The sequence below is a fragment of the Sciurus vulgaris genome (assembly GCF_902686455.1).
Source record: "Sciurus vulgaris genome assembly, chromosome: 5".
Taxonomy (NCBI): Eukaryota; Metazoa; Chordata; class Mammalia; order Rodentia; family Sciuridae; genus Sciurus; species Sciurus vulgaris.
In genome coordinates, this window is record NC_136465.1 from 163,836,079 (window position 1) to 163,907,019 (window position 70,941).

General features: G+C 44.7%; 2 protein-coding genes across 3 annotated transcripts; both read left to right on the forward strand.

The window, feature by feature from the left end:
* Positions 1-7,192: 7,192 nt before the first annotated feature.
* On the forward strand, positions 7,193-57,674 carry TXNRD1 (thioredoxin reductase 1). Of its 2 annotated transcripts, none has more exons than XM_079140431.1 (14): positions 7,193-7,344; positions 25,582-25,701; positions 27,471-27,543; positions 29,341-29,460; positions 32,380-32,522; positions 32,885-33,000; positions 34,788-35,013; positions 37,597-37,689; positions 38,243-38,319; positions 38,969-39,125; positions 41,355-41,462; positions 43,693-43,788; positions 47,065-47,199; positions 55,883-57,674. In XM_079140431.1, the coding sequence occupies exons 2-14, from the start codon at positions 25,615-25,617 to the stop codon at positions 55,943-55,945; spliced, it is 1,494 nt and encodes a 497-aa protein (XP_078996557.1). In that variant the 5' UTR covers positions 7,193-7,344; positions 25,582-25,614; the 3' UTR covers positions 55,946-57,674. The 2 variants fall into 2 exon arrangements, with proteins under 2 accessions (XP_078996557.1, XP_078996556.1); XM_079140430.1 differs by lacking the exon at positions 7,193-7,344 and adding an exon at positions 18,671-24,248.
* Positions 15,773-18,653, forward strand: EID3 (EP300 interacting inhibitor of differentiation 3; the record flags this gene model as incomplete). The annotated part of the gene is given in 2 exon segments (XM_079140432.1): positions 15,773-15,785; positions 15,788-18,653. Coding segments are annotated over 2 exon segments (1,200 nt in total). The 3' UTR covers positions 16,975-18,653.
* Positions 57,675-70,941: the final 13,267 nt, after the last annotated feature.

Genomic DNA, 70,941 nt, shown 5'->3' on the forward strand with positions numbered 1-70,941 from the left:
TCAGGATACGTTCACATATCACTTGCTTTATGATGCCTTCCCCCGTTTCCCTTACTACTGTTGCTTCTCCACTGTGTACCCACTGGAGTTGATGGACCACATTTGAGCATCTGCTGTGTTCCAGGCACTTTCCTAAGCATATTACACATGTTATTTCATTCAGTCTATCCGTGTGTTCTATTATCCAGCTTCCCTCTGAGATAGGTCAAATTCTTAAGGATCAAATATATCTTTACAGGAAAACTGAGTACTTCTAATATATGTTATGTAAAAATGTTTTTCCTTTCCTCTGTGGAAAAAGATGGCATCTACAAATTAATGTAATGTCCTCATTTTATAGCTTCGCTCTCTGAACAAATATTTACAGAGTGATTACTATGTGTGTGCACTGTACTAAGGGCTGGAAACGTGGTAGAGAGCATAAATAATAATCCTAGCCCCTGATCACCTGTGGCTATTTACAGTTGAATTAATTAAGCTTAAATAAGATAGCTCCAGATCTGTGTTTGCACTAGCTATCGTTTAAGTGCCCAGTAGACACATGTGACTAGTAGCTATTGGGTTGGACTGTGCAGACACGGAACAGTTCCATCATCTCACAAAGTTCTGTTGGACCATGCTGTTCCAGAGGGGGGGAGGCTGACATTGACCAAATAATCCTAAATAGAAGTACAATTGCAGTTGCGATGTGCTACGTAGAAAGAACTGTGGTTCCATGGGAACATTTCTTAGGGGGATGTGGCTTCTTTGATGGTTCCTCAAGGCAGACGTGTTTGAACTGGATTTGCTGGATGCTGGCAGTTAGCAAAGCCCTGTGGCGGGAGGGTGCGCAGTAATTACAGGGATTGGAAGAAGCTAATGACGGGCTTAGGTGTTGGGGGAAGGTTTCGCGGAAATGAGGAGGTGGAAGAGGCCCTTGTTGGAAGAAGATAAAGAAGCCGAGAGGCTGTGTGACTTGACTGTCTCGGTACTTCAGCTCTCGTTCCTGGGTTTGCTCTGAGTCTGTGCTGCCTAAGGAATTATTTTCAAAGGACTTCCTTTCTGCAGTGACCTCCTTTCCTTCCTTTCCTCATTGGAACTTGCCACCTTTCCCTCTCCTGGACTATTCCCTCAGTATTAAAAATGCTATAATTATGTCCTCCTTAGACAAACTAACACAAACCTTTCTGGATCTTATATCCTTTTCAGGTCCCTTTCCACTTACCCTTGAAAGAGTTTGCGACATGCACTGCCTCCATCTCCTGATTTCCTGTTTCTGGTTGAACCCCTCTGATTAGAATTCCCTTCCTCCTCGTTTTCACAGAAGTCGGCGCTGACCTCCGGAACTCGGGAGGTCTTGTAGGATGGATTCTTCAGCAGGGCTCCACTCCGTCCATCTCCCTTTTCCTTGGTTTGTGAGAACCACTGCCTCAGCTCTCCTCCTAACTCTCTCCAGCTCACTCTGGGGCTCCTCTGCTGGGTCCTTCTCCTTTGTCATTTGAGTGTGGTGGCCCTGTGTTGGCTTTCTTCATTATCCTAAATATATCAATTCCCTGGTAACTTCATCTCCAGCCATAGGGTGAGAATTAATTTTGTATGTCAACCTGGCCAGGCTATGGTTGCCCACGTTTGGTCAAGCACTAGTCTAGATGTTGCTCTGAAGGCATTCTTAAAGTGTGACCGACACTGAAATCAGTAGACTCTGAGTAAGGATGATCACCCTCCGTGATGTGTATGGGCTTTATCCAATTATTTGAAGGCTTGAGGAGGAAAGACTGAGGGCTCCTAAGAGGAAACAGTTCTGCCTCCAGACTGCTGCCTGGATTTCTAGCCTTTGGGCCAGCTCTGTAGGTTTTAGACTTGTCACTTTTCGTAATAATGTGTCAGTTCTTTAAAAAAATCTCTCTCAGCCAGGCACAGTGGCGCAGGCCTGTATTCCCAGTGTCTTGGGAGGTTGAGGCAGGAGGATTGCAAGTTAGAGGCCAGCCTAACTCAGTGAAGTCCTAAGCCACTTAGTGAGACCCTCTCTCAAAATAAAAAATAAAAAGGACTGAGGATGTGGCTCAGTGGTTAAGCACTCCTGGGTTCAATCTCCCTTACCAAAACCACACCAAAACAAAAACTCTGTCTCTCTACACACACACCCTACTGATTCTGTTTTTCTGGAAAACTGTAATACACATGGCATTAAATGTCTTTTATTGACTCATAAATTTTTATTCCTAGTCTGACCTCCCTGAGACTCCAGATTTGTATACCTGACTGCTTATTCAACATCTCCATTTAGATAACTGATAGATCTCTGAAACCAGTTAGTCCCAAACTATTGCTTTCTACCTCTTCCCTGACTATTCTGCCTTTCATTAAACAATGTCACTATTTACTCAGTTGCCAAGGCCAAAAGTCTGGATTCATCACAGATTCTCCTTTCTTTTCTGTCTCTCATTCCATTCATCTGTGAATTGCTTTACTTTCAAATATATTTTCTCACCTCCCTAATGGAACCTAATCCAGGCCTTTATCACCTCTAGCTTGGGCCACTACAGTTAACAACTTCTTTTTCTTTCTTCTTTTCTGGAGTGGGGAGGTGTTTATAGGGGGGCTGAATTCAGAGGCACTTTACCATTGACCTACATCCTCAGCCCTTTTTATATTTTGAGACAGGTCCTCATTAAGTTGCTGAGGCTGGTCTCAAACTTGCGATCCTCCTGCCTCAGTCTCCTGAGCCACTGGGATTACAGGTGTGTGCCACTGTGGCCTGACCACAGTCTCTTCTTAACTGGTCTGTGTACCTCTACTCTTAAGTCCTGATCCCCTGTCCTAGCCTCCATACCACAGAGCAGGCCTTTCAAGATGTGAACTAGATCATTGCCTTCTCCTCTCTCCACACTCGGGTTTCTTATCACATTTAACATGAAATGCAAGGTCCTGACTATGGCCTTTGGGATCTGATCTCTGAGTATTCTTCTGACGTGGCTGCCTACCCCTTTGCCCCCTTCCTCACTGAGCCTCAGACACACAGCTTCCGTGTAGATCCTTGGAAAAGTCGAGCAGGCTCCCAGCTTACTGCTTCATTACAGCTGCTTTCCTCTGCCTGGATTCCCCCAGGTGGTCTCATGGCTTGCTCCTGGTCCCTGCTTAAGCAGCACATTCTTAGGTCTTTTCTTACCTCCTTACCCCTACTTTACTCATTTTCTGGGTGCAAAGAGCTCTTTCAAAACTTTTTTTGGTGGTTTGTCTGTAGGGGAACAATGAAGCAGGTGGGAGCTCCGAGGGCTGTGCACAGGGTGCAGGGTGTCACGGAGGCTTTTTAAAATGAGAAAACGACAGTGTGTTTGCATGGATGATGGAAATGATCAGGTAGGAGGGCAAGAAGTGGATGAAGCCAGAGAGGGCAGTTGATTTCAGGAGTAAAGTTTTTTTTTTTTAATTTAATTTATTTTTATGTGGTGCCTCACACATGCTAGGCAGGCGCTCTACCGCTGAGCCACAACCCCAGCCCAGGAGTAAAGGTCTTGAAGATTGAGAAGGCAAGAAAAGATGGGAACCACACACAAGTGGAGAAGCTGGCTTTCATTATGTTGGAAATAAAGGCAGGGGCCTGGCAGTTTGGTGGCTGAGGGGAAGTGTGGGTGGAATCTGAGTGATTCTGTTTTCCTAAATAGAAAGTAGGTTATGAGCTGGGGGCAATGTGTAGGGATATTAGAAGTTTAAGAAAAAAGGAATAGGAGTCATTTTGGAAACCAGAAGAACACATACACTAGTGATGAAAAGGGTTGCTGGCAGCATAGAAGACTCGTTTGAGGTCTGTGGTCTTGACTAAATTGAAATCATTTTTACTTTGTTTTCTCCTGCAAGGTTTTGCTGCCTCAGAGGAGTGCAGAACATGTGGACAGCTAGAATTAACAAAGGAAGTATGAACTTGATCTCCAGAGTCCTGGAGAGCTGAACATTTGAACAGAGATTTGGGTGTCCTAACTTGGTGTGTGTGTAGGTGTGTGTGTAGGTTTATTATAGGTAGAACGTGGTTTAATGCAGTAGGACCCTTGATTAAATGCCAGTATAGATAGATCTGTTTTAGCTTAGACGACAGCTCAGGAATGCAGAGGGATTTTTCTAGCATTTTCTGACTACCTACAATATGCCAGATTCTGAGATTTGATGAATCAAACAGGGTTTGCCTTTCCAAGGTTCTAGGGGATTTCGAAGACGTGTAATTATCATTAGGTATTTGGGGACTCAGAAGAGGGAAGTAATGATTAACAGTGGGCAGAAGTCAGGGAAGCCCTCCCAAAGGAGGTGACATTCCAAATGAACTTTGAAAGTGCTCGCTTTGGCAGCACATATACAAATGAGCTCTGAGGGACTAGACTGTTAGGGAGGGAAGGTAATGTAGACAGGGAGCCCCTTCAAGGTGTGTGAGGAGAACAAATGCAACACAATGCGCAGTGGGGAGAGGCCAGGCTCTTCAGCCAGCAGCTCAACAGAGGTGACAGTTTTCTGTGTCTCGTGAAAAGGGTAAGACATCGCAAGAAGGGTCTGAAAGAAAAGTAAGGAAGGTGTTTTTATTTATTTACTTGTTTTTTATTTTTGTGGTTCTGGGTATTGAACTCAGGGCTCAACACATGCTAAACCTGTGCTGTACCAATGAGTTATAACCTTGGGGAAGGTGTGTTTAAAATGGTGGGTTTCTTTTTTAACTTAAAAAGAAAATAGCTCATGGAACTATTCTGAGGATTTGCGCTATTATTTGCTTACCTAAGAACAATTGAAGATAAAATGTCTGATCTACCCTTTTCTAGTATGCAGTTGGAAAACATTAACTATAATCACCTTGAACTGTGTGTCCCTACAAGATGCAGTCAGCTCAAGGCTCTTGAAATCCATCTTCATCATTGGTGTTTAGTACTTTATTTCAAGTTAAATGATTTAAAAATCCCTCCGTCTCCTAAGTCATGCTTTTGCAACAGCTGTATTCCTATATGTTTTTAGGAATGAGAAGTTTGTTTCTGGGTCACAGGCTGTTAGTTTATAGTTTAAATGAGATAAGGCATATAACCAAGTTCACACAGAGCTTGACTCAGGAGGAGCCAGGAGCACATGCCGTGTCCTCCCTTCTCCCAGCTTTCTTTTCCTTCCATTTTCCACTCCTTAATGACACTGTTCCCTGAACACCCATATGCTAAGTCATCCTGATTCAGGTGAGGTGCTCATATACTCGCCACACACAGGAGATGCGGTTGTGTGTGTGCGCGCGCGCGCCCACCTAGGTGTGGGCTAAAGCAACCCCGTGACTTTCACCTGGGAAGGGGCTGGAAGGAGGTGCCAGTTCAGAGGAGGCGTGGCTTCTCCCTGCAGTGAGGAGCCTGTGGCCCTTTCCCCTCAGTGTCCTTCAGCCTGGCGTCATCCAAAGGTCGGAACAGACACACTGGTTTCTTTACTCACGGCCACCGACTAGTGAAGGTGCTGAGTAAGAACGCGAGCAAGAGCAGGGAAGTGCGCAGGGCAGGGGCGGCAGGCAACCTGGACCGGCTTTCCTTAAAACAAAGGAGGCAAACCCAAACCTGAGTGTGCCGAGGAGGAAGTACGCTTAGGGGAAGTTTTGTGCTGGTGAGAATGTGTCACTTCAGGATTAGTCAGGATGAATTACCCAAAAGGACTAATCCATTGCCTTAGGGCAGTGGGTCCCCAACTTTGCTGCCGTGCCAGGGCACTCCCTTACCAAAGACGACCGACCGTCTGGGGTGGGAGCCAAGCATCGGTTTTGTAAAGAGCCTCACGTGATCCAGGGGGCAGCAAAGTTCAGCGCCGGTGCCTCGGGGCACGTCCGGCTGGCGCAGGTGGAGCACGTGCTTCCGTTCTGGTTCCAAACACGCCTTGTTTCTACCCAGGCTGGCGCTGGGGGCCGCTACCGCGGGCAGGGTGCGCTGGCGCCCAATGAGCAGCGCTCTCTAGGCCGAGCCGAGCGGCGCAGGTCGCCAGGCTGCACGAGGAGTGGATTTTTGCTTTGTCATTCTGACTGGCGGTTCACCCTCCCGCTCGGGGCGGGGCGTGGCTTCTGACGGCCACTGGGAGCCAGCCGCCGCGTCGCCTCCGCCGGCCTCAGTCGGGCCCTGCTGCCCGGGGAGCTGGGCGTCTTCCGCGCTTCGCCTTCCCGCGAGCTCGCGTCCACCGAGAGCAGACGGCGCTCGGGCCGGCAGCAGGCATGTGGGCGCGCTGGGGGCAGCTTGCTGGCGGGAGGAGTGCGTCCGCCCGCCGTGCGGCCGGTGTTCCATTAGGAACCTAGAGGGGAAGGCGGGCGAGGTCCGAGAGGGACGCGGCTTTAGTAAGGCAGCGAGAGCCGGCTACTGGGCGGCGTGCGGTGTGGCCCGGGTCACCCACAGCTTCTGCATGCGGCGGGTGAGGCTGGCCTCCTGTCGGCGGCGCTTTCCCAGCTCGCTCTCTTGGTAGAGGCGGTTTGCAGACTGAGAAAATGGGCTTTTGTGTCATTTCTGGAGCACGAGTCTTGAAATGTCGGTGGCAGTGGACGAAGTGTAGATCGGCAGAGCCTTGACAGCACTAAGAAAGTAGAACTATACCCGAAGGCCTTTCCAGGAATTTTCACACCACTGCATCCTCAGGAATCTGGAGAAACTGGCAAAGCACGTGTGTAAACTCCGTGTTTTGACAAGTGGCTTGCCCGTCTTGACACTGAAATGGAGCAGCTACGGCTGCCAGCTGGCTCTTACCTATTCAGTGAGGCAGTGCTGGCTAGTGGTTAGCGCACGGACCACAGCCGGGGTTCGGATGTTGCCCCTGCTGGCGACGCTGCTGGAACTGGGCAAGCTGCTTAGCTCTCCTTTCCTGTACCCCGGTTTCCTCATTTAATAGGCCTGTGATGCCTGCCTCCAAAGTATGTCGTGAAGATGAAATGTGGGCCTGTAAAGCTCCAGGCCTGTGCCATGGAGTCCGGTGCGGATTCATTGTGGCATTCCCGGTGGGCGCACACTTCAAGCAAGGTCCGCTGGGAGGTGTTGCGGGAGCGCGGTAATTGCGTCTTGAGGTGGTTTTTCTGAGGCTTCCTTCTGGATTTGGGCGCACTGGAAAAGCAGGCCTTTGAGCTCCGGCGCAGCCTGGCGGGGACTCCGGCGGGCTCTCTGCCCGTGCGCGGTGCGCGGGGCCCCGGGCACTGTTGCCGGCCGCGGCCGCCGGAAGCCCCGCCCGCCGCGTCGCCCTGCGGCGCGGAGCTCACGCCCGCCTCCGCTTTTGTGCCACAGAGGACCGCGGGAGCCCGCGAGGAGCGCCCGCCGACTGGGCCGCGCAGGCCCGAGGGCCCCGGGGACGGTGGAGCCGGAGCCGACGCGCGGCCATGGCCCGACCTTGAAGGTGGGAGAGAGCCCGCGTCTCGAAGCTGCGGGCGCGCCGCGGGGCCTGCCTTCCCGAGCCCCGGGCCGCGGCGCCGGCGCCTCCCCGGAGGGCAAGCCGCGCCCAGCCCGCGCCCAGCGGCGCCCTGCCCGCGCACGTGTTGCCGGGCTCGGTCCGACCGCGGAAGCGCGGAGGGAAGCGCGAAACTCTTCTCACCTGTGCAGAGGACTGTCTGTTTTTGCGGGATTGGGCTTGAACCCAGGCGCTCTACCACGGAGCCACATCCCCAGCCCTGTTCCTGTGAGACGGGGCTCCCAAGTTGCCCAGGCTGGCCTCCAGCTTGCCGTCCTGCCTCCAGCAGCCGAGGTTACCGGTGTGCGCCCCCGCCCCCGGACGAGATAACTTCCAGAGTGCCCTTTGCCTTCTGTTTTCCTTCCTCTTTCCCTCCCAGTTAATGCAAATTATTTAAAAATTTTAGCGATAGTGTCATCTCTTAAATTGTTCAGGGAGCTCCTTAGAAAAGGGGATCAGGAAATGCTTATCTTCGTCATCAGACTGGCCCCTGTGGCCTTCCTCTAATTCTCTGGGGGTTGGGGGGACCCAGAACCTCAGACTGAGGAAGGTAACAAGGAAACCCCTGGGGTGAGTTCAGTTCCCCTCGGGGTTTCTTTTCTGGCCCGGAAGTTGACAATTGGGTGGACAGAAAGGAAGAAAGAAATCTTCCCTTGGCTGGTGGCAAGCAGGATCCACCTAGTGAGGGGGTGGATGGTCTTAGCCTACAGATTGGAAAAATGCTTGCCACCAGGGCGCATGTTGAGCAGATAGGACCGCCTGGTGGATGTTCCACATCGTGTGATTGATGACCAGGTGTGAAAGCCTCTAATCCGATCGTCTTCATACCTTGTGTTGATTTTTTGGAGATTCCCTTTTTGTCCTTAAACATTTGCATCTATGCAGGTTTTTGCGGGGAGGGCGTATCAAACCTTGGGCCTCTGGCTTGTTAGGCAAGCACTCTACCACTGAACTAGTCCAGGTCCTTTTTAGTTTTATTTTTAGACAGTCTTGCGAAGTTGTCCAGGCTTGGCTTGCAACTCGGATGCTCCTACCTTCGTCTCCCGTGTGGCTGGGATTATGTGCGTATGCGGGCCCCATTGCACCCCAGCTCGAATCAATGTAGTTTTTAAGAAATGGAGCTGGTATTGAACATTTCCTTTTTCGAAGTAAACCTGAGGCCTGCATTAACTGTAAAAATGTATTTAGAAGTATGCACCCTTAGGAATAACATTAGCAATTCATTTGTACTTCTATTTACTACATTTTCTTCTAAAAAGATTTATTTTTCTTTCTGATGAATGAGTATAAAAAAATGGAACTAGACTTCAAAGACAAATAGCTAGTTAATGTAAAATAATTAAAGGACATAAAAAGGCTTTTAGCTTTATTTAAAATAATTATGTTACTCAGACTTAATTTCCAAGTAAGGTGAGACAAAGGTGTATTAATATTTCTTCAGGTCAGTTTATTCTTTTCTCTTCATCTGTGTCATAAGTTTACATTTCCAAAGTTATATAGGCATTTGATTTTTACATAATACTTTTGATGCTCCTGATTAAACATCAGTGGGAGTAAAATAATCATTATAACTTTTGGAACTCACTCTGTTGATGTGATCTGATGTTTTCAACTCTATGATCACAGTTGATTTAAATATATGGTGAGGTGTGTGATGCCATCAATGAAAAGCTTTCCACTCATTCATACTTTTAAGAGTCATTTAGCAAATGTCTTAAGTAAACTTACCATTCTACTTTTTGTATCATTTGATTTAATTTTTGGGTTTTGCTTATTTAATTTGCGCTGAGACAGAAGAAGATAGGGGCTACTGGCTTGAAAGGTTTGTGAACTTCTAGTGTGTTGTTGCTTACATTGCGCCTAACTGCTGGGTTTTGAACATCTTTAGGGAACATTGGGTTTGAGTAGAGAAAGGCTTATGGGGTTAGTGTTATAATCCTAAAGTCCATATCTTAAAAAAGAAAGAAAAAGATTAAGGTTTCATACTTTAATTGCAGGGTAAATAGTGGACAGGAAACGAATCACGATGTCTGCTTTTCCTTTCTCTCTTTTTAATATAGTGTCTTCCCTAGTTCCCCATCCTTCCCAAAAAAGGACAACAGCAGCAAAGCCTACCTTGCTTTTCACAGTGAGTGTATTATAGAAGTCAAGGGAGAGCGAATTCTGGGAGGAGCTGATGAGCCTAAAGGATGAAGGCTTGCAGAAGCATGTCTCTGAATGTGCAGCCTGCAGACCACCTGCACAGTCCTCTGCAGGGCTGTGCAACATGCATGCTGGAACTTTGCCTGAGTCCTGAAGCAGAAGCTCCAGAAGGGGCTAGGAAGCTGGCTTTTTTGGTTTTATTTATTTATTTATTTTAAACAAGCCTCTTCCTGCAATTCTTGTGGGTAATAACAAGCTTGAGGCTACTTTAGTGTATAAGGCAGCTTGATCAAGATTGGTTGACCTAATAATTGCAATTGGGGAAAATGAAGGACTGCTCTCTGCTCTTTAATGCCTCTCAAATGTTAGAAAACAGCAAATAGGAATTCAGCAAGGGAATATGCTTTCTCTTGAATACTTTGCCATGGAACCAAAGTCGGGAAGTAAGCTGGTCGTCTGTGTGTGAAATTGGAGTTGGGAAGCTCCCTAAGAACTATGAATAGAGTCCTGGTGCTCAAGGACATCTGGTTTTCATAAACATCTTAGTTTTTAAGGCAGGATTGCAAGTATTCCTGTAGGGAACCTCCTTGCATGTGAATCAGTGTTTCCAGGATTCCAGAGTTTGGAAATCACTTGTGTAAATGCCTGTGGTGGTACTGAGGAGAGAAGCAGAGTGAGTGAAAAAGCACTTGATGGAACACTTCAGAGTGATAAGTTTTTGGCTTACGTATCAAGGGTGGAGATCTTGGCTTATTGTGTGTGTGCCTGGTTGCAGCTGTGTAGTGCTCGTGTCTAAGTGGACGTGCCTGCTATATGGAATGCCAGTTAGACACCAGATTCTAGATCCTCAAAACCGTTCTCCAAAGAAGGCCGTGTTGTCCAGTATTGCAGACACAGAAATGAAGACTTGCAGAATTAAAGGTGCATGCCCCCAGTACCACCGCTAGTGAGGTGGCGGAGCTCGCACTGGAGCCCAGACAGGCTGCCTGTCTGCAGGGCTCACACCTCTGGCACACAGTTTTTGGTACTACTTTTGAGACACGTGCCAGCCTCCTTGATGCAGCGGTGTCCTTGTGATTCATCTTGCTATTCCTGGCATGCAGGAGATGTTCATTTGTTAGAAGTTTGTGGAATGGAACTTCATTCCACTGTGCCTATTAAATTAGGAGACAATAACACATCTTCCTATCTTGCATACATTTTTTAACACCACATATACATTTTAGCAAAATATTTGTTGAGCGAATGGACGGAGGTAGGGACAGACTCACTCAAGGGAAGAACTTAGCTATCATGGTTCTGATTTCATTGAAGATGGGCTATGACGAAACTCTAAGTTGTTCAGAAGATTCTAGGTGGCACGTTGGGGAGCAGATCAGAATTTTTAAAAACCTGTAGGACAGTAACGTTATCAGCTTTCAGCATTTTATGCAGATGTGTCCAGGTCGGTTGGGAAGAAAGTCATGTCAAGTCTCAGAAAGTGTATTTGTGGGGGGTAGCTCAGTGGTAAAAGTGCTTGTCTAGCACCCATAGGCCGAGGGTTCAATCCCTAGCACTCCAAAATGTGGGGGGGAGAGACAGACTTTACAAGTGAGGAAATTCAAAGACTGAAGAAAATGGGAAAACATGTTTTTTATTTGAACTCAGGCTGATGCTCATTGCTGACTTGTGAGGTGTGGTTGGGGCTCTATCTTCATCTCAGCACCTCGTTTATGCTGTTGGGGCTTGGCATGCTACTAGCCCTGGGTTTTAACTGCCACTAAGTGTGTGTCTTGACCACAGGTTGAAGGTGCGGTTTTTTATACTTCATCGCATTATTTAGTATGACCTGGCTTTCATTTTATTTTTTACTTTACAAATAATGATGCTGTTTTGGGATAGGGTGTAGCTCAGTGGTAGAGCTCTTGCCTAACGTGTGAAGGCCTGGGTTCTGTCCCCAGCCCTGCTATAACAATAATAATAATGACATTTTATTTGAACAGGAGTTATTCTAAACCTTTTGTGGATAATGTACTTTAAAAAATTTTGCTGGACTTTAAGGAGTTGTTTATGAGATAAACAATTATGAATGACAATAAGTAAGTGTTAATTATTAACTAACTTTGCATATAAGCTTAGATTCTTTGTGGCTCTGCTTCAAAATATCTGGTGGAGAAATTTAACCTTCAGAGTCCTCTACATATTTTTAATAGTTGAAACCTTAGTAGGTTTTAATTTTTTGTCGTATGGCAAATATCTTTTCCTTGGTATTTGTTGTAATGGAATATATTCCTTTATTTCTTTTTTATTGATTTGACCTTTAAAATTTTTTTTTTCCTGTTTCTAGAGCAACAATAAGGAATGAAGCTACTGGTTTGCGTATGAGTTTTTTTCCTTTTTTTAGTAATCTGATGTTTATTAAACATCAGCTATTTTGGGGATAGTTTACAATTTTTTGGGGGGGGGGTAGGGTATTGGGGATTGAATTCAGGGGCACTTGACCGCTGAGCCACATACCCAGCCCTGTTTTGTATTTTTATTTAGAGACAGGCTCTCACTGAGTTGTCTAGCACCTTGCTTTTGCAGAGGCTGCTTTGAACGTAAACCTCCTGCCTCAGGTTCCCAAGCTGCTGAGACTACAGGTGGCTGCCACCACCTGGCCAATACTTTATAAATTATTAAGTTTCTACTCAATAGTTGAAAATACTGTCTGATCTGTTACATAATCATCATTCAATACTTAGTAATTATGTGATATAAATAGTAGTATTCCCATCTTACTCATAAGGACACTGGAGGCTGAGAGTTAAGCAGTCTGCTTAAAGGTATTAACAATAGCTGACAGATGAAGACTGGAACTCAGGTTTGTTGTCTCCTGTTAGAATCTATGGTTGCTTGTGTGTTGCCCCTTCCCCCCACTCCTTTTAAAAACAGATCTTTTGCTGGGCGTGGTGGTGCATTCCTGTAATCCCAGTGACCTGGGAGGTTGAGGCAGGTGGAGTGCAAGTTCAAGGCCAGCCTCAGCAAATTAGTGAGGCATTATGCAATTTATTAAGACCCCCTCTAAAAATAGGAAGGGCTGGGGATGTAGCTCAGTGGGTTCAGTCCTTGGTACCAAACAAAACAAACAAAAAACACATAACTTGATCACAGCAAAGTTTAACTTTAATATGTACTGCAAAAAACAAAGCAAACATTATATAAACATAATGTTAAAGGAAATTAAGTTGAAAGAGAAAATGTACCTCACATCATACCTACCGTCTGTGATAAATGAAACCAGAAATTTTACCACATCTTCACAACTCATTATTAAACAGATACTCTGGTGGGTTGAGGGGAGAGATGCTGCTAATGAGAAAAGGCACAGAAAAGTCTTGGGAGTAGCCGATAGCAGGACTTGTGTAGCTTTAAACTATGGGACTCCACTCTGCTGCTGGCGTTGGCTCAGAAAGTCTCATAAAAATCCATTTGTTGTAGGAGTCTTGCGGTAAATCAGTCTGGACTTCTGGGAAAGGAGCTAAAAAATAATATGGAAGAAAAGATGGAAGAAGGAAAATGGAGGGAATGGAGCCTTGGGTAGCAGCTCTTCAGAGAGGAGAGGAGAGGAAGAACCAGAGGAAGACTGCACTTGGGCTTTCTACTCCTAGTCCTAGAAAAGTTGGCCAGTAGAACTTGAAATCATGTGTTGCCACGCCTTCCTTTAAGTTACATTTACGATAATTAGTAGTAATTGGATTTTAGGTTAGAAAATCAGTTTTAATGATTTAAAGATTCACAAGTACAGAAATCCCATTTAAATGATTGAGGAAAAAAACATTAAACTTGAGATGGTTTTATTTGGTAGCAACTCTAAAATTGTGTGCACCTTTATAAAGGCAGAATTTTATAGGCTGAATATAATACAAGTCTGCCTTTCTGCAGATGATCTAAATTATGGTACTAAGGTTCCTGGGGATTGGATATAGCATAGAATTAATTCAGCACTGGAAGTGACAGCTTTTAATAACCTTGTGCTTTTTTTTAATATATATTTTTAGTTGTAGATGGACAACAATATATTTTATTTATTTATTTTTTGTGTGGTCCTGAGAATTGAACCCAGTGCCTCACACATGCTAGGCAAGCATGCTACCACTGAGCCACACCTCCAGCCCGAATTAACAGATTTTTCTTTTTTTTTTTTAATATGTTTTTTAGTTGTAGGTGGATATAATACCTTTATTTTATTTTTTATGTGGTGCTGAAGTTCAAACCCAGGGTCTTATGCGTGCTAGACCAGTGCGCTACCACTGAGCCATGGTCCAGCCCCATTAACAGATCCAACGCATTTTAGAATTGTTTTCCCTCCCCTGAATCACTAGGAAAAAAAGGTAAGATTGTCTTATCTTTTGGAGTTCTTTAGTATAGATTGTTTTTATTGAATTTAAAGTGGATGAAATATGCTCCCCAAAATATGGTTCACTGTAAAAGGAAACTTTTGGATTTGGGTCTTGGAGTTCTTAACTACATTTTCACCTAAGATTAAAGACAGGTATAAGTGTTAATTTGTGATTGGCCAGATGGGAAGAATACAGCTCTTTGATGATCCTAGGTCTTTGTTTTTTCTGTTTTCCTTTGCTTTGGAGGAATAAGATACTTTCTGAAAGACAGCTGACTTTCACCTTCATTGTTTAGAATCCATTACTTCCACCAATCCTGTGAGATTAATCTTTGCCACCACATAATTTGTAACAGCCCTGGAACAAAGTTTTTAAAGTACATTATTACTCATTCAGTCAGCACATACTCAATTGCATCTGTACATGAATAGTTGAGAGTATTTAAAGCCAAGTGTTCATTTCTGAGAGCCTCACAATCTGGTGGCACAGGATAATACAGTACATGCAGGCACTGTATATGAGATAACCATAATGGCTGTTTCTGAAAAGCGCCATGTTTTTTCCTGAATTGCCTCTACTTAAAAAAAAAAGTTGTGGATGATTGGTAATGTAAGGATTTTAGAGTTAATACTATGTTTTATTATTCACATGCAGGAAACTAGACAAAAGGAAAATGGTCTAAAAAATGCACAGGAAGAGATAATAGGGCCAGTTTGTTTCCTAGTTACTTGAAATTTGTGATCACCAGATGCAGCGTGTCACCCCCCTTTTTCCTCCTTTTTTTTTTTTTTTCTTTTTGCTTAAGGGGCACCTGTTGCAGTTTTAAAAAGGTTTTTGGGAGTGTGCATGTCCTCTATGTATTCCTTCCATTGTCACTTACACATTTCTACTTGTGTGACTAATAACCTGAGTTCCTTCATGAACTTGAATTTCCAAAGTGAGCCAATGGTGCTTTTCTAACACATACCCAATTTAGACTTCACTTGCATGTCCTTGTAGCATGTTTGAAATCCTCATAGCTTTGTTCACTTTTTAGGTGACTGTTAACCATTGATAGACTTCCAAATGTTTTGTGGAGAGCCCTACCTACCCTTTTTCTTTTTCCACTCCGAGGTGGTGGAAAACCAAAGGTCGCTTGAGTAGTGTGCATCTTGTGCATTTTCCCTCAAATGTTCGTGCCCCATGAAATGAGGTAAATTGGTAAACTGCAGGGGATTTGGCGCCTCTCTCTTTTCCAGTACTGGGGATGAACCCAAGTGAGCGTAGTACCACTGAGTTATATTCTGAGCAGGGATCTGGCTTTTTGAGGGCTAGCAAAGGTTAATTAACCCGATTATATTTGTATAATTTCCAGACACCTTGCAACCGTGAACTTTCACCTAATTGTAATGACAGTTCATTTCCGGGCCCTTGACCTTAACTTGTCCTTAGCAGCATTTTAGCCACACTTAGCAAATACAAGCACTAAATAAAACCTCTAAATCAGAATGAAGTATGTGGACCTTACTTCAGTGTATGGCAGGGAACGTTTCCATTAAAGCGCAGGCTCTTTAGTACCCTGTACGTTTTCCCATAGGTGTCTAAGTCTTTCTTTGAATGTCAGGTTATATTGTCATTGCTAAAAAGCAATAGCTGCCTCTTAAATGGGAATTATTCCGGTGCAGGGCTGGGGGTTCCTTATTGCGCGCGTTCTTTTTGTTGCGCAGGCCTGGTGGCGAACGCTGGGGTGGGAGCGGAGCCTCTAGACCCGAGTGACAGCGGGGCGGAGCGGAGCCGGCGGCCTGGGAATGAGCTGGGGGCGGGGTGGGGCGGAGCCCATAGGCCTGGGAGCGAGGGCGGGGCGGGGCCCACCAGAGCCGGAGGCCGCACTGCGCATGGGCGGGCATCCTCCACTTCTCCAACTGCCCCTTGGATTTCGCGGGCGGGCGTCGGGAACATTCTGGAGGCGGTTGAGTGTGTGCTGCCGGTTGCCGCTATGTCTGATAAGAAAGGTTCTCTAAAGCGAGGCCAGGAGCCAGTGGAGACTGTCACCTGCAGTGAGTACTCGGTGAAGCAGGTAGAGGAGGAGGAAGAGCCCCTAAAGATGGACGTGGTGGTGGGGGTGGACAGCTGCTCTGACGAGCTCAGCTCTGGGGAGCCGGAGCTGGACCCCCACCTGCTGGGGCTGACCGAGGACGAGGAGAAATGTCGGAATATCCGCAAGCAGTACCGGCAGCTCATCTACAGTGTCCAGCAGAACCGCGAGGACATAGTGAACACGGCCAGCGACTCGCTGACCGAGGCCCTGGAGGAAGCCAACGTCCTGTTCGATGGAGTGAGCCGAACAAGAGAAGCTGCCCTCGATGCCCAGTTTCTTGTTTTGGCTTCTGATTTGGGTAAAGAAAAAGCAAAGCAGTTAAATTCTGATATGAGCTTTTTTAATCAAGTAGCATTTTGTGACTTTCTGTTCATATTTGTGGGCCTCAATTGGATGGAAGACGAGTGTGATGAGTTGAGTGGTTGCGATGACAGCCTCGCGCTCTCCTTTTGGGAGACAGTGCAAAAGGAAGCAGCATCCTGGATATTGCAGGCCGAAACATTCCACTTTATTTTTGGTTCATTCAAGTCTGAGCCTTTTGTTCGGAAGCCCCGACTTGAACATCACAAAAAATTTCGCAAAATAGAAGGAAATGGGGATATGCCTACAAAGTTGCGGAAGTTGGACCTGAGTACCAATCAGGAAGCAACAGAAAAAGAAGTGGAAAGAATCTTGGGATTGTTGCAGACCTACTTTCGGAAGTATCCTGATACTCCTGTGTCCTATTTTGAGTTTGTGATTGATCCAAACTCTTTCTCTCGTACAGTGGAGAATATATTCTACGTTTCTTTTATTATAAGAGATGGCTTTGCAAGAATAAGGCTTGACCAAGACAGGCTGCCAATATTAGAGCCAATTAATATTAACCAAATGGGGGAAGGAAATGATCCCAGTTCCTTTGGCAGGAAGCAAGGAGTTATATCTCTGAGTTTACAGGATTGGAAAAATATTGTGGCAACTTTTGAAATTTCAGAGGCTATGATCACAAACTCATATTAGATTTGTGTTCCTAGTGTAGGAATCAGTTTTGTTTTTCTGAAGTATCTCAAAACAGCAAAATCAGAAGTGCACACACTATATTTCTTGTAAAGTAAAATATTTTCAATTTGAAAATTGTTTTTCTGTGTAATGTGTTTTTCTTGGTAATTTATGAGGTGATGCTATTAAAAATTTTCACTGGTGTACTTATGGGAAATATTTTTTTGAATGCTCTATGAAACATTAATAAAAATTTTATAAGTTCTGAATTTTGGAAACTAAAATACATAGGCCAACTTGCACAAAAAAATTCAGAATTCTATGATACTGTTTTGCTTCCTCTGTCATAGTGAACCAAGGAGAATCCTATAAGGGGCTTTGTAACCAAGTTGGAGTGAGAGTGGGTGAGAGTTGTTCAAGAAAAACTAGAAGGTACTAAATATGCAGTATTATGACTTACAAAGTCAGATGCCATGCTTCAGAGAATGGGTATCCATAATTTTAAATTATTTCTCCTGTAAGCTGACTCAGCAAATTAGTGTGACTACTGCTCAATGGTCAAAACATCAAATAAAGGCTGAAAGAGGAGTAGGAATTAGAAGAAGGAACAACATTTTAGGCAGGGAAGTAATAAGGGCAAATGCATAGAATTGGGAAGTTACGGTATAAGAGAACCTTTAGGTTTAGGGGAAACCGATTTACTTGAATGTGAAGCTGTGCGAGAATTTCATGACTTACTCTTAGAATCCTTAAGGGTAGAAATTATTTTTGTCCTAACATTGCATACTTGAAAGCTTTTTCTACTTGGTTAATGTCTTCTCTGGCCCCTAGTTTCTCTTTGTGGTATCTGTTAGTACTTTCAGAATCAGTCATGTGTCATCATGTAACAACTTTGGATATTAATTCTACATTTCTTAATAGGGCTAAAAACTGTCCCTGTTTAAAAACTGTGTTAATTCACATGTTCTTAGTGTGAACTGGTTTTTTTCCCCTCTTTTTGGTACTTCCAGGGTTTTTTTTTTTTTTTTTTTTTTTTTTTTTTTGGTGGTGCTGGGGATCAAACCCAGGGTCTTATGCTTGCAAGGCAAGCACTCTACCAACTGAGCTACCCCAACCCCCCCTTCCAGTTGTTTTAAGAGTATAAATTACAACCTGATTTGGAAATTACTGCTGAAAATTAAAAAGCTTTAGAATGTGCAGTAAGCATACTCGTAAGTTGCCTTTTATCTTTAGGAACTTAATCTTTGGTAGTAGAGGAATTTGGCCACTAATTGGTAGGTGGGTGAATGACTGTTACTAGTGACAATAAACTGGTACTAAGTCTAGTTGGTACCAGAAAGGGAAATCCAAAGGCTAAACAAATGATGCCAAGAAAGGCAGGAGCTGATGTTTGAGGAAGTTTCCCCAGTAATAATATACTGGAGAATTTTTTGAAAAATTAGGTATTTGTCATTGGCAAATTACTTTCTGAAGTAGCTAGTCTTTCCTCTTAAAGAAATTCTAACCTTTTCAGTTTTTGTCATCCTTTGATTTAGGGATGGTCTCACTGATCCTCACTGGTATTTTCCAGATCTCATCTGTTTTTGGAGCAAAGAGGCACTGTTTTTGATAGCAGAGAGAGCCCGAGTTCTTCACTCACTGTCAAATTCATGTCTTCCCTGGGAGGATTTGACATGGAGTGATAACTTAAAAGTATTAAAATTATAAAAAAATTTTGGGGGTTATCTTTAAAATTATAGTTCAGATATCAAATTGTCCAGTCATTTTTGTTTTAGTCATGACTCATGTTAACCTCATCATTTTGAAATTAAAGTACCTGCTTACTGTGAAAATAAAAGGAGACTTGATCAATGGAGAGATGAGTTCCTTTATAAAGATTATCAAATTGGAAAAATGCTGTTTTCCCACTGATAGTTTGAGCACCTTAACTTCTCAATTTTATTTTTTCTGAGCGCCTTAACTTTTTAAAAAATAATTCTTTTTAGTTGCAGATGGGCACAATACCTTTTTTCATTTTTATGTGGTGTTGAGAATGGAACCCAGTGCCTCATATATACTAGGCAAGTGCTCTACCACTGAGCCATAACCCAAGCCCTGAGCCACCTTAACTTTTGAAGGTGAATTTTATTTTAAAGTAAAACTTTATTGAATAATAGGCCCACTTTGTGATCGAAGGACCTGCATCAGTACTGATTGTAACATTTTTGTTATCCACTTTGGGCAGATTATCTTATCTGTACAGCTTAGGTTTTTGATTTTTCCAAGTGAGAATAATACCTATCTCTTAAGATTGCAGTAGGGATTTAAATTAGAAAATATTTGGGACAAATTCTTTGAAATAGGAACTAGTAAGTATCGTGCAGTGAGCAAAGTAATAGATTTGTAATCATAGAGACCTAGGTTTAATTTCTTGGCTGACGGGCAGTTTTCTTAGTCTCTCAAGGCTCCCTTAGGTATGAAATGGGAATGATAACTAAGAATAGTTACAAGACTACTGTAAGGATTAGATGGGATGTAATGTACATAAAACTTCCAGCATGGTGTCTGTCTCATTGGGGACTCTTGTGTTATTGTCTCATTCTCCGGATAGCAGGGTCAACAGATTCTGGGGTATCACCCTTCACTCTGAGTCTCCTTACACTAGTAGATCCCTGTCTTTCTTCTGGGGAATCCATTGCCAATTAACTGGAATGTGCACATTATTAATTGATCCAGCAACTGGTGCCAGCAGTGCCAGGTACTGCTCTAGGACTGGAGAGAAAATGGTTCCAGAAAATGGTGTGTTTGTGTTTTCGAAGGTATATTCATTCATCATTGCTATAACCAAGCATTTAGTGAGTGTAAGCAATACTATCTATCTTATGGTTCTGGAGGTTGGCTGATCCAAAACGAAGGCATCAGCAAGAGGTGGAATCTGATTCTTTGTCTTCTCAACATCTGGAGGCCATCTGCACAGAACACTTCCCAAACTGGCAGTGCAGTCTCTCTCTCCTGTGATCACATCTCCAGCTACTGCAGTCGTTTCTCTGCCTCCCTCTTAAAAGGACATTTGTGATTACATTGAGCATGCTGGGATGATTCTAGAAAATTCATCTCCAGAGTCTTAGTTACATCTCCTAGTCCCTTTTAAAGGTAACATTCTTAGGTTCTAGGAATTCATGCTCGGATGTTGGGGAGCTAATGACAGGAAAAGACAGCAACATTTTTGTTAATGACAGTTGTACCAAAGAAATACTGCTTAGACATAGGCTGCGATGCTCTCTCAGAAAGATAGGATAGAAATGCTCCTGGAACCTGCCTTCATTTGCCAGTATACTGGATACAGAGGAAAAGTGAAGCATTAACGTGACTCTAGACACCGTAGGTGCATGCTAGCTGAATATCTAGATTATCGGTCACGGAGAAGCGACTTTCGCTCTAATTTCTCCCTAGAGGAAGCATCTCTTTCCCTGAACAGTGAGGTGATTCTTTGATTTGCACACAGTTCAGTGTTACTCTTATTTTCTGTCCACTACCATCCCCTGACCCTGACTCAGAAGTTTCCAGGACTAGGGTTTGGCAGAATTTTTTCTGTGAAAAGCCAGATAACACTTTAAGCTTTGTGGGCTGTGTGGCCTCTTGAAATCTAATTGATTCTGCTATTGAAAAAGAAAAGTGTAGACAATTTGGAAACAATGAGTGTGGTAATTTTCCAATAAAATCTTACTTCTGGATACTGAAATTTAAATTATTTTTAAGTATTTTTTTTTGGTTGTCAGTGGACCTTTGTTTTATTTATATGCAGTGCTGAGAATCAAACCCAGTGCATCATGCTTACTAGGCAAGTGCTTACCACTGAGCTACCACCCCAACCCTTAATGTAATTTTTATTTATTATGGATTATTACTTGGTTTTTCCCTCCAACCATTTCAAAATATAAGAATCATTCTTCGCTTTGGAAAAACAGATCTGTGTTTGCCCTGTGGGCTACAGCTTGCCCCAACCCCTGTCACAGACCTACGGCCAAGTCTTTTCTAGAAAACTTGTAGCATGTAACCTGCAAATTTCCCTTTATTGCTTTCTTAATTCATAATCCAAAGAAAGAAAGAAAGGCCTGAGGTACAACTCCAGTGGCTGCTGCAGACAAGTCAGTGACAGCCATCAGGTTTGAAAGGAGACAAGCAGCTGGCTCTGGTATATGTTTCTGTAGTCGCTGCTGAGTTTTGTTTTTGGTTTTCTGCAGGCCAGACATGAGCATCTATGGCATTAAGAAAAGTTAGGCTACTTATTTTGCATGTGAAGTATAAAACGTGAACTTCAAGCAATTTAGAACATTTGGGATGTGCTCCAAATTTTATTATTTAATATTTATTTATTTAATTTAGCCCTTTTCCCAGCTGCAACTTAATTGCTAAGTACTCCCTGTTCTTTAGTGCCCTGTGCCACTTCGACAGAACACTTCATTGTGCCTTACTGCTAGCTCACGTGGCCAAGGCTTGTAGTGTTCAGGGCACCGTACTGCATTTACTTGGATTGTCGCCCAAACCCCTAAGTGCACGTTTTATCGCCCTTCTTTTTGCAAACAGGAAAAGCAAGGCAGGAGGATTTAAGCACCTAGCCCAAGATCATACATAAGTTGCAAGTTGGGTTCAGGTTTGGGCAGAATCTAAGCTCTTAACCCATTATGTTATACTCCTTACATTTTTCAAAGTGTTTTCCATGTTTTTAATTTTATGTGTGAGAAAACTAAAGCTTCTTGGGTGCATATAACCAAGTTGGCAGTAGTATTCAAGTCTTTTGTTCTAAAAATGATGTTGAACATCATCCCATACGTGTATGGTTGGCACTGAGGATGCAAAAACAAAAGACCAGAAGCAGGTGCCTGTCCTTATGGATTAGAGGGGATTGTTTTGGTGGCGGTAGGATTTCCTAGGGGGAGCGCCCAACTCTGGCTGTTGAGTAAAAGCTTCCAGTCAAATCTTGAAGGACATGAGGCACTGAAGTGGAGAAAAGAGAGCATTCAAAGTAGCGGAATGGTCCGTGCTAAGAGCCCTGATGATGTGTGTTATTAGCGTTGGAAGAAAACAGGCATGTTGTTTGGGATCTTTAGGGGAGACTTCATAGGTAAAATGGCTCTTGTGTTGAGTCTTAAGAGTGTTGTTGAAAGAACCCCGGTTCCCAGGGGAATGCTTTAGATGGGCAGTGTGTTTGTGTACATTGAATAAAAATAATGGAACATTGTGCTAGTGTGTCTATGTACTGGATTGGGCTTTGGTAGGAAGAAGGCATTTCAAGAGAGGTGGTTGCAGGATGCGCAGAAGAACCCACACTCCACAGCTCCTTGATTTAACCCCAGGCTAAACTCAGCAGTTTGGTGAGGTTACAGGAATTTGGTAGAAATGGAGTCTCCTAAGGTTTAGATGATTAGTCCCAGTCAACCTAGTCTCAAGAATAGAGCAAGTATTGTATTTTAGTCCAGCTCAGTTCTCCACCAGAGCCATGCAGAATGGAGGAAACACCAGAATAAATTGGTGGCAAAGGATAGATATTTTGGTTTGGCGGGGGAAGGATTTCATATTCTAATTTTAAAGAAATTTGCTCCATTTAAGATGTTTCCAGTATTGCACTGTCGTTTGGGGGGTGGGAAGCAGCGTATTTTTTTTTTTTTTTTTTTTCTTTTTTAAAAATTTTTTTTATTTATGTGGAGTTAGGCATTGCTATGAGAGGCAGATATAAGGGAAAGAACACTAATACTTAAGCCTGGCCAAGAAGTGACAAATGCCTGCAGGCAAGGTATAGTGTCCTTTAGTGGTAGTTCTTAAAGTGTGGCCTGGAACCCTTTCGCGTGAACTTTGAGGTCAAAATTGTTTTCATAATACTAGGATGCTGTTTGTTTTTTCACTCTAATTATCTTCCAGGTTTGCCCTGGAGTTTTTCAGAGGCTACATGACAGGTGATGTTGCAGCAGATTGACAGAGGAAGGAAGCAGATAATGAGTTTTTTGTTCAGCCAGGCATTTAAGAGAATTGCAAAGAAATTAAAAAAGTCACTCACTAATTAAAAAAAATTACTAAGAATGCTCATGTTAGCATAAAGTAGATATATTAACTTAAAATTAATAAATACTTAAGTTTTCTTAGTTTAAATCTCTATGTAGTAAATGTTAGTAGAGAAAGTGCATATTAATAAAAGTTTTCAGGCATCCTAAATAATTTCAGATAGTAAAAGTGGTCCTGAATCTGACAGGTTTGAGAACTCCTGTATCCTTCCCTCCCTCCAGTCAGCAGGCATCATTTCTAGTGGTTGTAGCTGGAGGAGAGTGGGGCCTTCTTGCCTCTCCTTACTCTTCTCTGTGTGCTCCCTGGAGGAACTGCTCTCTGCCATCTGTCTTTTTTATGTTTCAGTTGGATAACATTTACCTTGAACTGAATGATAGCAATTTTATTTTAAATTGGTTTAACATTTAAAAACATGATGTTTAGTTCTAGGGTCAACTAAATGTCTATGTTACTGATTATACCTTACAGAGCTAAAAATACTCATGCTTGCTCAGTGCCTTCTTTATAAAATTTGTGCACTGGTTGATATAAATTGACTTGAAGTTTAACCTACAAGAACCCAGATCAGCTAGAATTTGAGTCAAGCACTGATGATTAACATTGGTGATGTTAACAGCTTTTCAGCATAAGGATACATTTTCTTTGATTTGTTCAACTAGGTATGTTGGGAGCACGACTTTCCCAGAACTGGTGGTTTTCATTTAGACAGTCATTGTTCCACAGTTGATGCAGATAAAATGAGGTTGAGATTAAAAGTTATTTTTCAAGAACATCCAGCTATGTTTATTTGCTCACCCTTGTAAACCAGCAAGCCAGCCTCCTGCTCTGTGAGACGGAGGGAGTAGCACTTGTTATCTGAGACTCACACTGGTCCTGTGCTCTGAATGGCTGTCATTACCGACTTGTTTTCCCCCACAGTGCCCTGCATTGAAGGAGCGGCCTTGGCCATGATGCCAGTTGACGAATGCTGGCTGTGCTTACCAGCTTCTTGCGTTAGACCTTTCGTGCAGACTGTCAGGGTGGTGTGGTCTTGTCCCCACTGTTGCTGGCTTCCGGGTACTGTCCCTGCAGCCCCTGAGTCGTCATGTGCACCTGTTGTGCTGCCTGGGGACACCTGCAGGGCCGAGCCTCCTCCTCCACATTTCTCTCCTGCACCTCCTTCCACATCCCAAGCACCCTGTTCTGCTGACCCCAAGGCCCGCCCTTCATCCCCTGCACCTGATTGTAGGCAGGAGAAAAATACGCAGTCTGGGCTGGTAAGTTTGGGAGCTTTTGGCTGTTAAGGTTAAAACTTCATGTTTGCAAAACCATTTTGTTTGTGCTCTTTAGCTTTTTCACTCATCCATTTATATAAAAGGTAGTGTGAAATAAGTGTAGAACGATAGGATTTTTTAAGAATCGAGAGTCAAGCTGGGGATTTAGCTCACTTGATAGAGTGCTTTCCTTGCATGCACAAGGCTCCGGGTTCAATCCCCAGCATCACAGGAAAAAAAGACTCAAGCACCTAAATTATAAAGCCTGCTACATGCCAAGTATATGAAAACGAAATAATATAATATAGGAGACTCAAGGGTTGGGGATGTGGCTCAGTGGTAGAGTGCTTGCCTAGCACACGTGACGTACTTGGTTCGATCCTCAGCACCACGTTAAAAAATAAACAGAGGAGACTTCAAGTACATGCAGATGAAAGGAATGAGCTTGACAGAGCCATCCTTATTTAAAATGCCTGGCAGTTGTTGGGTCTGTGAGTCAGTGATTGAGCACTTGATAATTGTGTCGGGCCCTGGTTTCTATACCAAGCACCACAAAAACAATCATAAGATGCCTTGCAAAAGCAAGACTTCTTTTTTTCACATTTTTCATGCAGGTCAATGTCAATCAATTTTTCTGGATTTCTAGATTTAAAAAAAATTTTTTTATAATCATGCATCATAGTGGGGTTCCTTATGTCATATTCATACATGCATATAACTCAATTAATCTGAATTTCTAGATTTTTTAATACTTCAGCTAAAATTGTAGAAAAGTCTTAAATATTTGGCTGACTTTAAAATTGCTATATTGAAATTATTTTACCCATACTTTACCAGGCCCCTATCTTGGTCTGAGACTTTAACCCACTCATTCCACCTTTGACTTAGGAAAAATGATTAAGCTGTATTGATGACTCCATTAAAAACATACTGTACAAACATTTTTGAAAACCTAACTTAAACCTTAGTTTTAAAATGCGCTAGGAGAAAAGAACTGATGATCAAACTTAGTTTAAGCCGAAGTTGCCTTGGTTGTGCTGCTGGGACTTCCCCACATGGAAGTCTGTATGAACACTTGAAAGAAGCGAAGTGAACGCTTCGCTTCACAGGAGGGCACCAGAACCAGTCCTCCAGGATGGTGACCAAAGCAAGCAGGCACTGGCCACCATTGAAAGAAGGTGGAATATTCACTTTGTCAGCTACAACAGAAGTCAAAGTAACATTTTTTTTCTTTGGAAATTCCTTTTGCTTTCCAAAAGAAAGATTACCATATAAGCTTTTTGGACATTGCTGCTTTTAAGTTAAATTGAAATTATTTTCCATTGTTTTTCTTTAGGCTTATGAGGGCAATCTTCAACCACAACAAAAAATGAACGGCTCTGAGGATCTTCCCGAGTCCTATGACTTCGACCTCATCATCGTTGGAGGCGGCTCGGGAGGACTGGCTGCTGCCAAGGCAGGTCTCCTTGTGTTGTGTATCGTCTGGGTTGTGTTCAGGGTATTCTTGTTCCTGAGAGTTCCCCAGTTCTCTGTGGAATTTATCTGAGGCCCTCTTGTGTTTTTTATATCAACTTTGAGTGTGACATATTAAGGGACCACTTACATAAATCACCTTTCCAAAATGAAATACATGTTCTTGATACAGTACCGGGCCCATGTTTTGGAACACACTTTCGTGTAAGTTTGGTTGATTTCCCCCCCCCCCCCCCAAAAAAAAAAAAAGATGATAAGGGTATTCTTTGGAAATGATTTGAAATTAAAGAAATAAATTTCTTGGGGTTGGGCTTGTGGCTCAGTGATGGTGCGCCTGCCTAGCATGTGTGAGGCACTGGCTTTGATTCTCAGCACCACATATAAATAAATGAATAAAATAAAGGTCTATCAACATCTAAAAAATTTTTTAAAAAGAAAAAATTTCTTATTCTTTATAAATTCTAGTTTATGATTTTTTTTCATTTTGATGATTTTCTTATTCTCAACCCCTTGCCTCCCCAATAGAAAGATGAGGGCTGTAAGATTTTAAAACTTACATACGTGGATGAGGTGATGTAAGAATAACCTCTCACTGAGGCCTTGGTGTGACTGGGAAGAGGATGGATAGGTAAAGTTTAGGAGGGGGGCTCCTGGCCCTGAACCTAGGCCCATGCAAGGAGCCTTAGCCCTGTCGTCCTTACCACCAGGTTCTTTAAAAGATGAGGTGGTGGTACTCCCCTAAGGTGCAGTGTGTGGTCACTTAGTAAAGGTGGTAGATGCACGTGAAGCTGCCCAAATTAGGAGCAGGTCAGTGCCTAACATGAAGTGACACTTTGCTGAAAGTGATGCAGGAACATGCCTGGTGTGATATATTCTGGAGGTGGTGTTGGAAGAGTGCATGGACTTGGTCCTCTCAACTGTCAGCAGCTTTAGTTGCCAGCATAAGGCTTAGTTCCTGAGAAAGGTAGAAGGTACTGAAACCTGACTGTTGTCTTAACTCTGCTAAAATATATCTGGAGGCCTTGTAGATATCAGCTTTTTTGTCGACTCCTCACATGAGAATTTTAGGAAATCTGACAATTTTGAGAAAAACATAAAAACTTACCCAGTATTCTGCCTTATAAACTGAATTAGGTAGAACTTACAAATGCTTTCAGAGATCTTCCCTTTAATGATTGAAGTTAGGTGAAGGGCTGTGCTGTCAATAAACTGGCTGTACCAGCTATGTATCACTTGAATGGCCACTTTTTTTTTTAAAGATTATTGCTTAATCTGTTATTGTTTGAGTGGAATTATGTAAGAGGATTCTAAGGTTTCTACTCAGTTCCAACCATTTTATAACTATAATCTGCTTAATGTTTAAAACTCCCTTCACAACTATTTTTTTTTTGGGGGGTGGGGTGTATATTTTTTGGTATTGAACCCAGGGGCACTTAACCCACTGAGCCACAACCCCAGCCCTTTTTTGTATCTTATTTAGAGGCAGGGTCTCACCAAGTTGCTGAGGCTGGCTTTGAACTTGTGATCCCTTCCTCAGACTCCCGAGCTGCTGGGCCACCATGCTCGGCCTATCTGAGTGTCTTAATTTTCTTCCTGGAGTTGAACTAGTCGTTCTACATCAAATTCCCCTATATCAGTAGTTGGTTATGCTTTAGCCATTATAGCTTAATAAAGGCAGCATGGATGGTAGCAGCCCATTGCCCATTTATTATGTTAACTTTTTCAACTCATTTTAATAATTTTGTTTTCCAGGAGGCAGCCAAATATGGTAAGAAGGTTATGGTCTTGGATTTTGTCACTCCAACTCCTCTTGGAACTAGATGGGGTAAGCTAAAATATTTCAGAAGTGGTTTTGTAGAAGTCGGTTTTTCATTGCAATGACCTAAATAACTCCTAAAACCCAGTGAAACGAAACAAAACAAAAAACCAACAGTATCTTTCACTTGAGCCAAGTTAAAGTTGACTTGGTTGTTTAGCACAGCCCAGATGGAAACCTTTTCCACAAGCTATGCTTTGTGGTAAACATTTATACATTTTGTATGTACTTAGGGTCTTAATAAGTGAACGTGTAAACCTTTTAAAACTTCCCGCTTTAAATCCATTTTCTACATTCAAACAAAAACTGGAATCCGAATGGTCAGCAGCCCTTGCTGCTGCTGTCTTGGTGAATTTTATGTTTATTATTAACTGATTAAGTAAACACTGATAACTTAAGAACCAGTACCATGGGGATACAGCAGGGATTTTCACAGCATGAAAGAAATTCCTGCCCTTTTAGAGCCTACACTTTGGTGTGGAGACAAAAAGTAAGCAAGAACTTTGCAAATTGTGATAAGTGGTCCTGAAAGAAGTTTAATAATAGAGTAGAGAAGAACTGGGTAAAGGAGAGTTTTGACTTTGTGAAGATTGTCAAGAAAGACTACTGAAGAGGTGGCAGATAGACAAGGCCTAAAAAGTTTAAGAATGAGCTAACTTTGCCAGAAGCAGAGGCACTCCCTCCAGGCAGCTTTTTCTGTCTTGAGTGGCCCTGAAGAGGGGCTGGGGATATAGCTCAGTTGGTAGAGTGCTTGCCTCGCAAGCACAAGGCCCTGGGTTCAATCCCTAGCACCGCAAAAAAAAAAAATAAATAAATAAAATAAAATAAAATAAAGGCCCTGAGGTATGTGAGAACCCTTCATGGTTATGGCATGAGCAGTAGGAGCTGGAGGTAGTATGAGGGCTTTGTAGGCCAAGAGGGGACTTTGAACTAATCAAAGGATAGTGGGAAGACTTTGAGGAGTTTCAGGCAGGAGAGTGATGTGTTAGGTAAATTCTGTGAAGATTACTTGGCTGCTTGCATTAGAAGGAGGCAAGAAGTGGAAATCTAGAGGCAGCAATATCAAAATTCAGTTCATTCATTTAGCAAAACTTAAATGTTGATCCTGTGCTGGGCACTGTACTTGGTTCTGGGTATGTCTCCTGTCCTGCACAGCAACACTCTGTGTTCTTAGAGGACATAGCTTTGAGCTGCATGGTCCACTGCTATCTTACATGCTGATTGGTGTCATTTTGCACCCTCCCTGTTTTCCTGAATCTTATTTTAATGGGAGACAAGCTATCACAATGCCATTTCAGCTTAGAGATACTTACTGTTCCTTGTTTGGAGGGGTGGGGGGCGAGGGAGATGGGACATGAGTCCTTTGGAGAATCCAAAGAAAGCCTCCTTAAAAAATGCATATAAGCCCACTTTTATTTTTTGTGCAGTTTCAGACCCACTGCGGTTCAGCCATGCTTAGCATAACTACCTTTTGTCATTTCTGCACATAGGTTTGATGGTAAGTATAGGGTTGTGCACATAGTAAAATTTCATTTCCAGCATTTTTATCAATAATATTAATATTAAATCTTTGTAGCATAGGAAAATACTGGAAATTTGCCTTTTGTTTTAGGATGATGTTATTCTCCTTGGTATATAAAGTTCTCTGAACTTAAAAATGTCTTGAGATGTAGCGTAGGAATAGACTTAGGGACAGTTTTGGCTACTTTAAGCAATCAAAACGTTTGATTGGGTTGTAATTATCATTGACTTTTTTTTTGAAGGCCTGTAAAGTAGGCATAAACTGATTTTTTAATGTTGTTGCAGGTCTTGGAGGAACATGTGTGAATGTGGGTTGCATACCTAAAAAACTGATGCACCAAGCAGCGTTGTTAGGACAAGCTCTGAAGGACTCTCGCAACTACGGCTGGGATGTCCAGGACACTGGTATGGGAGTGAGAAAGCTGCTCTTCTGCTTGGGTTTGGGAGTGTGAGCTATGATCTGAAAACATGAAGCTAGACCTTGGAAGTTGTTCTTATGTTTACATTTTTTCAGTTGCCAAAGTCACTGCAGTTATCCTTTGTCAGGTAGCTACATAGTATAGTAAAAACAGATACTGTATTTTTATTTAATATGGTATTTCTAACTAGAAACCCAGAATTCTTTGAAATGAATTGTCACAGTGTGTGTAAGAAGTCATGCAGTGTTGTAATGTGAAGGAAGTGCAAAGTGTATTTGATCTGCTTTCTTTTGAAGCTGTTGGATTATTCTCTAAAGAAGTTTGTTTCATGAGCAGGTCTTCAGAGGGGGTATTGTTTGTTTTGGAGGGAGGGTTTAGACTTTGTTGGATTAAAAATACTTAGAGTGCTCTAGATACCCTAGACAAATCTATGACTTTAGAAGGTAGATAGCAGTATTTGGTAGAAGAATAAAGTGAGGCCTGGTGCAGTTACATGAATTATTCAAGTTTTCTTACATCAGTATCACCTGTTTCCTAGGGACCCTTACAAGTCTGCTTTCTGTCTATGACTTTTGGAGATGTGAGGCTGTACTTGAGAGTTTCACGTTTTGTTTCTGAACCCCATGTTACATTTTCTTGCCTAAAGAAAAGAGCAGTTGAGTAAACTCAACTGACCTAGGAAGCTCGAGTTTAATACCTAATGCACCAGTACTCTGCCTCTCTCCTGCCTGGATGTGTTCATTCCTACTTGGCTTGCTGGGTGGTGCCCCTTTCCTTCCTGGAAACTATCATTAATGCATCCAATTAGCAACATGGTTTCTCTTCAGTTTCTTGATTAGATTTTGGGGGGGGGCATTTTATAAATTCTTCTGATGAAGGTTGTATAGCAACATTAATCCGGAAAGATCTAAAATTTAGAAAAAATATGGTTGTTTCAAGCAAATACCGATTTATGGATTTATGCAACTTTATTCCATATGCTGTCTTCCTTACGAATGTCACTGCCTTCTGAGTCTAGGCAAATAACTGCTAGAAAGATATATAACACAGGCCTGTAAAGTTGTTCTTCATCCATACAGCGTCCAGTACTCTGGTTTGTGTATAGTACTAGTTGATGTAAGTCTTAAGCTGTCATTTCTTAAGAAAAAAATGTAAGTGGAACAGGATTGCTTAATATAGTTAGGAATATAGGAAAATATATGTAATGTGACTTTAGAATCTTTAAAGGCCACTGGTTTTCTCTCTCAGGTTAGTAATTTGAAAAAGAAAAGTATAGACCACTGCTGAATATGGATTCTATAAGTGGGACCAACTAAGAATAATTGTAATAATTTGAGCAGTAGGGTAGGGGATGACATTTAACTTAGCAGATTGACAAATCTTTATAGCAAATAGTATTTCTGTGGCTGGAATCTTACAACAATTTGAAGTAGCCATACTTTTTTTTTTTTTTTTTTTTTGAGTTATGGAATCAAGCGCTAATGTACAATGAATAAGATAATAAGGAGCCAATACTAGTACAGTTCATGCTTGTACATTAAAACCAGTAAACTCCCTGAATTTCCTAGAGTTTGATAACTTGAACCAAATTAAAATTATCTATCCTTATATAAATTATTTATCCAACTGATTTAACCATCTTACCTCCTTTGTGTTTCTTCCCCCTTCACGTCTTCTAAGGTAGAAATACATAATTTTCTATTTTATACATCCCTCCTTCTGTGTGTCAGCAGTAGCAATTCCAAAGTCTTTGAGAACAATTGAAGAACTTTGCTCAGTTCTTGCGCTGTTCATTAGAGAATGCTTGCTACCTTCAGCTTTTCTCATTAAACCTTCGTTCCAAAATAAGAATGGTGTGCTGTGCCTGCCGGGAGCGACCACTGAGAGAGCAGTGCTTACCCTCCCTCCTTTTGATGACAAATAATTGTGGTGAGGAATAAAGTAGATGCAGATAAACATTACTCTGTTTCACTTGGTCTTAGAGCTAGAAGGAAACTTGGAAGTTGGAAGTGTGTTTTTCAAATGAGAACAAAACCTGTAGAGAGGCTGCTGATCGTGCTTCCTACCAAATGAATTTGAAGTTTTACTTTGCATTTTTAGCATATATTTAACCTCATATCCTTGACCGAACGTCTGACACCACAAATAGCCCCCAGCATGCTGAGGGAGGAGAGGGACCTTAACTAGGCAGAACAACTGTATGTAATGAGGAGAGTGACAGGTCACCCCACAGCGTGCAGGTCCAGACCTGGGATTTGCCTTTTCCTAAAGTTTCAAACTGAATACATGGAGAAAGTCTTAGACCTAAAAAAAAAAAAAAAAAAAAAAAAAAAAATTTTTTTTTAAATTAAATCATTTTGAGCTCAGTAATATTCAAGCTGGATGAATTGCTCCTTCCTGGAAGATTGACTGGTTTTATATTTTGTTTAGGGTTGTGCATTGAGTTCTTTTATGCTCAAGAATTAAATGTGTGTTTAAAAAATGAAGTATTTGAGAAGGTTTAGGATCCCTTTGTCATTATGTAGAAAAGACAAGATGAGTAGTTACAGTTGGGGGCTTGCAGAGTTTTTGGATATTCTGCACCACGTACCTGGTGTTTTACATGACATGTAACTGCCCCTGGTCATCTATCCTTTGATTTCCTGGACATATAATGGGAGTAATTCCTGCTCCTTCAGGTGCTTTGAGGCCAAAGTGAGAAGATGTGCCAGACATGTTAAAAGCTATTAAGTAGTCTTCTAAAAGGGAAAGAATATTGAAAATGAAAGAGTAGCTCATATACTCAAAATGAAGAACCTGTCCTTTTAGACTATAGGCTCCGCTGTCTTTATTCCACATGTGTAGTTACTGAGAAACTCATCTTCATTGAGCAGTTGAAAGCTAAATGTCCTATTTTCTTACACAGTTAAACATAACTGGGAAAAAATGACAGAGGCTGTACAGAATCACATTGGCTCTCTGAACTGGGGCTACCGCGTAGCTCTGCGGGAGAAAAAGGTCGTCTATGAGAATGCTTATGGGCAATTTGTCGGTCCTCATAGGATTAAGGTAATTGTAAAAGCAACATCCTTTGTGACTTTTTTTGTTTTAACTTTGGTTGATGATGGGGAGAAAAAGTATTATAATATTTAAAGTATTATAATAAAAGTGTAAGCTACTATGACCCAGACTGTCCAGTTTGGTGATTTTGCCCTTTTTTGGGGTTTGTTTGGTGGAATGTCAGCATACTGGGCTGGATTACCTGGATTTGAGACTTGGCTCTGTCACTTGCTAGTATTGTGACCTTAATATCCATTTCTTACTGAATCATCAAATTTTTATGTGGCTCAAATGAGGCATTGATGAACAAGTCTTTGTTAACTCTAAAGAAATATTTACTTACTAGAGTTGATGTATTGGTTCTTTTGTAGGCAACAAATAATAAAGGCAAAGAAAAATTTTATTCAGCAGAGCGATTTCTCATTGCCACTGGTGAAAGGCCACGTTACTTGGGCATCCCTGGCGACAAGGAGTACTGCATCAGCAGGTAAGGTTAAGTACAAGCATTTTTAAAATTTAAAACCACAAACATTGAACATTCTGCTACTTAAAGTAAGCATTAGTACCACTGCTAACATACTTACATATAGAAATATACTAATATTTGAAATTATCTTTGCATAAGAGTGGGTAAAGTATATGATTTATAAAACCAGATAGACTCGTGTGGGTACATTTGTTTTGCAAGGTAGGATTGTATTGTTCTTTAATACTTGCAAAGTGGACCTAAGAGCACGAGAGGGTGGCAGCCACTCAGTGAGACATGGGTCTCCATTCACTGCTGTTGCGGTGTCCTGTGGAGGCTTCTGAAACATGCGTCAAGCTAGGAGTTTTGCTCTGGGGTTCACTTTACCCATCAGGAGGTAACTGCCGATGTTTAGGATTTTTAAACTGCGAGGTCGTTGAGTCAGGTTGTTGGTGACCCTGCCCTTGTGGATAGTTTCTGCCCCCGTGTTTTTGTTTGTGTTATACGTTGTTTTTACCATTCCAGCTCCCTTTTTTGGTAATAGGGTTTTATCCTTTCTGCCTCCCCAAGCTCAGCCCAGGTGGCAAATATTGTCATTGCTGTCTTCGATGAACTGTCATAGTCTGTTTGGGCTGCTATAACAAATACCCTAACCTGGTAGCTCATACATATCAGAAATTTATTTCTCGTAGTTACAGAGGTTGGGAAGACCAAGGTCAGGACATCAAGGCATTGGCAGATTTAGTGTCTGGTAAGGGTCTGTTGCCTTGTTTATAGATGGCATCTTGCTGTGTCCTCACCTGGTAGAAGGGGCACAGGCAACTCTCTGGGGCCTCTCTCATCCATGAGCGCTCCACCCTCATGACCTGAGGACTGTTAGGAGCACCACCTCTGGACACCATCTCATCTTGGGGGCTGGGATTTCAACTTAGGAGTTTTGGTGTGGGGAACGGGCATAAACGTTCAACGTTCAGACCGCAACAGAACCACGTCAGATTGCCGCCCCCCCGCCCCCCCCCCCCCCCCCCCCCCCCCGTCTTTATTGACATGGTCTCACTATGTTGCCCAAGTTGGTCTTAAACTCCTTGGCCTAGGTGATCCTCTGCCCTCAGGCTCCTGAGTACCTGAGATTACAGGCCCATGCCACTGTGTCCAGCTTGTTTTCCATATTTTAAGAACGAACTCTTTTTTGGTGGTGGGGGAGGGGGCAGGTACTGGGGATTGAACCCAGGTGTACTTAACCACTGAGCCTCGTCCCCAGTCCTTTTTTTGTATTTTATTTAGAGACATGGTCTCACTGAGTTGCTTAGTGCCTTCCTTTTGCTGAGGCTGGCTTTGAACTCTCGATCTTCCTACCTCAGCCTGAGTTGCTGGGATTACAGGCATGCACCACCATGCCTAGCTATAGTTAACTTTCTCTCTACTTTTAATAATGGATGTTCCAAATGAGAAAGAACACAGGGTTTTCCCCTTTGACGGAAGCTGAGAGTTGGGTTTGGGTTTGCGACTGTATGATGTGTTCCTTGCAGTTAAATCGTGTAACTATAGGTTGGAATGGTGTCAGGAAGTACATGATTTGCTGTATTTAGCAGCTGGGCTTGAGCTACTCTGAAACTCAGAGACTAGCAAGGAAAAGGGAGAGTATCTTAAGATTTTATAAAAACTTACACATGTTTAGCTAATTGAATGTTATATAATATTAAAAATTTTTGTTCTTATGAAAGAAAATGTTTGATTTAGTCAGTATTCATATATGAACTTTTTTGTATTTTGTTTCTTCCTCTCCTATCCCTTTAAATTCTTCTCAGTGATGATCTATTTTCCTTACCTTACTGCCCTGGTAAGACCCTGGTGGTTGGAGCATCCTATGTCGCTTTGGAATGTGCTGGATTTCTTGCTGGTATTGGTTTGGATGTCACTGTTATGGTACGGTCCATTCTTCTTAGAGGATTTGACCAGGACATGGCCAACAAAATTGGTGAACACATGGAAGAACATGGTATCAAGTTTTTAAAGCAGTTTGTACCAATTAAAGTAAGTGGGGTTGACCATGGGTGATTCTGTACTCGTGATAAAAGGCAAGCAGAGGGTTAGGGTTGGGGTGGTGGAAACATCCTTTGAGCATTATAAACCTTTAGGAATAGTGATCCCTCACCTTTTATATACAAGAATAAACTTGTATCTGCCCATTGCTTACACAGCTTTGTTCTTATTTATGGATTAATAATGCCTTCCTTTGTCAACTTACTCTTTAATTCTTTCCTGATTAAAACTTCCCTTTATGCATTCTTTTATGATATTGTCTTTGGTCTGCTGTACATTGTTTGGTCATGTGTATGAGAGAGTAGTAAGAGTTCAAGAGTGGGCTGACTGTGTTTCCCTGAAAGACGTTTGCCCTGGGTGTATGGCGTAGTCAGCACACACGCTGTCATTTTGGCTTCTGTGGAAAGTTAACTTCATTTTGTTTTATGGACTCAATCTTCTTTGCTCTTTTGATCTTTGTTTCCAAGGGCCTAAAATATGCCAAGTTATACCTGTAACCTTAACATTACAACAAATGTTTTGATACATGAGAGTGACGAAATTGATCAGTTAATGATAGTTTCGTTTAGTGCAGAATAGGACTGTTGTGCTCAGGTTTAGAAATTTTAGCTATTTCCTCTTTCAGTGAGTTCTTTTATGGCCATGGGTCTCTTTGCTGATAGGTAAGAGTATGAGCTGTGGGATTAGAATGATCTGGATTCAAATACTGTCTTGTCATTTTCTTTCCACATGACTTACTCATTTAATGTCTGAGAGCTTGAGTTTCTTCTGTAATGTGAGGAAGATAATGACATCTGTCTCAGAGTTCTTGGTGAGGATTACACTAGCTGACTCTTAAAGCGATTGTATCAGTATCTGGGATACAGGAAGTGTAAAGGAATCCATCTCAGTACTGTTGTGGGGATTGCATTGCAGATTTCCTGGGAGCTGTCAGTACTTGGTTATTCTAGCTGTTTTTTGGAAGTAGAGGTATAGATGGCTATGTTTGCATTAGGACTGTGTTTAGGAAACAGCTGTATGCTTGTATTACACTGGTAGAAAAGTTACATCTTCCTGTGTAATCTCTTAACATTTGGAGAGTCATGGGCCCTTTTGAAAACGTGGTGAAACTGTGCCTCATTAAATAGTGTTCCCAAAGTATCTGGGATTGATTATTGCTGTGCTGTAAAGTCCGGAGTGGAAGGAGCCTTTTGTGAAGAGGTGGGAGACAGGGCCTTTGGGTCAGAGGACATGGTGTATACAAGAAGGCTCTGGGAGGAAAATTGCCCTAGATACAGAGAAGTCCTGACTAGAGGATGAAAGGTAAGGAAGGTAGCAGTGCAATGAGGATCTTTACCTGCCATTTTGAAATAAATGTGCACCAAATGAACTCTTCTCCAAAGACTAGAACATTTTAACTTAAACAGGAAAGACTTCCAATACACTTAAGAGTCTATTTAACTATATAAGAAACAAAATTCAGGAAGGAAATCTTTATTGATGTCAAAAATAAAATAACCCTTGAAGGATGTTCCCAATAGTGATTATATTTTAAATTTTGTTATATAATTTTTTTTTTCCAATTTTTTTGTTTTGGTTATATATGACAGTAGAATGCACTTTAATACATCATATGTAATGGAGTATAATTTCTCATTCTTGTTATACATGATGTAGAAGCTCACTGGTCGTATAGTTAAATATGTACATAGGGTAATAACGTATGATTCATTCTGTTATCCTTCCTATCCACATACTACCCGCCTTCCTTTCAGTCCTGTCTACCTAATCTAAAAACTGTCTTCTTCCCTAGCCCCACCACCTTGTTGTGATTTTTATATTTTAAAGGTAGAGTAGAAATTGCAGTTGGTTTTATTACTTTCTCCCAGGAAATATTTTACAAAAACCCATGATTTGGCTGTTATTCAGAGAGATAGTAGGTTAACTACAGACTTGAGGAAGCATCCAGGTACTTTTATATCATTGTTACCCGGGCTGTGGGTTAGCCTTGACACCTCCCTGTAATAAGTTGGTATGTTCATTCTCTGCCGTAGCACAGATATCTTCCTTTTTCCTCCTTAACAACCATTGAAACACATACATCTCTTAGCTACTGTGGTTTGTACAGCTTCCTAGCTGTTATTAATGGTTATTAATCTACTTCAATACCTGTTCTTTGTTGTCAGTGAATGTGAACTTCTGGAGTCAGAAGGGAATCTCTGAATTTGAGCAGCAGTGACTTTCCCCTGGGGCTGATGGTTCTGGTTGAATTATGAGCTAGGAACCTGGGAAAGCAATTGAGGTGTTGGTCTGATTTTAGGGACTGGGTGTACTTTCTCTGACTTTACCACTGTTCCCTCCAAATTTTACTATTTAAGAACTATTTGGTAAAAGCCCCTCCAGGAAGCAATGTTAAGCAGTGAGAAAGACAGGGATAAATAAAAGAATCACATATCATCCTAATGCTTTAAGGTGAGGTAGTTGGGATATGAAAGACTTTTTAAGCCAGACTTTATATTTCAGTTTTGGGTTAGCCAGATTGACAGGGAGGATACTTAATCTCCTTGATAAATGTCTTTATCAAAACTTCTATAGATTGAACAAATTGAAGCAGGGACACCAGGCCGACTCAGGGTGACAGCTCAGTCCACCAATAGTGAGGAAACCATCGAAGGAGAATATAATACGGTAAGGAGGCGCCCAAGCCACTGTTTCATCAGAAAGCAAATAACGTGCATCTTGGTATCTGTTGTATACTTACAGTGACTCCTTCTAAAATCACTGATTCTGAGCTCATTCTAAGACATCTTCAATACTTCTGATGTAATTTGTTTTGACACAAGGTGGCTTCAGATTTTCTCTACTATAACTTAAAATATTTATCAAACGGCTATAAAAAGGTACCAGATGTTTTTGAAATGATCTAGAATTTTTCTGTCCCTTTTACCTCCCAACCTACCACTTGGAAAATAACATCAGTTATAGAATATGTTGTCTTTGTTTCTAAATTTGCCTGAGTTTATTAAGGCATTAATTCTTTCTTTTAATTAGAAATGGAAAGCTATTTCTACTATGTCATCTTGGAAGGATTTTTTTAAATTGAAGATTTTAATTTGTTTAAACTTTTGCATTATTTTCTTAATGAAGTAATACTGAATCTGGAAAATGAAACAAGATTAACTTAATCAGAAAAATGTTTAATTCATGCAAAGGTTTTTGTTAAAATACATTCATTTTTCAGGTATTGCTGGCAATAGGAAGAGATTCTTGTACAAGAAATATTGGCTTAGACACTGTGGGGGTGAAGATAAATGAAAAGTAAGAAAAATTGTCATTCAATATTACTTCACTTATTCCATAATATTGATCAGTTCTAGAGTTTAGAGTTTTTAAAATTTTTTAACAGTTGGAGAGATTCCTTTTTTGGTTTAGAAAATAGAAAACTTCTTTTAAGTGCCACTCACCTTAGTATTTCCTGGTTTCCTGGTTTTGTTGGTTATTATAATTTAGAATTTTCTTTGTAAGGTTTCTTTTTTCTTTTTTTTTTTTTTTTTTTTTTTTTTTTTTTTTTTTTTTTTGGCAGGCGGTACTAAGGCTTGAACCCAGCAGTCTACCACTGAGGCACATCTGTAGCATTCTTAAAATAATCTTGTTTTGATAAAGGGTCTTGCTGAGTTGCCTGGTCTGGCTTTAACTTGCTGTCCTTGTGCCTTGGCCTCCCAAGCAGCGGGGATCACAGGTTGCACGGTAGTGGTTGGCCAAAGGTTTTCTGCAATTTTCTCATTTCTTTGATTTTTCCCAATAGTGACCAGGGGTATCACTAATCTTTTGATTCCTCTGAACTTCTTAATACACTTGAATATTGTTCTCAGAGTCAGTTTGGGACTTCATGGAGGAGAAAGGGTATTTAGTTCTATTTAGTTAATGTTGGTAATTGATGCTAATTTTTAATTGAATGAATTTGCAGGACTGGCAAAATACCTGTTACTGATGAAGAGCAGACCAATGTGCCTTACATCTATGCGATTGGTGACATATTGGAAGGAAAGCTGGAGCTTACCCCGGTGGCCATCCAGGCAGGAAGATTGCTAGCTCAGAGGCTTTATGCTGGCTCCACTGTCAAGGCAAGTGTGTGACTGTCATCCACTGAGATCGCTTTTTTAATAATCCTGTTTCCTATTTAGGGGTGCAGTTGGGAAATGTGCCAGGTTTGAGTGATTTAGTTATTTTTTAATGGCATTTTAGATTTGCTTTATTAAGCATATTCCAAATAATATGTTGTTAAGATTGCTATACATTTGTGACTTTATGAAAATTGTCACTTTTGGAATTACACTAAAGAAAAAGAGCTTGTTATGTTTCATATATTTACAATAGTTGAATTTTGTATCCGTTTCATCATTACCACTGAAAGTATACTTTCCTAAATATTTTTTGCACTTTTCTAGGCTGTAAAAGGATTTGGGGATTTAGGCAAAGGTTGTAGTGTACAGATCGTTTAAACTATTGTTCAAACTTTGTTCCCTGTCTTTCAAAGAAAATGTCGTCTTAGAGTATTGAATGTGTTATATGCTAATATTAGTGCTTTAGAGTGATTGTTTAAAGTCACTGTAAAAAACTGAATGCTTCCTTACGTAGCTTAGGACCAGATGGCCAGAAAAGAATAATATCATCTAATTATATTTTTAAAAACATTCTGGAAAAACGTATTGTGAAGAATTTAGTTACTGCTCATTTTCCTTGAGTGTAATCATCATGGATTGGTTACAGTAATCTCACAGAAATCTCACAGAATGATGTTAGTAAGTTTGTGACCTAGAATTATTCTGAATTGTAGCACAATAAAATCAGATAATTTGAAATGACATTAGGGGTAGAAGGGTTCTGACTGTCAGTGACTAGAGCATCAGGGTTTGTCTGCCTATTGAACAAAGGTAACAAGACCGCCTCTTTGAGTTAAGCATTATATTCATTATTGGAGTTAATAAGTATCTGATAAGTCACGAAAGGGCATTCAGAAATAGTGTTTGAGATGTGGTTTTAATTTATATTTTGGGGATTTCTGAAGTAAAAAGAAAGAGTAACCAAAGGATGAACATGGAAAAAGTCGCACCTAATAAATTTGAAGTCATTGCAGCACAGAATTCCTTAAAGAAAAATCTGTATCTTTTCATTTCCTTATTGGATATTGGATATTCCTTCTGCATCTTGGCGGTAATCTTGAGAATTTCTGGAGATCTGAGAACTCTGAGTAGCTCCATCCGCTTTGGTAGTCTGCCTGGTGGCTTCAAGCCACCCTGGCTTCCCTAAACTGTGGTCTCTTGTCTCTAATGGGAGAGACTCGCGTGGCCCTTGGTGAGCTTCCCCTCACTGTGTGGAGGCGTGGAGGTCCAGGAGCTCCTCTGGGCAGTAAGCCAGGCCAGCAGAGGGCCCTCCTCGCTTCGTTTGCCCTCTCGGGGGCCCCACGTGTTGCTCATGTACCTGGTTTGCTGCTGTTTAACGCAGGAGAGTGGCTCTGGCTCGGGTACGCTGTGACAGCTACAGGAGCATGTCTGCCTGCGAGTTAGAGAAATCCAAGGTTGTTTATGTCCTTTCTAGAGAATAAGAATTAAGTGTATTGTTTCTGGCACAGTTTTAAAGATTTTACACTCCAGAGAATGAGAACTGCATTTTTCTTATTTTAAATGTAGAATGTTGCTTAGGCCCATTGTTGTTTCTGTGGTCTTTGTTCCCATTTTAATGGCTCCATAATAGTACATTGAGAGTATGTATATGTCACAGAACTACTTTCTAATGCTTGGGGATTATTTTAAAGCCACGTTAATATTGTCACTGTTGATGGAGGACTGCAGCAAAAATCAATATATGTAGCCTTTTCTATGTATGAAATTATGCTATTAGTTATTGTAGTATAATGTTATAGTAACATAATCTTACAAATTTTTTAAAAGTAGGCTTATTGACCCAAAGGTGTAAAATAATTTTATGACTCTTATGTGTATTACCTCATTGATGTTTCAAAGAATTCTGTTAATTTTTGTCACTAATAATATGAGATTAGCAGTGTTGGGTGTACCTGTATTAGTTTTTGCTGCTTTATTAAGAAGAGAGAAGGTAGTCATTGTAGATGCCCCCGAATCTTTCCTTTTTATTATCATTCCTGCCAGTCTTCAAACCCCTACAGAGAGTTGGTGGTTCTCAATGTCATTAATGTCTGGATTTGGGATTTCACATGTTTTTGACAGAAATTTATGTCTGCTTTCGTTTCCCACTTTTGAACCATTTTTAAGAACAGCTGTTTTAGGTTATTATGGTTTTGCCTCTCATAATTCTCTTCCTTCATTTTGACACAGTGTGACTATGAAAATGTTCCAACAACTGTATTTACTCCTTTGGAATATGGTGCTTGTGGCCTTTCAGAAGAGAAAGCTGCAGAGAAATTTGGGGAGGAAAATATTGAGGTAAGCTCTTTTGCTCTTATTCTTGGGCTAAGCTATACTACTCTTTTTTTCATCAAAATTTTAAAGTAATTTCAAGTATACAGAAAAGTTGAAAAATAATGCAAAGAACTTCCTTATAGCCATTGCTTAGACTCACTTATTATTATATTTTGCCCATTTATTTTACATACTTTCAAATTCTCTTTTTTCTAAGTTTATAAGTATATTTTCCTCTGAACCATTTTGGAGTAAATTGAATGCTACTTTTTATCCTTTAATGTTTCAGTGTATTTGTGATGAACAAGGCTGAACCACATTTAATTGTTTTTTTTTTAGTATTAAAACAATATTATTGAAGTATGATAAACATAGCAAAAAAGAAAGGAAAACAACAAACTAGTTTTCCTGCTTTGACCTATGTGGTGGTTGCTTTGTTTTAGCGTTACCCTCTGATCTACACTAACTTCACTCCTCACCTTTTGTCATGTAGTAAAGAACAGTGCATATCACATAATGACATTTTTATTTGCACAAATAATGCTACCTAAAAGGATTACAGCATTTAAATCATGTTGAAAATATTTCCAATAAAGCTTTCTAAAAGAACAGATTTGTGAATAAAAGTCAACTTTATGATATAAAAGCCTATTTTAACTACCTAACAATTTTTTACTGTCTGCATGGGTTGTAGCATGTAATACACATTATTAACATTTTTTCTGATTTTAAAAATAGTGTAACTTCATTGTAGAAAGTTTGAAAAATTAGGAAAATAGCAAAAAGACTTTTAATTCGTGAAGAAATAATGGCTGTTAATATTTTTGCATATTTCCTTCTAGACTATAAGCATTTATACAGATTTTTTAATCCCTTACCTGAAATGACTGGGACCAGATTTTTGTTTCTCTCTTTAGTAATACTTGCATATATGTAATGAGATGTAGTTGGGATTGGACCCAAGAAACATGAAATTCACTTGTTTGAATTTACACACACAGTTTGAAGGTGTGGAATTTTCTGCTTGGGGGCATCATATCAGCACTCACACCCTCAAATGTTAGAACATTCCAGATTTTAGATGAAGATTAAGGATGCTCAGCTTCTGTATTGCATGAATGTGTATATATGTATGTATGTATTTTGTATGGGTACATGTTTTTTTTTTTCGAAGTATGATTAACTGTAGCTTTATGTCCTACATTAATAATAATATATATCTCAGGGACATTTTTGCCTGTCCTTTAATTCTCTAAAAACACCATTTTAAAAAATGTGTAATAATTTCAGTTTTTTAGGGATGCTGTACTTTAATAATTAAATTCCTTTTGTTTGTAGTTACTTGGAACTATAAATAGATTAGTGAATATTTTTATAATTCATTTTTTTGAGATTCTTAATATTTCTATTTCTTGATAGACTTCCTTCGAATTTGCTATTTTTGTTACAAAAGTGATGAGTTGAAATTTTGAAAAATGTAAGGAAAGTAGGAAATTCCTCATAGATTATAACATAGCAATTGTTAGCAGTTTGAGATAATGTTCTTAATTTTTTTCCCTACATAATTGTGATTCTATACATTCAATTTCGCAACCCATATTTGTTAAAAAAAAAAAAAAAAAAAAATTGATAGTTAGATCACTGATCATGTCATCCTAACCAGTGTGCTTTTACAAGGGTCACTAACAGTGTGTTTTGAACTGAGGCATTAGCAGTTGCAGGAGAAAACTCTTTCTTTGAGTTACCTATGAGTTAACCTCAGCAAGTAGTCTGCCCTCTCTGCTCCTCCCTGAGCTGTTAGTGGTAATACCAGAGGAGGAAATGTTCTTTGGAAACATAAACAAGAGTTCTAGATAGTTGCTGTGATTGTTCCTGGCACCTTCCTTGTTTCCTGTCCAAAGTTGTCATTCCTATGAGGTAAACAAATGGTATTGAGTTTTTTAAGTTAGTTTTTAATGCAAGACAGTAGTTACGTGACTTCTTCCATTTCCTGTTTTTTTTTTTTTTTTTTTGGTTTGTTTTTGTTAGTAAAGATTTATTCTTGAGGTTATTATTAAGGGATGAATTTATTTTAAAAAAATGCCTGACAGTGAAGGTATCTAAGATCATTTGCCTTTTTACCAAATCCTGTTTATTCATGATTTTTATAATTTAATGAATGTCTTAATTATTAAAGAGCCTCTTTCTTTTACCATATCTAATGTCTGAAAACGTGCTTCTTAAGGTAGTCTAAATTGTGCTTATATCTTCTTAGGTTTACCATAGTTTCTTTTGGCCGTTGGAATGGACTGTTCCATCAAGAGATAACAACAAATGTTACGCAAAAATAATCTGTAATCTGAAAGATGATGTGAGTACAATTCGATTTTAATCCTTCTAGTAATCTCAATTAGCTTTTAATATGTGGTTTAAAAATTTTTTTTTTTTAGTTGTAGATGCACACAATAACTTTATTTATGTATTCTTATGTGGTGCTGAGGATTGAACCCAGTGCCAGACATGCAGGTGGAGCACTCTATGTCACTGAGCCACAACCCCAGCCCACATAGCTGTTTTTATTACTGGGAAACTGAGATTTTACTGCTCGGTGACTCTAAAATTCAGGTGACAGAGGTTGGTGAAGAAAAACAAGTTTATTCAGAGCTTGAGGAAGGCCTTTTTTGTCTCGAGTTTCCATCTTTGGGGGACTCAGGGACACAAACAAATTTTATAAGAGGGGAAGGTGATACAGTGGGACAAAAGGCAGGAACTGTACCTGGTAGATTTACCCAGGCTGTGCTAACCCAGAATGTTACAGTTCATTTCCTTGGTACCTGGCCAAGGAATGGGGTTCTCAGTTTCTGTTCTTAGCAGTAGAGAATTCCAGATGCAGATGCAACAAAGCAGTTAGGAAGAAGTTCCTTTTAATTTAAAGGTTGCTGTGCTTGGTTTTGTCCACACACTGTGTAGGACACTACTCTAGTATCTCACCGGCAGCGCCCCAGCTGTGTGCACGCCATCAGAGGCCTTGGCTCCACTGCTTGCCTCCCCTGCAGCTGCACTGGCACAGGGCCCTGACATTAGCGGCAGGCAGTCAGATCAGGCCTTGAAGGAGCCCAAGGGTCACCTTGCTGTGTTTGTGTTTATAAGTGAGGAGCAATGAAGTCATTGACTGTTGAGAAACAATGACCAAAAAACAAGAGGAGCAATGCAGGTTTGATCCTCAGCAGCTGGCTCCAGAGGAAACTACAGTGGGAAAGCCCTTAATTGGGGTTCGATTTAAGCTGCACTGGTAGCCCCTGGTAACTAAACCTGTGTGCAAACTCCTGGGCTTGCAGAGTTTGTATCCCTAAGAATGAGGAGTTGAGAATGTCAGTGTTTTTCTGCTGCCACACAGTGAGAAGTACATTTTACATCATGACCCAGGACACGTGTTCATACACATACTCTCTTCTAAGTACTGTACTGAATCATAGAAAATGGAAGGTTCTAACATAACCTGGCACATTTAAACAAAATGCCCTAAATAAAAATATAAATAATGCTAAGGTATCTATTCGTCAAAAAGCCTAATAAGCTCTATTTTAAACCTTCAGATTTGAGTAGAATGTTAGTAGAATAGTTTCTTGTATAGAAACTACTGCTCTAAACAGAAACAGTTGCACATTTTTTTAGTTTTTTGCAGAACTTAAGAGTTTTAGGAGATACTTCCATCATTGAGGCATTTAATAAATACACTAGAATAATCCATAATGAATATGCCATTGGCATAAAAATGATCGTATGTTGTTTCCTTTTCTTTTTAGACGTTTTATTAAAAGTTTGTATCCATACATTAGAGAAAACACTTGGGAAAAACACAGAGATGTTCTGCTTGGCATGTTACCTCCTCTGGAGTGAGCGAGACCTCAGTTGTACAGAGCAATCTCAGGTTTCCTTCATGCCAAGCACATCCATTTTAACTATGTGCGGTTATTTTGTTCTTTTTCCCCATTGTTATTTATTCAAGAAGCATGCTTGATTAATATGAAAATTAAGTTTCACGACCAATAAACCTTTCTTACTTAAAGGAGTTGAGGTCATAATATTTTCAATTATTTTCATAGACAAAGATAGTAATAGAGCAGATCTATCCTAGTTCTTACTCTTCTGTCATGAGCAAGCTGATGCAAAAGCAAGCGTCTAGAATTTGACTGTCCTTGGGGCATGCTTTACTCGAGTATTTTGAGTCAGTCACCTGACTTCAGTGTCTAAATGTCTTTGATTTTATTTTTAGTTTTTATTTTAACATAGAATATATGTAAAGACAGGGAAAAGTGCCCACTGTTCAGATTCACTGTATATTTCATTTTTGCCAATTTTGCTATAATCACAGATGTTGTTTATAAATAGCTTATATTTATTGAACCCTTAACTGTGTAGCAAATGTGTTACTAAGTACTAATTTATTAATGTTAATGAGTATTAGTTTATTTAATCCTCATATAATCCTATGGGATATGTACTATTTGTTTTCCTTATTCTCTAGATGAGGAAACTGAAGCACACAAAATTTGTGCCCAAATTGTTTACCTAGTTAATGACAGCTAGAATTTATTTCCAGGCAAGATAGAGTCCCTGTTAAGCCATCTTCTCCTCCTGTCTTTTCACTCCCCCAGAGGTACAGCTATTCTGAAGTCAGAGGGTCTCTCCTCTTTTTTGTTTGTTCATAATGTTGTATTTATATAAATGTCATACAGGTGTTCTGTGGCTTAAGAATGTTACCCTCAGTAAATAGAACCTTGTACCTTTTTTAAAAATCTCTTTATTTTTAAAAATCTTCCCATGTTATTGCAAGTAAATATAGTTTAAGTGTTAACTCACAGTTCAGATCTACTTTATTCACACTCTGAACTCCTGATTGTCCAGCACAGAATATATTTCAGTACTGTGGCAGCAGAGTGACCTTTCTGAGTGTTGCCAGAGATGGTCTGAAAAGTTCTGCGCCCAGTTTCGTGACCTCGAGTGTTGTGAGGAAATGGGACTAGAGAGTGGAGCTTAGTCAGAGTCGGCTCTGAAAAAGTGTCAGTGCAGTCATAGAAGGCACCAGGTTTCTGTGCTCTTGGCAGGGGTAGCCTGAGTTCAGGATTTAGAATTTATCCAAAGTAATTTCCAAATAGTTATTTCAGAGTTGCTAGACATTGTCCTTTTGCTTTCAAAGTTTTTTCATTCTGGAAGGTCTGAACAGTATCTAATTGCACTACTTCTAAAACCTTAGTTAAATGATTTTTTAGTTCAAGTGACTGTTCTCTGAGTGTCATGGTTACTACAGATAATTTAAGTGACACTGAGACATCCACATAGAGGACCTGAGGACCCCGCTGCCCTGGGATAACATTGTCTTTGCTTTTTAGTTTCCTGGGCCTCACTCCGGCCATCTGGTCTCTTCCTCCTTCCTGACGTGCACTTCATGCTCCCCTGGCAGCCCCTGCGAGGGGGTCTTCAGCCTGAACAGCTGGTAGCGCCCAACTCGAGCATGAGTCCACGGATGGCCCTTTCTGACCTGGGGCTTTTAGACTAGACCAGGGACGTGTTCAAGGCTGTGTAGGAAAAGAAGGGGAGAACAATCAGCATGCTTTTGTTACTGTCTTTTTTTTTTTAATCTTAGGAACGTGTTGTGGGCTTTCATGTACTGGGTCCAAATGCTGGAGAAGTCACACAGGGCTTTGCAGCTGCGCTCAAGTGTGGACTGACCAAGAGGCAGCTGGACAGCACGATTGGAATCCACCCCGTCTGTGCAGAGGTGGGTCAGCTGTTTAAAAATGTGCGGCATTGACAGCTTGAGTGGCAGGTCTGGGACTCTTAACAGTGGTGTTCTTTGTGCTGCACCTGAGCTGCTTCTGTATCTTCTGACTTTGACAATGTTTGAGAATACCTCAAAAGAGGACCTTGTCTCTCAAAATGAGTTTTCTTTTTTCAAATATTTATCACCAAACTGGAAATGTCTGTCATGTCATTTAGTGATAAAATTTTTAAGAGAATGACTGATAAAGATGTGCTTTTTAATCACTTATTTATAATATCCCCTAAGTTTTATTCATGGCAGTCAGTTAAAAATGCCATTCAAACTCAAAAGACCTTCTGTCTTAGTTATCTGGCTACTTTGAGGCTAAATGATATTGTCCATGCCTTTTGCTTTTGTTGTCAAAGAATGAGATTAGAAAGTGATGGAACTGGAATTGACCACCTAGGCCTCTGGGTGTCAGTGTTTCTTCACTGTCAGTGAGTGATCATTCAGGGATTGAATGTAGCCATACTTACTCCTTTGGAATGGAAAGCCAAAAATGTGTTTGCTTTGAGAACTGGCTAGGAGGCGGCATGTGGGTGTGGAGTCTGAAATTGCAGCTGTTGTCTGTGTCCCCTCGCCAGTGGCATCCAGGGTGTGAACTGGGTTTACAAACACATGCACAGAGGTGTGTGTACATTCGTACCAGGTTTCATTCAGCAGCTGGAGGACTGGCTGGTTTCTATTCCTGATTGTACTTGCACGGCTAAAGTTTTTGCTGAGAATGTGAAATGTCAGCTTTCACACCTGGAAAAATATCTTGGCTTATCTTCCTGTTGGGAATGGTGTCCTGCTTTAGATTAATAAGCAATTAGCTTGGTTGGAAACGAAATATTAACATGTTTAGAGATAAGGACATCATTTGTAGAAAGCTGTTATTTTTATAAAGAGAAAAAAAAAAAACCCTAAGCTTCCAAAAAATATAAAAATGGAAGAGTCTAGATTAATGCTCTTTAAGAATGTGTGATACATCTTTTATTCATTGTAATGACTCACACTACGCACATGGGGAAGGAACCAGTTAACTTTGCATTTTTGAGCGCATGCTAGTTTCCTAAGGCTACTGTAACACAGTGCCACTAATTGGGCTGCTTGAAACAACTGACACTTATTCTCTGACAGTTTGGGAGACTAGAAATCTGGAATCAAGGTGTCAGCAGGGCTGTGCTCCCTTCAAAGCTTCTAGGGAACAATCGGAATTGTTCCTTGCTTCTCTTAGCTTCCAGCAGTGTGAACAGTTGGCGATACTTACTTGCAGATGCAGAACTCCAGTCTCTGCCTCCTTCTCTGCATGGCCTTATCTGTGTGTCTGTCCAAATTTCTTTCCTCTTGACAAGGACACAGTCATTGAATTAGGGCCCACCCTAATTCAGCATGGCCTCATGGTAGCTTCATTCTATCTGCCAAGGCCCTGTTTTTGAATAAGGTTAGCTGCTGGGGGTTAGGACTCAATCATATCTTCTAGAGGACAAAACTTAACCTGCTGCTATGAGGAAATGTAAAAGTTAGTTGCCAGTCTGAGGTGCTTGTAAGTTGTGGCGTTCATCCCTGATGCGGGTGAAGGACTTCCCAGCTTGCCTAGGGATGTCTGTTCTGTTGGTGTTCAGCTGTCAGTGGGCTGGTTGAAAGGGGGGACTGCTATGCACTGGACTGGCCAGCTCCGTCGTGTTGGCTTGACCTGCAGCAGTGCATTGACTGCAGCTGGAAGAAAGGCAGGAGGGCAGCCAGCGATTGGAAATGGGACGAGGGAGCTGCTGAGAAGGACTTGGGTTGGTGGCTTAAAGTAGGAAATGACAGTAGCAAGAGTGGGTTACAGGGGGATAACAGCAGGAGCACTGGTGCCAGTGGGGGTGACCATGCACATACACTGCTCTCCGCGTGTCACCCTCCTGTGACCTTTCATGAGGAGGGGCGGGGGAGGGTGGCCGCTCTGCCTGACAGCTGAGGAAACAGGGTGGGGCCTTACCCAGCTTTTCAGCTTAGTTTCCACACGAAGTAAAATAGGGACAGTGTCTGATTTACAGAGTTGGCGCTCAGCGCTGCGTGTCAGGTGTCTGGGAGAGTCCTGGCACTGGCGACTGGCCGTAGCTGAAGCCCTGAGGTGTGGCTTCTCCCAGGAACTTCCTCATGGCAGGCGGGCTTGGCTGATAGACGTGATGGATGGTGGGGAGGAACGGATGTTTGGAAGAAGCTCCGGTGCTCTGCTCTTCCCCCTGGTTGTAAACTGTACTTGCTTAGAAACTAGAATCTGAAAGGTTTTTCAAATTCTAAACTATGGAAATCTCTTTTAAAGCTGCTTAATCGAGGGGAAATGAATTTGTCAGGTGATTCTTAGCGACATTTGCTGTGTTAAGTGCGGGATTCCAGCGTGGGTAGTAACTGGATGGAGTTGGCAGGCCTGGGTAGAGAGTGCTGCGCACTGTGTGGTCCACAGTGTGTCTTCCTGTCCACATAAGAAGGCAGAAACGAAGAGGAAAGGGTTAGAAACTTAGAGAGGGGTTTGACAGTGTTGACCTAATCAGGAGAAGTTGGGGCTTTCATTTTATATACCTTGTAAAATTTCGTTTTCCTAGTAAATTTTTATTGAATTTTCCAAATGTTAGTTCATCGATGGAGTAGAAGTCGTAACAGTCTAAGAACTAGTCCTGAGCACTGTTCAGAATCCTACGGCCCCCAGGCGGGCCTGGCAGCTTGGCGAGTGGTATTGAGTGAACTCTTCCCTGCCGCTCGGATGAGCCACCTGCCAGCTGGGCAGGCCTCAGCTCTGGAAGTACTCACTTTTAGGAAGCTGGCACATTCCTCGGCTGAGACTTTGCTCTTAGGACAAGATAATTTCCAAAGGACTGTACTGTCTGCCCATAGTTCTCTTGGGATGGAGGAGGAAGGAGGAGGAGAAGCTCTCATTTTGACTGGCGTCTCCCTGGAGGAAGAGTTGGTGCCTGCAGTGGCACCACCAGTGCGTGAATCAGGGTGGACAGGGTGTTGGTAGTTTGTTCTGGCCCTTGAGGCAGCAGTCACTGAATAGGAAACTGATTACTTGTAATTTTAAGTAGTAATTTCAACTAATCAAGTTTACTTATGGGAAAAAAACAGCTCAGGATGAAGGAATGTTTAAAAGACCCCTTTGAAATGTCTTAGAATGAATTTTAGTGCTGAACTTCAAAGGTTCTGGGGTTTTGTTTTAATAAGGAGGAGGCAACCTGGGGAGCCTTGTAAGGCTAAGCTTCCAGCAGCACTTGACCTGTCAGGATCCTGTGTGTGGGAAGGCTACTTCTTCCTGCTCTTTTTTTTTTTTTTTTAAGTGTTTTTGTGAAAATTTAAAAAGAACAGATCTGTAAAATTGGCCCCCATTTGTCTTTTCATTTAAACAGATCAATGATGACAGCTTGACTTCCATCTTCTTAAAGTGTGTCATCAGTGTAAGAAAAACAAATACAGCTCTTTTGTCATCTCCCATTTCTTGATGGGTGGTTTTAATTTTGTTGGCAAATTATTTTTATTTCTAAATCAATTCTTGAAAAATAGAAGTTAGATTGCAAATTTCTCAAGTCTGGAATTTGTTTAAATGTATTTCCTTGCCCTTCGTAAAATTTGAAAAGAAAGCATGTTTGATGCTGTTTTAAAGTGCGCATAATACTGCCTTGCTGGCTCAGCTACTTCATTATCACATATTGTCTCTCTGTTCTCATCCATAGTCACACTTTTTTTTAAAACAAAAGAATTGTATTACTTTTCAAAAAAGTTGCACTATTTCTGGTGCCATCAGCATTCAGTGTTAAGAGTACTAAAGATAGTGTTGCAGAATTCAGTCTGAATAAATTTTTTGTATGAAAGGGGATAGCTATTTCCAGGATTTTTACAAACCTTTGCAAACAAGGATGAACCTCTTATTATAATTATCATTTTGGATGCACATTGTCCATATTTTCTTTTAAGTATTTTAAGATCTTGGCCTTAAATACTTAGGTCTGAACTTTTTGCAGTGCTGATGGTTATGTATATTGGAAGGAAAAAAGACTCTCTCTAAAGCTAACAGAGTCCTAGGGCGTCCCTCAGTGTTGTTTTTCCTATATATAAAAGTATTTGCCCCTTTCAGAAGAATTTTTGATGCTGATACCAGTTGCTCTGATGGCCTGTTCCTGTGCTGTTTCCTCTTTGTACTAGAAACTTAAGAAAGCAGTTGTTTTTCAGGAATCAGTAAAGGGGGCAGTTGGTCAAAGAGCTCATCCAGGTGGGCCGTCAGGAATGCAGGCGCTGGGCTGGGCTGGGCTGGGCTGGGCGCAGTGGTGGAGCGCTTACCCAGCCCCCGTGAGCACTGGGTGCCATCCTTGGCACCACTGAAAAATGAGTAAATGAAAGTATCGTGTCCGTCTACAACTAAAAATGTAGTAAAAAATAGGTAGGCACTTGAAATAATCCATTCCCAAAAAGTCAAAGGCCGAGTGTTTTCTCTGATATGCAGAAGCTAATCCAAAATAAAGTGGGAAGGATAAAAAGAAGAAAGAGGAGTGGAGTAGACAAAGGGGAATGAAGAGGAGGGAGGAGGGGTGGGTAGGGAGAGTGGAGTGGTCTGACTGTGCCGTGTACACACGAATACACCACAGTGAATCTGCCACCATGGACGCCCACAGGACGCCGAGTGAGAAATAAACTAAGTAAATAACAGGTCAGTGGAGTAGAGTTTGTCAAGGGGAGGTACTGGGGACTGAATTAGGATAAATGATATTCTGTAATTATGTCAAAATAAATCCTATTGTCAGGTATAGCTAAAAAGAACCAATTAAGAAAATAATGCAGGCACTGTCCCAAGAAAGACATGGCCTTCAGTCTTGGGGAGCCCTGCTTGGCAGGACAAATGAACCCTACAGGATCTTACCAGAGTTATTATTACAGTTTGGGTATGATTTTTGAGGGTTCCCCAAGGCCTTCAAGTCTTTAAATTCCCATTGTGAGATATTATTAAGATAGTAGAAATATATTCTGGCTTTGGTGTTTAGAGATGTAAACTTTGAGAAGTGATTAGAATTAGATAAAAGTCAGCATGATCCACACACCCATGATTGAATCCTGGTGACTTTATAAGAGGGCGCATGGTGGCACTCGCCTGTAATCCCTTAATCCCAGTAGCCCAGGAGGCTGAGGCAGGAGGATCGTGAGTTCAGAGCCAGCCTCAGCAACTTGGTGAGACCCTGTCTTAAAATTTAAAAAAAGGGCTGGGGATGTGGTTCCATGGTTAAGTACCTCTGGGTTTGATTCCCGCTATCAAAAAAATAAAACGGATGGTGGGTGGAGAGACCATGATACACACACATATGCCCCTGTCTCTTGCCATGGGACCTGTCTCTTTGCCTTGTTGGGACCCTGCTAGAAAGAAGGCCTTCACCCAATGCTAGCCTTCAAGCCTCTAGAACTTTGAGCTAATAAGCCTCTTTTTATAAAGTTAGCCTGCCTCAGGTATTTAATTAATAGTAATGCACAACTAATATAGTTCCCCCTCTAGTTGAATTTTTCTTATAACATGTTTTTTTCTTAAACCAGCTTCCTCAGTGTGATCAGAAAGATCTGGCTTGAAGTCTGAATTATACTCCAAAACAAAATACATTTCTAAATTTGATTGAGTGCAAAGCACTTTTAAATTTTCATGCCTGGGTACTATAGATGTGAACTTGAATGGTGAGTTCTTGTTTTTTGCTTGTTAGATTTGGTTTGCTCCCAGAAGCCAAGGTTTATTCCTTGTTGGTGCTCCGTGGCCATCATGGGTCAGGTGTGACTCAGGGCCAGGCTGATGGCGCAGCCCTCCTGGGCATTGCTGGCTCAGTGACAGAGCCAGTGGCTACTCAGAAGTGATGTGTCCCACTTACAGGTGTACTTGGCTGCAGCAGATCCATGGCCCCCACTTTTCCTTTCAACAGTGTGGGACTATAAATGGTGGAAGGCGCTATTTATTTGGTAAACTAACTTAAAACTGTAAGGAAATCCCACGAAACCATGCCAGACATGGGAAATTACATAAGGGAATTTATTAAGCAAACAGAGTGTCTCCCTTCAGGGTAAGAGAAAAAATGAGAGAAAAAGAGAAAAGAAAAGAAAGGGCACGCATTAGAGAGAGCGTGGTAAGCCAGGAGGATAGAGAAAAGTGAGTAGGACAGACAGAAGGAAAGGAAAAGATGGCGGGGAAGCTACAGTAAACAGTTGAATTCCGCCCAGCTAACGGGACCAGTATCAGAGAAGGATACTTGCAAGCTGACTGATGAACCAATAGCTAGCCAGGATGTTCACAGATTGACATGTGTTTGGGAGGCGGGGGAGCAGCTTTATACATTACAAAAACCAGTACAAGCATTCAGTCCAAATTATAGGGACTTGAACTAAATGTCAGTGTTAAGGTAAAAAGAGATCAAATTTGACAGAAAAGAAGCAAAATAAATAAGAATAGTTGATTACACATCAGCACTAATGGAGATAGAATTAGGAATTTCAGATGCATGACCTGAACAGCCAAGGAACCAGATGCAGGGTTCCATATTGGACATGTGCTAGGTCTCACTGGAGAGTAGTCCAGGAGAGAGGCGGTGGCTGGAGCTTGCAGACAGATTCAAGTGCGCAGGGGAGTGACCAAACTCACTGCAAGTCCCTGAGGGAAGAGCTGAGCGGGGCTCAGGCACTGCTTCCTGCCCTTCCCATGTCACTCACTCGTGGATGCTGGTGATATTTGTGCAGCATAGGGAGGTGGACAGAGAGGCTGGGGTCTGCGGTCAGCCAGCCAGGGTTCTGGCCACCTGAGTGCAGGGGCAGTGGACCTTGCAGCACACCTGGGTGGTGGCCGAGAGTGGCCGTCCTGGAAACGAGGAGGCTAGGACGGTTGTCAGGTGTGAGGCCAGCAGGACGTGGAGGGACGGTGGGAGGCGAGGCGAAGGTCTCCTGCATCCAGCATGGAGCCGCGGGAGGGGAGCAACCAAGAGGTGGAGCCAGGTGCCAAAGAGAAAGGCGTGCAAGTGGAGCCGGGCAGCGGCTGTGGGGCGACAGAGACCTGCAGGTGGAGGAGAGGTGCCAAGCGAGCCGGGCGTCAGCACGGACCAGCCGCGCGCCGTCCCACAGTGTCAGAATTGATTGGATAGTGATAAGCTCACAGGCCACGCCACTTGGACCAGAGGCGCTTTGCCAAGTACTTGTGGGTCACCTGGTAGTCATAAGCCAGGCAATCACAGGTTCTTTTACCCCAATCTTAATTTCTAACACCTATAACACTCAAGTCACACGCCACACTTCACGCAGTTACATAGTAGGTACAGAAAGGTAAAGGAAGGGTCATGGTGGCCATGGGGGTTCAAGAGGCTGAACCAAGAGCAGAGGCAGCGCAGGCCAGTGCAGTCACTGTAGGTGTTAGCATTAGGGACCACAGTAGGCCAGGAATGGGAACCTGTTTTTAGGCATTGAAGCATTGTTTTTTAAAATCTTGCCTGTAGTGCAGTATTTCGCAGTTAGCGAAACTGCGGAGAGATGCTGTTGTAGAGAGATGTCTACTGTAGAGTGACTTCTAGGCCAGGAATCCTCAGGGTGTCCTGCTGCTGGTGTGCCCCAGAAATTCCAATATATGCAACCTCTTGGGGCTCTTGCTAGAAATGAGATTCCGGGGCCCTGTCCTAGGAAATGAGAATTTGTATAATTCTCTGATTAGTATAATTAGATCAGTCAACTTCCATGTGTCTCACGCGGTGTGAGCAGCAGGGTTCGTTCGCTCTCAGCTGAGGACAGGCACTCTGAGCATGTGAAAGTCCACGGAAGCCGGGAGCCGTCAGGGCTCTAGGCCCACCACACCGAACGTCTGCTATGATCTGAAACAAAAGAGCTCCTTTGTTACTGCATGGGACAAGGTTGGTTCAGGTACCTCAGGAGTCCAGCCAGGTTGAAGTCACCTGCCCTGTGAGCCCCGTGGGCAGGGAGACTCCCAGGATGTCCCAACAGCAGGTTGTAAAGAGCACATTGGCCACTGCTTGGACAGCCAGGAGGAGCTGGGTTGGTGACTTGTGATGTCTTCACTATTTAAGTAACTGACTCCTGCAGTGTAGCATGCTACAGTAACTGAAGTTAATTTCCATTTAGCGAAAAGTAGAGCTATTTGTCATATGGGTGAGTTTCAGAAATACAGTACAGAGCCAAGAAAGTAGCAGAGCAGTACACACAGCATCTTGCCACACACGTGTGAGGTGGGTTTGTTGTTGTTTGTTTTTAGCTACAGAGGAAGTGCACAGGAGTGACGAGCATGACTGCGGCCAGGGAAGAGGGCTGAGGTCCTCTGGGAGGGCAGACGTGGGGCTCCCAGTCAGGCTGGACACATGGGTGACCGTGTACACCTGCTTGCGATCCCAGCATTGGTGGTGACCTTCCAGAGTGGGGGGCGACTGGCTACTGATTTGTCTTCCTCACCCTCATGCTGCCAGAGTTCCTATTTGATGTCACCTACATTTTTTTCACCTGGTTTTGACATGGTTTCCTCTTTTCCCTCTAGAGAAACAGAGGACAGTCCTGGCCATGTTACTCTTCTGTTTGATGTAGTTCCAGGAGTCATTTTAGTGCATGTGGTGTTACCTGTGAAGCCACTTGCTCAGGAGTCTGAACATGTGTGTCTTCTCTCCTGCAGGTGTTCACAACGCTGTCGGTGACCAAGCGCTCAGGGGGAGACATCCTCCAGGCTGGCTGCTGAGGTTAAGCCCCCAGTGTGGACACTCCTGCCAGGACTCCAAGCCACTGACTTGTGTACTTGAACTCTTGGCACCTGTCCAGGGTGCTGTGCTCACCACCACCCATGGTCCCTTGGACCTCACGGGTAGGAAGCAGTGAGTGGAGGCAGGCAGTGTCACACTGGGGTCACCATCGCTGACTCGAACCTGAACTTGACAGTGCATTGGAACAGTGCATCCATGAAGTCACCAGCCTCAAACCCGAGTGGTGGGCAGTGATGGAACGACTGTCGCCTCAGTTCAGCGTGACCTTCGCTTCATGTTTTCTTACTCTCAAGCTGTCTAATGTTGATTATGTATTTTTCCTCCATAGGGTTAATGATATTAGAGATGAAAAATATTAGCCATCAGTTTTTGTCCAAAAGCCAGTCTGGTCTAGAATATCCATAGTGTCCTGCTGCCCACAAGGGATGGGCTGGTTCACTTGGAAGCTACGTAGGTTTGTCCCATGGAAGAGAACACCCCTGTGACCAAGATGTGGTGTCTTGAGTGCCAGCGCTGGCCTGTTTAGCCTTGTCTCCTTTAATGAGTTCTGTGTCCAAAACAAGGAAATCTGAGATTGCCTCTTTCCAGATTTGCTCCCGTGTGCTGTGTCACGTTACTTTAAGTTCTGTTTAGGAGGAGGGATGGCCGACTTGAAGGAAGCCCCACTGTGGGGAACTTGGTGGCACACCTGTGATTCCACCGTGGCTCTCGGTGGAGGCAGTTGCACACCCAGAGGAGAAGGCAGCCACCGTCTTACTAGAGCTTGCCTGCTTGTGTCGTCTCAGCGAGCTGAGAGCCTTTGCAATGGAAAACGCTTACCTTGCTTAAGACTTTGTTTTCGTTTGGTGGGTTTAGCTTTCAGCTAAAAACACAAAATGTCATTCCGTGTGTTGAGTGTGTCCCTTTGGAAGAACTACATTCATCCGAAAGTAGGTCTTTTCCACACTTTGGATTTCAGTCTGTGATATTTGCTTTTAAGGAAGCTATTAATAACATAAGTTATTATTTTTGAACACAGGTGGATGTGAAGGATTTTCTTATAAAAACCAAGCGATTTGACTTTTCCGTTCCGTGAACCCTGGCGCAGGGACGGAGGTGTGGCGGCCTCGCTGAGGCCACTGTCCCCCATCTGTGCAGCCAGCCGAGTGCTTTCTCCAGTGGGCGTTGCTCACTGTCCACGGTGGGGGTGGGCTCAGGACGTGTGCTGGGGACGCCAGGCTCCTGCCAGTTGTCCTCACAGCTCCTGTTTCACCCCCTCCTGGAGCCTTTCTTACCTGTAGCACTGAGTGGTTGCTTCAAAGTACATTTCTGGGCCACCTCAGGGAACCCCTGTGTCTGCCTGGCCTCCGGTGAGCAGAACAGGTGTCCAGGCCCTGCCCGTGCCCGGTCCCCTCCGTGCAGAAATGGGGAGGCGGCAGCGGGAGGGGAGCTGAGGTGAGTGCAGGGTCGGTTTTATTTATTTGCATTTTTAAATCCCCCAAGGCTGCGTGTCCCAGAGGAGGGCCCGGCAGATGCGGCGAGGCTGCCTGATCATGTCTATCCTCCCAGGAGAACGCAGTGCCCGCCCTGCCAGGGCTGCGCCTCTAGGCTCGCTGAGAGAGACTTCTTTGCCCACAGTACTGTGACTCATTGAATTCCATGTATTTTTGTTACAAATCTTCTGAAAAAAAGAAAAACAATGTGAAACATTAAAAGGAGTTAATAACCCGTGTGTCTTGTTGAGTGATGATCTTGGGGTTTGTCGGGCGGTGCCTCTGACTCGGCGTTGAAGGCAGTTGGAAATGAGCTGCTGAGTAGAAGCCTCTGGCCGGCCACGGGGCCAGGGTTCAGCTCTGGTGACTGCCAGCTGATCATTCTGCTTGTCCCCACCCGACCCGGCAGCAGGGCTCGCTCCGCTGTCCCAGTGCTTTATACTCCAGGACTGACTCCCGCTTCCTCGGGGTGGGGACTGAGCAGACGCCTGTTTGGGGTACAGATGACTAGTCACTGTCCCTGGGCCTGGCCATGCACAAGCAGGTAGGTATTGTCGCACTCAGTCCATTCACACGCGCTCCATCTCGTGCATCAGCGAACGCCAGGGACTCCGTTTTCTGTTCATGCTGAACAGATGAAGGTGTGTTTCCTTCGACGCCGAGTGCGTGCGGCTGCCGTCGCTGCCTCCGTCTCCTTACCGCGCTGAGTCCCATCTCTCATTCAGGTGGGTTCCTGGTGGTCGCCGTTCCCCACGCGCTGTAGGCCCGTGCTGTCTGCTCACCACCTTGTGTGGGGCGTTCCAACACTTCTGCTGTAGTCAGCTTTTGCACCGCCGTGACCAGAAGGCCTGACGGGAACAGTACTGCAGGGAAAGTTTCTTTGGTGCTCATGGTTTCAGAGGACTCCGTCCTTAGAGAGCCAGCGCCATTGAATCCCTGTCTGGATCGATGCTGATTAGGTCAAGGCCCCCTAGCCCAGCCGTTGCACCTTGAAGTCTTCATAAATTGTCTCCCATGAACTTTTGGGGGACTCCTAGTACCTAAACCATAGCTTCCTACCTGGTCTTCCCTCGGCCAGTTTACTTCCAACCTATAGCCAGGCTTTTATTGCCCAGTCTTGCCCTGCATGAACCCCTCAAGGTCTTGAGACCACCAGGCCCTCGTCCCCTGCAGACCCTGGGCTGCCCTCTGTCGCGAGGCACTGCACTGCTGGTTCCCCCACGGGCCACCTGCCCTCTGCTGCCTGCGCCTCCAACCTCTTGTCCCAGGGCACTCATCTTGAGCGCACAGTTGTGGTGCTTGGAGACGCATGCATCTTCCCCAGAACCTGCAGGAGGCCTTCGCCTCTGCCCCGTGTCTAGCCCAAACCTGGCATTTGAAAGACGAGTGTAGTTGACTTGGCAGGTAGAGCCGAGCCAGGTGAGGTGGGACCTACCAGACATGGCCACGTGGGATCCCCGTTATCCCTTCTTGTGGGGCAGGCAACAAGTGTCCCTGAAAGTGGAAAGGGCAAAAACAGAAAAACGGTCTGCCGCTCCAAGGAGAGATGCAGAATAAAGGCGGGAGACACCATTTCATGCTGTTTTAATTTTGGGCATGTAACTTCACAACGAAGTGATGGCCCGGTGCCTGGTGACATTTCTAGGTGTGACTGGAAGAGGACATTTGAATTAGGCTGAGTGAAGGTCCCCCTCACCAATGAGGGCAGGCATCCTCCCATCCTTGGAGGTCCAAATAAAGCTAGGAGGCAGAGGGGAATTGACTCTCCTTGAATCAAGGCGTCTGCTTTTGGTTCTCCAGCGTCTGGACTTGAGTCAGAACCAAACCACTGACTTTCCTGGGCCTCCACCTTGCAGGTACGACTGGGAGCCTCGGGCTCCTTAATCGCATGAACCAATTCCTCACGTGTGTCTGTGCACACTGGTCTTGTGTGTGGTTTCATGGCTGTAGTGAAACACCTGAGGCTGGGTAAATTAACGAGGTGGAGAGAGTTATTTAGCTCACAGTTTCAGAGAGTGACTATTCTAACTCTGTGGTGCAAGTTCTGGTAAGGGCCTCCTGACTGCATCAGAGCCCCCCAGGAACTATGTCAATCCCTTTGGATTAATGCCCTCAGTCACCTAAGGGCTTCTTCAAGGTCCTACCTCCTTTTACTGCTGCACTGAGGACCAAGCTTCCAAAACGTGAAACCTGAGGGTCACATTTAAATACCCAAAATGGTGCTCATTAGGAAACCGGAATGGACTGAACGCACCCAGGCCTTGAGTCATTGGTGACAGCAACAGAATACGTGGGCATTGGAGTGCACACACAGGTCAGGGCCTCTTCCCTTATGCACTCCCTTTAAATCTGGGCACTCAGCTTCCAACATTTCATAAAACTAGGACAAGAAAAGGGCTTTATTTTTAACTTTTTAGCCTAGAAATTCTGCAAGGAAGCTTGTGCTGCAGTGTGACGGCCACGCTGGTCTCTGGGTGACCCACCATGAGCCAGGCGTGTGTGAATTCTTTGATCACCTGAGCACAGCCTCACCACTGGATGGACATCATTTCATCTGACCGTCCATCTGCCCAGCAGTATTTCATGCTATTTGAGGTTGGGAAGGGAAGTCAGCTCCTTTAAATTCACTAGCAGAAGCAGCAACTGGGGGCTGGCTCCACGAAGCTACCTGTGCAACATCGAGGTCAGAGCGAAACAGCCGGGACCAGGAGCCGGTTCTCCTTTGTAGATTCTCCTACACGCTTAATAACACCCTGCTTGGAGGCACACCCTTGAACGCAATGCATCTGAAGACTTGGAAAGCATTCGTAGATTCTGAAAAAGGCCCAGAGGGTCCTGGCCCCGTGGCCCGCACACAGTAGGCATGCAGGCTGCTGGCCAGAAGTAAGGCATCCGAAGCCTCAGCCTTGGCCTCCCTGCTGCAGGGTGGCCACACCCTCTGACTCCCAGGAAAACCAGGTAGAGCTTGCTTAACTGCAAAAGCAAGCACCATCCAGGCTGCTAGGTCAGTAGAACAGAGCTGCAAAATGACAGAACGCGCCTCACCTCCAAGCCACCGTGGGAACAGTGAGCCAGCACCTGACTCTGAAGGTGCATGTGGTCAGGTGGGGGGGATGGGCAAGAAATGGTTTTTCCTTCTTTCCTTCAGCAAATGACATGTACCCGGTACTGTGCTAGGTGGCACAGCTCAGCAATGAACAGAGCTTCCAAAATCCTTGTCCTCAGGGCTGTTCTTACAGTGGAGGGAGACAGGCAAACAATCTAGAAGAGTAAATTACTCAGGGTGTTAGATGGTGATCAGTGCCTTAGAGAAGCTTTAAACAGGGAGGGTCAGGCTGTGGAGAGTGGAAACTGAAATTCAGCAAGGTGGTCAGGAAGACCCCACTGAGGAGGTGACATTTGTCTGAAGGAGGTATGGAAGAAGGGCAAGCAGATAAGTGTGTAAAAGCCACATTTTAGATCAGCACGTGCAAAGGCCCTGAGGCAGAGGGTGACTTGAGATTGGAGCGATAACTCTTCAGTGGAATCAAGTGACAAGGGTAGAATAGGAGTCAGGTCAGAAGGGGAACAGGGAGGGGACATACTGGGACCATGTTGGAGGACTCTGGGCAGAGGAGGGTGCGACCCCGCTCAGTTGATCAGGAGCTCTCTGGTGGCTGGGCTGGGGGCAGGGTGGTGAGCAGGCCAGCAGCGGGAGGCTACTACAGTAACCCAAGGGAGGAGGAAGGTGGCGTCACGCAGGGCTGGAGAGGGAGCCTCCTTCTGATAAGTGGGAAGCAGAACCAGGAGGATTGAGTGCCGGATGGATGTAGGGTGGCGGGGGGAGCCAAGAATGGCTTCAGCCTGGTGAGCTCGTGACCCTGGAATGGCTGAAGGTGGACCTGCGGGAGGAGGAGCCCTCTCTCGGTGCTGTTTGCGACGCCTGTTGGACGCCTGCGCAGGGCTGTTGGTCGGTGCTTGGGCACAGTCTGGAGTCGCAGAAAGAGGTGCCGGATGGCGACTAGCTGCCAGAGCTTCAGCCCGCGAGGGTGTTTAAAGTGGTAAGAACGATGAGGCCCCCAAGGCACAAGCGCGGACAGGAGAGATGCTCTGCTAGGACAGCCACTGTCCCGAAGGGAGGGTCCTGTGCTGGGACGGCCACCTAGAGGCTTCCTGGGACCCCTCCTGGGATGAAGTGTGGCAGTTTTATCCTTTTTCCCGCCCTCCTTTTGCAGTACTGGGCCTGAACCCAGGGCCTCGTGCGTGCCAGGCAGGTGCTCCTACACAGCTCCGTCCCCAGCCCAGGACGGGGGTCTTAGATCTGCACACATGGGGACCAGCAGCCCAACAGGAGCGGGGGTGTGTCCAGGGCTGGGCTCGTGGCAGGTGGGACACAAGGCGAGAGGGGGGAGGGGAGAGATGAGGGGTTCAGCCTGTGGGAGGCCCTAGTGGCAGGTCGGTGCTGCTGGGTGTCACCCTGGGGCGGGGGGAGCAGAGAAGGTGCAGGTTTACAGGGCTCAGCGAGGCAGGTGAGGGAGGCACCCTCTCTCCAAAGCAGGAGCCGCCCTTGCACGGGCTGAGGGTAAAGTCGTCCCCAGCCCTGCAGAACTGGCAGGCAGCTGGGTGGGGGGCAGATCAGTTTCCCCGCTCACTCCTGAGGTTTGAATCCCAGCTCTGCCTTCCCATGGCTGGATAGTCTTGGCTAAATTATCTATGCTTAATTCCAGTCTTCCTCAGTTTCCTCATCTGTAAAGTGGGAATATTACCGGAACCCTTCAAGCCAACAGATAAGCCACTTTTTAGGCTTATTTTGTTGAGGACCCAGGTGGAAGTTGGGGGTCAGGAGACCAAAGCATTGCACTGAGGCCCCTGTCTTTCCCCCTCTTTGGAAAGTGAGACTTTCTTCGGAAGTCTTTTCTTTGGAAGGTGAGACTTACCCTTGCTTTCCAGGCAACCCAGCCCCTCAGTACATTGTAGGAACTTTATACACAATTTGGAATGAAACACACTGACATCGCATAGATCTTGCTGCTCTTCTCTCATTGTTTCCATGGCAACTGCCCTTTCTCGGTTTACTGCATCTCTTGTTCTGACTTACAGTGGCCTGGAGAGTCGTCTCCAGCCCTCATTTCCACTCTTCGTTCCCACCAAGTCAGGTAAGGCTACCTCAGATTTGTCACATGCTCACCGTCTGCATATGAGGCCTGTCAGGTGCCTTCCTGGAACCCTCAGGGAACCCTCAGGGCCGCCAGACCAGGATGCTGCTGGTCCTCAGTTGGAGGGCCTGACCAGGCGCTCAGCAGGGGCCACCAAGGCCAAGTTGGGAGGGAGGGGAGTGACAGGCTCAGAGTCACCTACCAGATGAGCTGGTGTTACCCGTAGAGAGAAGCCTGGGTCTTTCCACCCTGGCAGTGCCATGAGCAAAAGCCAGTGTTTACAGACACGTCTGAGAACTTTTAAGAAGCTCCAGATGTGCAGGGAAAAAAAAACAAGAAAATTGCAACAGCTGTCTTTAAACACCCACCTGACGTCAGTTCAGCTTGTCAAATGCAGCTGGATCCAATCCCCATGTTTCTGCAAGTGAATTATATTTAACGTGGAATGTACTGGATGGCGTGGCGTGACGTCCCTGGAGGCACCAGTGAGTCAGAAAAGGAAGACCTTCAAGTGACCAGGAGGAAAGGCAGAGGGGCAGCGTGGTGGGCGTGACAGCTGCGCATCCCAGACACTTTTCACGCAGCGTCTCCGCTTAACCTACAAGAGCCTCCAGAACATTTTTCAAGCAAGGAAAACGAGGTTTGAGGTCCCTGAATCCCTTGCCCAGGCTCACAAATGTGGCTCATGTGCATGTAGCACTGGGGACTCTGAAGGCCACAAGAGGGTGCCCCCTGGTGTCCATCCATGTGAACAGCAGGCTCCCCCTTCTGCCTGGCTCCATCACTGAGTCTTCTGGGGATGCAAACTGCACTTGAATTGAATGCAGTGCACTTGTTTGTTTGGTATTTGCACAATCACACAGGGCTGGGGACTCGAACCTGGGTCTCCAGCATGAGAGTCAGGCACTCTACGAGAGGAGCTATATGGCCAGCACTTGCACTTGAATGAACACGACCCAGAGCCAAAAAGTCGCAGGGCTTGGGAATGAAGGGGGAAGGACACACCGTCCAGCTGGCAATTCTGGAAAAACCCATTCACTGTGCGCACAACTATAAAACCAGATCTTTAGCCCAACAACGAGGCTTGCAGCAGAGTAAAGACCTAAACTTAGCGTATAGTACGACCTAGTTTATACGCAAGTATAGGACAATATCTCTGTGACCTAGAGAGGGGAAGGGCTCTTAAACCATGTCTCCAAGCACAAGTAACCGGGCAAAGGCATCCCTGGAGCCGCCTGCCACCGCTGTCTTGGATGGAGTGGCTCAGCCTATACTCTGGCCAATCCAGCCATCTAAGTCTTTTTTATGTTCTGGAAATATTAAATGATATGAGAAAAAGAGACCAGTTTATGGCTCAGTGGAATAGTGTGTAAAAACTAGATTTTTAGAGCATTGAAACTACTCTCAGGATGATGCTCTCGGCAGAGACGTGTCGTTACACATTTGCCCAAACCCATAGACACAACCCCAAACCTGGCCCTAATGCACACTGTGGACTTTGGGTGGAAACGAAGTGCCGTGCTGGTCATCGGGTGCAGAACGTGGAAGATGTTGATAGTGAGGGGCGGGCAGGGCTGGGGCCATCTGAACCTCCTGCTTAGCATTGCTGTGAACCTAAAGCTGTTCTAAAAATAAAGTCTATTAAAAAATAAGACCCATGTATATGTACATCAATGTGTAAGACCCTCGTTTTCTTTGCAGTGACCTTGGCCTTCTCGGGGGCTTGCTGAGAGGCCCACACATTTATTTGAAGGCAGCGCCTGGGGCCTGGGAGTGGTCTCTCAGGTTTCCCACGATTCTGCTGGGCCAGAGTCACATGGTCCCTCCAACTAACAAGTGAGCAAGAACCCAGAGCTCTCCGGAAAATCACCCCATGACCACTCCGTGGTCACCCAGTGACCATCAGTGGTCTAGACAGAATAATCATTAATGGCGGTGAGGCACATTCCTGAGTCTGGTTTCATTAGATCTTTTTGGAAATCAATCTCAGGACTTTTTTTTAATCCAGGGCAAAAATGTCCCACTTCTTTGGAATTCAACACAGCTCCTAAGACTTTCCGAGGATGGCCCGGCCCGGCGTTATGAGGGCCGGTCCTGAGAGCCCACACGTTTTTCCTGAAGTTCGGAGTTTAGTTGTGGCTGACGTCATCGGGCGCCCTCTGGGAACTCTGGTCACTAGAGTCATGAGGCATCTGAGGTGAGATCCTGGGTTGTATTTAGAACGAAATCCGTTGGTGCATAAATAGGACACACTCAGGATGCGCCTGTGACTGTGGGTGCTGCCGGACGCACCTGTGCTGTGCTGGGTACGGGGACAGCGGGGTCTTTGCTCAGTTTCTGAAGCTTCTCTGCTCCTGACTCCAGTTCTCGAGGGGCTCTCTCGCTGGATGGAGCCTCCTTGGTCAGGGTCTGCACCCCCACCTGGCTCCCTGTCCTCCCCAGGTGGCCCCACCTGCCTCCCTCACCAGGCAGTCATCCCTGAGCTTCACGCTTCTGCTGTCTTCGCAGACCTCTCCCTTTCTGTCACCTCTGCATGGTCACTTAGCACCGTGCTCTAAAGCAAGTCCCCTTCTCAGTGGGAACACACTCGAAAAGAAAACCATATCTCAACATCATAAATGTCATAAATGCCATAAATGGAGACTAATTTTCAAAATAAGTGTAAGAACACAGATGTGTGCTTGCACCCCATGAAATGTTTCTGGAAGGTGCGCACGAAGCAAGCGCGGGGGCCGGGTGTGCAGGGGCTCGGGGACTCCTCCCCGCCGGCTCTCCCCCAGGTTCAGGTGGCTTAAGAGGAGGACGTGCATTCCTTCCTGTGCGTTGCCATTTATTTGCTTTCCGAATGGAGTGGAAACTCAGTTGCTTCCAGAGATAATTTGGTGCGGAGGATGTGAGACCCGCAGACAGGCCCCGACCTGAGGTCCTGCTGCCTCTCAGGGATGGAGATGGTGCAGGAGCCGGCGTCCAGCGGGGCCTCTCTGCTGTCGTGGAGGAGGGAACTCTAATAAGAAGCCAAATCCCCCACCCTGCCGGTGTCACTCACGCCCCCTCCCCCTTCCTCGGCCCCCTCACGGCCAGACCTCCTACGTGGGGTTCCCCCACAGGGTCACAGCGCTCCAGAGCAGACCGTCGTCGGTCAGTTTCGGAGGCCACCACTATTGGTTAGAGGCGGTAAGGGCATGTTGTCCTGCCAGCCCTGCTACCTGGTTAAAATGCCACCACTCACACTAACATATTAGCAAAAAGACGCAATGCAATTAACCTTTTCAGTAAACCCAGCGAAGTCCTAATTATTGGTCCTCTTAGGTGCTGAGTCTGCACCGTGGATAAAAGGCCACTGGGGTCCCCAAATTCTCCGACTCTGCGGCTGGACACAGCCCTTGGGAACTGGCACCGTGTTAAAGTGGGAGGGGCAGGGATGCTTGATCCCAAACCTGGTCCCTCCAAGGGTAGCACCGTCTCTAGAGGACTCGGCAGGCTGTGCAACTGAGGAGCACGCGCGTCGCCGGGGACAGTCATGCCTGATTTCCACTGTGCCCGTTAGAAAGCCACTGACTCGGGCTGGAGTGACAGAGCGCTTGCCTGGCATGTGCGAGGCGCTGGGTTCGATCCTCAGCACCCCATATAAATAAATAAAGATATCGTGTCCATCTACAATGAAAAATATATGAAGACCCACTGATTCTATCAACCAAGTCTACTTCTAACATTTCTTCTTGCTCCAACAGCAAAATTCCCATTTGATCAGAGACAAAGACAGAGCCGTGGATTCCCTGCGGAGTGGGGGTCATGGATGACGTTCCTCTGGCGCCCGCTGAAGCACGCGGTCCCATCTGGACAGCCACCACGTCCGCACCCCTCAACCTGACGGTCTCCTTCACTTTGCTCAGTGCGCGACAGATCCCGAGGTGCAGTCCAGGGCGGGGCTGCTGGCAGGCCCAGGGTTACTCAGGGCCGTCGTGGAGGCCCGAGGAAAGGACAGGTGGGCGCAGGGAAGAGACGCCTGGGGCCGGGTCACTCAGCATGCCCCCAGGGTGCCCACGCCGGTGTTCCTGCCAGCCTGAGTCGAGGAGCTGCTCCGGAGGGCTTCTCCACGTGTCCACTAGGCTCGAGGACCCCCCAGGGGAGCGACTCGCTCTCCCGTGTCACAGGAGCTTGGCGGGTGATCAGGGCGGGTGTCCCACAGGCGCTTATGGTGGCAGGGGCGATGTTGCCTCGACTGGCCTAGGGGCTGCCCAGATAGCTGGGCGTGTCCGTGCTGGTGTCTCGGGAGGATGAGCCGACTCAGTGGACCGAGTAGAGAAGCCACCTCACCAGCCCCTGGAGGCCCAGGCAGGACACTCACGGAGGGGGGCACTGCCGCCTCCTCTGGAGCTGGTGCGTCCTCCTGCCCTGCGGACCTCAGCGCTCCGCTCTCAGTCCTCGGGGCTCTGGGCCTTCCTCCCCAACCTGCCACGGGCTCCTGGGGCACCCGGCCTCCAGACTCACTGAGCGACACAGCCCGCTGCCCTGGCTCTCCAGCGTGCAGGCGGCAGATGGCGGGGTTCTCCGCTTCCACCATGGGAAGAGCCAGTTTCCATAATAAACCCCACTTCTGTATCCGTGTCTATAAATACACCTCTCCCTTGGTTCTGTTCCTTGGAGAACTCTGGCGAATCCATGGGGCTCTCTGAGAAACGTGTTTCTCCCCAACCCGGCAGGAAGGTCTAAGAGGATCAGTGCACGTCTGCCTGAGAGCGGGCGCGTCGTGGGGAGTGTGCAGCCCAGGTTGGAGCCAGGTCTGCTGCTCACCAGCTCTGTGACCTTGAAAATTACCAAACTTCTCTGTGCCTTGAATTCCTGCTCCATAAAATGGAGAGTAGTGTCGATCTCCGAGGGTTGGTGTGTGGATCAGATGGGGTCATATCTATGAAAGCACTTGGTAAAGGACTTGGTCCTTCTAGAATGTTCAACATGTGCTAAGTGCTACCACCATCAGGGTTATCCTCTCAAGGCCAAGGGCAGAACCCAAGAGAGCAGCAACCCGCAGAGGGAGATGCAGAAGCTGGGGCTCCTGAGTTAGCAGGAGAGAGAAAGCTGCAGAGACCGCCAGCTGTGCACCCATTTACTCACAGACTCCACAGAGGACCTGGCCCTGTGCCTGAGAGCGAGACCGAGGGTCCCTTCCCGCACAGAGCTTCCTGTCCAGCGGGAGGAACAGGCCTTGGATGAGCAGTTGCATGCTGAGTTATGTAACTGCAATTGTGACAAGTGATACCAAATACAATGCAGAGCCCGGAGTGTTTTGACAGGAGCGGCCACAGCCTGGGGCTGGGGGCTGGGGACACGGGCTGGAGTGAGACCCAGGGAACTGCTCCGTGCAGGAGCAGAGGCTGTGCTGTTGGGCTCAGCCCGCCATGTGCAGGTGGAGACCAAGGCTTTGGGGCGCATGTGGCCATCCCTTTCTTCCTAGTCAGACGGTGGCCAGGCCTGGTGCGGCTCGTGGCTGCTCTCGGCCACTGACCTAAGACGAGAGGGAAGCTCCCCGGACCATGCTCTGTCCTCTCTGGGACCCAAGTCCCAGCCGGATAATAGTCTTCAGGGAGCCCATGACTGGGCCACTGGCCTCGGAAAGCACGTGAACTGCCTGAATGAGCTAGTCGTTCGTGGTCCATAAATTCTTGTGCCGATCGGAGTTCCTGCCGGGCCGTGGGCAGCTGGGGAGGTGGGGAGAGACCAGGGCAGGTAGAGATAACTTGAGTTCAGTTCCGTCCACCAGCATCCAGACCTTGGCGCCCAGCGTCCCTGTCCCCGATTCTGCATCTAGACAGAGGAGATGCCAACACTCACTCATATTACCTAGACGTGTTCCTGGCTGTAAGGACATGTCCACTGACAGGGGCTTAATAAATACATGTTTGCCTTTCCCACCTAAAGAGACGTCGTTATGGTTTAGATGAGGCGTCCCCTAAAAGCTCGTGTGTGAGACATGCAAGAAGGTTCAGAGGAGAAATGATTGGGCTGTGAGAGTCTTGACCCATTCAGTGGGTGAATCACCTGGTGGGATTAACTGAGTGGTAACTGGAGGCAGGTGGGGCGTGGCTATGGGGTACATATTTGGTATCTAGAGAGCGGAGACCTCTCTCTGCTTCCTGATCACCGTGTGAGCTGCTTCCTCTGCCACACTCTCCTGCCATGATGTCCAGCCTCACCTTGAGCCCCGAGGAATGGAGCCGGCTGTTTGTGGATGGAGACCTCTGAAACCATGAGCCCCCCGAGTAAACGTTTCCTCCTCTACGGTTGTTCTGGTCGGGTCTTCAAGTCACAGTGGTGAAAAAACTTTCTAGAACAGAAGTCTCTGGCGGTCCCTAGAGGCCACTGGAGCAGCTGGTCAGTGACATCAGGTTTCTGCTTCTTTGCAATTCTCTCTTTCCCTCATGGTCACAAGATGGCTACCGCAGCTCCAGGCATTAAGTCTGCATTCAGGGCTGTAAGAAAGGGGTCAGGAGAGGAACTCTCTTTACCCTTTAGACAGCCATCCCAACACTTCCAGCCAGACTCCTTCCTGCTTTTATTCTATCAGCTAAATCTGTGTCCCATGTCCCTTCCCAGCTGCAAGGGACTGGGACAGTGAGTCTCCCCCACAGTTGTTGTGGGGCACGTGAGTGAGCTCTGTCAGGTGCCACCCAGCAAGTCCAGCCATCGTGCAGAAGGTCAGAGCATTTGCTCTGAAAACCTCCCCCTGAGGACTCCTCCGGTTCCCTCCACTCTGTTCTGAGTCCAGTGGGGGAGGCCTTTCTGCTCATGAATCAGGAAAGCCCTTGGGGTGCTCTTGGGGGTGCAGGCGAGCAGAGTGTGTGGGTGCTTCTGCAGGGAGCCGCTGGGTGGGCGGGAAAGAGGATCTCGGGGTGGGATGGGATGTTCTGTGCGGTGGGGCTTCTGAGACCCACCCCTCCCTGCGTTTCCTGGGGACCATTTTGTGGAACAACGGTCCATTTTTATGCCAACGGGACTGAGGAGGAAGCCAGGCCAGCACCCTGGTCCTCTGAACGGATGGGCCTCTGTTGTTCCCGAGCTAGGAGGGGTCCAGGGAGGGCAGCTTGCCAACAGCTTCCACCCGCAGGCGGGCTGGGTTCGAACCCTTGCCTGACCAGTCGCTGTGCAACGTTGGGCTTGCTGCTTAGCCCCTCTGTGCCTCGGTTTCCTCCGCTGTAAACTGGGGGCGATAACCTCAGTACCTTGCTTGTGTGGTTCCTTCAGAACTGAATAATCCAGCATCTGGAAAGTTGTCACTATTGGGGATCCTTATGTGAATCAGGCCGGAACCTGGGAGAGGATGGGGTTTTCCTGGCTATTGCCACGGACGTCTTATGTGTCTGTCAACAGACGCCTTCCCTCCTTCTTCCCTCTTTGGTCACCTAGAAGGGATGGTAGGTGCCATCCATGCATTTAAGGAAGGACGGGGAACCGGCGGGGGGGGGGAGGGGGGGCCGTCCAGACGGCGCCACAGTGGGCTGGGGACCTGGCCTTGGGAATCAGGTGCATTTGGACCTGAACGTAAGGCTGCCGCTCCCTGGGGTGATCCTGGAGAAGGTGCCCGTGTGCAGAGAAGGGCTGGGAAAGGCTCCTGGGTACAGGGCTGCTCACAGGACCCGCAGGACAAGGGTCACCAAGGCGGCCCTTGCCTGGCGCCCGGGAAGGGTCCCTTGGGTAAATGCAGCTGTGACAGCTCCGTCCAGAACCGGCCTGTGGGGCGGAGCGGGATTGCCTGTCGGTCTGCACCCTCCGAAGTGCAGACCAGCCAGGGGCAAGGTGGCCGCATACCTTTTCCCAGCCCTGCCCCTTCCAACGAGCTGTGACCACGCCCCGCTGTGACCACGCCCCACTGTGACCACACCCTGCTGTGACCACGCCCCGCTGTGACCACGCCGCTTTGGGGCTGCGGACAGGCCCTGCGCCCAGCAGGAGTCCCAGCCCGGCTCTGAGTGGCGGCAGGTGGCCGGGCTGGTGGTGAGGGGGTCAGCGCACGCCCCAGAAAATGGACAGCCCCACCCATGGACTCTGCAGTCCCCTCTGTCTCCAGGCTGAGGCGCCTCCGATGGCAGCAGCCCTGCTGGGCAGCCTGGATCGGCCTGTCCGCACAAGCAGCCTTCTTCATCGGCTGCCAAGCTGGGGCGGCCCCAGGGGTGGACAGGGTGGGGAAGAGGCCTGCAGAGGCCTTGCCCAGCAGTGAGGTCCTGGGAACCTCGTGCACCGTCCCAGCCTCCGGGCCTCCAGCCTCCTGCACGCTCCATGAGTGGGCAAGAAAGGGGTGCTGTACTCGCCCCTAGATCCAGCAGCCTCGCGCGGCTGACGCAGGCAGGCCTGGTCTGCACTGCCTGCACT

What these genes read in the sequence shown, in the direction of transcription:
- TXNRD1 (XM_079140430.1), top strand. Translation starts at nt 23,877, where the DNA reads ATGGCTGTCATTACCGACTTGTTTTCCCCCACAGTGCCCTGCATTGAA. An exon ending in AAAATACGCAGTCTGGGCTG is followed by an intron (nt 24,249 to 25,581) that starts GTAAGTTTGGGA and finishes GTTTTTCTTTAG; the next exon opens with GCTTATGAGGGCAATCTTCA. An exon ending in GGGGTGAAGATAAATGAAAA is followed by an intron (nt 38,320 to 38,968) that starts GTAAGAAAAATT and finishes ATGAATTTGCAG; the next exon opens with GACTGGCAAAATACCTGTTA.